Genomic DNA, 72,089 nt, shown 5'->3' with positions numbered 1-72,089 from the left:
TCCTTGGAATTACTGAATGTGTGCTATGGACCTCTGTGTAGCAATAGGCACCCAGGAATAAGAATCCCTGTTCTGAAGATAGGAGAAATGTCCTCATTTTAACATGGATAATAAAAAACCCAGAGACAGGTATTGGGGTTCAAGCTGAAGATCAGGGAAGCAAAGCACCTAGCTACCAGAGAGCTCTCACTAACAGGGCTGGGGAATTCATACACTCAATGTGTTTGGAAAATGAGTACCTGATACTGAGACCTTGCTCCTGTCTTGTATTCCTCCCTAATGCTGCTATTAAAGGCATGTGATCCCAGGTGCTGAGATCATCTTTATGTGAGCTCTTTCTCCTTAGGACTGGATCAATCCTCTGTAGATCTTGTTGGCCTTGAGCACACAGATATCTGTCTACCTCTTAACCCTGAGTCCTAGAATTAAAGGTGGGTCCCACCACCTCCTAGCTTCTGGCTGCTGGGATTAAAGGTGTGTGCCTGGCTTATATGGCTTGTGGCCAACTTTGCTTTCTGTATCCCAGGACAAGCTTTAATAAATTGAAATAATATATAACCCAACATCATAGGTTTCTGGTGTTCTCAGATATGTGGCACAGACTCCTGTGAACTTAATAGATAGTTAATCTAATATTTCCAAGCCCACTAGTGTGTTCAAACAGCCCTGAATAACTCCCTTTGGATCTCCTGTCTCTTCTGGCCTGGGAGCGGATAAGGAAATTTAATAAGCACCAGGAGGCCCCAGTGTATATGTGCTAGGTTGTAGAATCCAGTAGTTTGGAATAGTCCAGGACTAAGCCTGATTTCATGTGATCATTGAGACCTGTGTTGATGGCTTCTTTTCTCCTGGGGCCATACCCTATCACATGCTGAATTTTGAACTTGAGATGCTCAAAATGGAGCATAACCAGGTGATGTCAGACATTCAGAAATTACCCAAGGAGATCAGTGATGCTTTGGTCAAGTCCAAGAGGCTAATGGAGGAGAATGAATTGTACATGTAAGTGCCTGATTTAGCTTGGGAAAGACTGATTCTACCCTTTTTTGTCTTTGACCCAGAATGAGGGTTCTGGTTCTAGACTGTCTGCCTCATAGCAAGCCACCTGCCTTGTTGCCCTGGGACATGTCCCTCTTAGACTCAGTTTTGCTAAGTGTGAAAAATGCCAATCCCTCCCATAATTGTCCTGCTTTGACAGAAAAATGGTTGCACCATGAAGAGGAGTCTGGAAGCCCAGGGCCTCTGGGGCTCTGGCAGGGGCTTCACAGATCTGGTTTCTATGGGAACTGTAAACAGAAATTATTCCAGTTGGGATTTCTGCCTTCCTTCAGAGACTGTTTGCCCTCTACCTGCTGATGCTTTCCCAATACCAGAACAGTTAAGCAAAAGTGGGGCTATATCCTGTTCTCAGGGGCACAATTTGCTTTTGAGTCTCAGTTTTCAGAAGTAGTTTGAATTTTTCTGGAATTTGATTGTTCTCTGGATTTGGCCTACCTCTGAGTAATGTTGGCTTGGTTTCTGTGAGCTCTAGTCTTGGGCTGTCTGGAGGACTGGAACTTTTCAGGGATGGTGATACTTGGAGTTAGGGATGGCAAATGAAGGCTGTGTGGGGCTTACCATTTTTGGATGCTGCTTCAGTTACCTCCACAGCATGGTCCTATGATATTTGACTCAGCTGAAAAAAGATGTACATGTGATGGAGCTAGAGAACAGAAAGTTGTGGGAGGAGAAGAATGCACTACAGGAGTCCTGTGCGGAGGTGAAGAAGATCTTTAAGGAGATCCATGAGAAGATCTGTGACCCCTGTGCTGAGCAGCATCAGGTAGACTGAGGCAGCAGGAGCAGGCTGCCCACCTGACCAATTATAAGCATAGAGACAGCTATTAAACCATCCACCCACCCATCCAGACTCCACCTACACACTATCCAACTGTTCATTTCTGTGATGGTTCACAAGTTTCTCTGGGGAGTTATCCTCTTGCAAGTACGTAAATGATTGGCAGGCAAACCCTCCTGCTCTGCTAGAAGCCACAGTCCATTGAGGGAGATGGGCCAATCACACATCACACATCTACGAGTCATTATATCAGGAGGGCTGCTATGCAGGGAGCTACTTAGGGAATAGCACAGAGCTTTCATGGATGAGTTGGTGGCTTGTGGCTCATTTGCACTGCGGGGGTCACATTAGAACACAGGTAAGAAGCCGTTTCCAAAGTCTAGAGCCCAGTGCCAATGCTGAGTGAATGGTTCCCTTTGTCAAAATTTTAGAGGCAAAAATTTTAGGAATATTTAATCCCCAAGGGATGAATAGCAGTGTTGTGGGTCTCAGTTGAAACAAATAACGTACATAGTCAAATTCAACTGCTCACTCATCATGATGTACTCTTCATTTTTGGTAACATATGATTTATGGAGTCTCTGTGTTGTGTGTGTGTGTGTGTGTGTGTGTGTGTGTGTGTGTACCTTGGTGATTGTGTTTGCAGGCCAGATAATGACAACTGGTGTAGTCTCTGTTTCTTTCCCTTATTTCCTCTGAGAGCTATTTCCTCCATTTAGGGTCTGTTTCTGAGTGTCTCAGGAACCTCTCCACAGGGCTGGCTTGTGCTTTGAACAGTTGTCCTCCAGCTGTTGGTGCAATCTCAGGATGTTGGAAACTTTTAAGAGAGGGACCCTGCTACTGAACCACATCTGTTCGTCCATGCACCATAGAATGTGCAGCTCTGCTTGCCCACATTCTCCTTGCATGGTGGCTTGTCTCACCATAGACCCATAGAACAGGACTAAGTAACCATCCATGAAAACTGCGAAACCATGAGCTAATGCAAATCTGTTCTCCTTGAAATTGAGTTTCTTAGCATTTTCTGTTAGTGATGAAAATCTCACTGCACACACACACTTCTAATTTTATCTCTGATTTTGTCCCCAAATTTGATTTATTTACCTATGTATTTGACAAATATTTATAGTGTACTCGACTATTTCTCAAGAATGTTCTAAAGTGTGTGTGTAATCAGATTTGTTTCTCTCAAAATTCATGCTATAAGCATAGATTATTATAGTAGTTATTCTACTCATTTTGCAGAAGGGCAAACAAGGCAGACAGTAGTGGAACTCAGAACTGGCAGTATGACATTGCTTCCAATTCTATGTCATACTCCACTTGAAATTGATGAGTGTCAATTTTCTTTCTTTAATATAGAGGGGCTTTGTTTGTTGTTTTTTATTGTTCCTTGTTTTGTATTTTTGAGACAAGTCTTACTGTTTAGCCCAGGCTGGCCTGGAACTCAATGTGTTGCCAAGCTACCACAGTTGCTCAGGTACTGGGGTTACAGTTATTATGAGCCAAAACATCCAAATCTGAGGTGGTATTTTGATAATTACATGAGATAGACACTTCATTCCTGTGATTTCTGTTAGTCCTCAGGACATACATAGATACAGAAAGGAAAGCCAAGTACAATACATTACACTCTTTATTCAAGATGATTCCATTAGTAAACGGGTGAGCTGCTGGGCATGATGGAGAATCCTTTGCCTCTAGTTTCTTTTCCTTACCCAAGACCCAGGTTTATTTCCTAGTTCTTTACCGTAGTAACTGCTTTGTGTATTCCCATAGCCCGAGTGAATCCTTGGGACCCAACTACCATGGCACCATATAAACTCCAATCTCAACTCAAGAGGAGCCTGGAACAATCTGCTGTCATTCAGGAGCATGAAATTTTCATCTTCAGTCTGCTTTGTGAAGCTACATTCGAACTGCTTCAAAGGGAATCTTAATAAAAGTGGTAGCAATGTATACTACCTGTATTAATATCTACTGTTTTAAATACTTTCTAATATGCCAAGCACTATATATTTTAACTTCCTTAATGAATATTTCAGCCCTACAGATAAATGTCATTGTTACTCTCTTACAGTAATAATGAGGAAACAAAGTGGTTAAACAACTTGCTTGTGAGGGGCTGGGAATGAAGTTCACTTTGTAGAGTGCTCAAATAACATGAACAAAGTTCAATCCCAGGAACTACATGAAACCAGTTGCGATGGTCCTTACTTAGAATCTCAGCACTCAAGACTCAGAAACAGGACAATCAGAAGTTCTAGGTTATCCTGAATGACATGCTAACTTCAAGCAAGCTTGAGGTATATGGAACCCTATCTCAACTTGCCTATGAATACAAAATTATTCAGATAGGCTCACTCCTACATCTTTACTCTTTCTGGTGTACCTTTCTGTTGTATTTGATCTAAGACAAGCCTTTCAATAAGATTGAAAAACTGCAAAAGGGTGGAAAAGACTTTAACTTGGGCCAATGGAATATTTCTTTTCCGTCTTTATTCTTTCTTCCCTCTTACCTTTCTTTCTCTCTTCATCTCAACTACCTCTCCACCCTTCCTTACTTCCTCACCCTTCCTCCCTCCCTCCCTCCTCCCTCCCTCCCTCCCTCCCTTCCTTCCTTCCTTCCTTCCTTCCTTCCTTCCTTCCTTCTCTCTTTCCTTTCTTCCTTCCTCCTTTCTTGCCTGCCCGAGGGCCTACCTTTTCTTTCAGCCAAGAAAAATCACACAATGAGTAGCAAATAATGGAAGCATTATACTTGGCCTTCTGTTGTTTTCAAAATCCAGGTTTCACAATAAACAATTATGACTGCTGACAATTAGCATCCCAATCCTTAGTGAATGGGCTAAGAGAAAAAGCAAAAGAGAGAAGGATATGTAAACTCTTGGGTTTGGTGCCAGTTATAGATTCTCAGTTTGGATGCTGTAACCCTATCTCTGGAGAATGACTTCTAATTTATATTATTCTACAAGTAAAACATGTGTTGTAGATCCTGTAAAACCTATGAAAACAAATACCTGATATGCCTGTTTGACTTCTGTTACATATTGTATCATACTTTTGCACAATTTAGATATTACTATTTATTATTGGAAGCTACTACAGTGGTAGGGAATGTTGGGAAGTAAACATGAAGCACATGGTTTTAGAATTGAGTCTGTGTACAATTTCTGACCTTTTGGTTTGTTAGCTGGGTGTTCTGGAGGCCAATTCCCTCTCAAATCTAAATTTTCTTACATGCAAAATGTGCATACAGTGATAGTAGTCCCAGAGTGATATGGATTAAAGGTGGCTAATGATGTCTGCTTTCTTACTAAGCATTTAATATTGTCTGTTAATGGCATCCTTTGGTTTTTCTTTTGTCTACCTTCTCAGTTGATAAGGAACACAACCATACACAAGATATAGTTATTGATGGTATATTATAAATGATAACGATAAAAACAACCCATGTGTAGCCGATAATCAGATGCACTCTGAGACCTGGTGTGAACTCCGGAAGAGAGCAGGTTCCTCCCCTCCTAGCTCTTTTTCCTAGCCCTCTACTTACCTGTGACTACACCAGTGGTACATGTATCCAGGGTCTCTCCCTAGACTCAATGTTTTGTCACCACCACTAACAATGAAGTCCTAGTTCCCATCAGGACTCACATTGCTCTCACACACAACTCTCAGGCCTCATTTCGTAGTCATTTCCCCTATTCCCATTGCTTTCTCTACACAGCTACACTGGCCTTGGCCTATCAGCCAGCTCATTGCATATTGCATCTCAGGTTTTTTATGCATTCTGTGCTGGTTCCCTGAAATTATCTGTTCCATGAAATCTACTTGCTGACTCTTTATCATTAAAGTCAGTTTTCACCATTGCTTTTGAGAGCTGTTCCTGATGACTTATATGAGGAATCCAAATTGTATCTCTTGGTAAAAGAAGCTGTTTCAGGAGGACCCTTGTATGTCTTAGTTCTTCATCAATATAAAACCAGTATCTAGACTCATAAGAAATACTGAATAACTATTTGTTTTATATTTGAAAAAATATGTAATTTAAATGTCTAGTAATGTACTCTTTTGAGGTATCTTGTGATTTGAATTTGAAAGCAATAGAAAGACGAGATAGGCTTTAGGCACAGTTGGCATGCTCTTTGGTGTTATCTTTTCAACAAGATTTTGGAAATCTATCCATAACAGAAAAAGACCAGTGTGAACATTTGAAACAAATACACATATTAAAACCTAATACATTTTCAAATACTGAGGAATAGTAATAGCTTCCTATGTTGACCTAGCCCCCTCCTCACACAGTGCAAGTCAACAGTTTCTATGAATATCTACTGGAGCATTTTTTAGGGCACATATGCTTTTGAAAATGTTGAATTTTTCACATTCACAGAATTGTGCCATTTTATTCATTGTACCATTTTAAAATGTTATCTAAGACTTTTTGTGTTTAGTTTTGCATATAACCTCATTAATCCACAAAACTACCAAATTGAACAAATACTTTGCTCAAGATAGATAGATAGATAGATAGATAGATAGATAGATAGATAGACCTTTCATCTATATACAGAATGTTGGTATTGTCACTTGGAAAATTAAATGTTGTTTTGTTGTTGTTGATGATGATGATGATGTTACTGAGAACTAAATAATCCTTTAAATTGCACTGTGTATGTTGTGAGCTGTAATTTGCTCCCAGCATTCCCAGGAAATCATCTCAGTAAATTTTAGAAGCCCTTAATAACATGGCTATTAAGGTCGATCTTTAGATACTTTTGATATCAACACCATCATCATCATCATTATCATCATCACTGCCAGTAATAACCTGTTGTGAAGTGGGCCATTAAAATCTCCTGAATGCCAATCAGTTAATTAAATCATGTACATCTTATGTTTTCTCTATGTGTTCTGTGTCTGTTTATTGTGATCCTTGTGCATCTCTTTTTTGTGATTTCTACTTTTTCTTCAATTTTCCATTTACATCTCTGTATTCCCCAAAACACCTGACTCCATTTACATGTGCTGCCTCTAGAGCAGCGTGGTTGAGATTCTTCTCCTGTGATCTTTGTCTTCAGTACACCTCCACCAGTTCTCCAGTGTCCTATTTTCTTTCTATGTTACTCTAGTGGTTTTCTCAGTACAATACTGAACTTGTCACCTTGCCAATCATCCCAGAGAATAAAGCATCCTTTCATTTTAGCACTATCTCCTGTTATTTGCTTAGTGAAACTACTTGTGAAAATCACTGGGCTTTTTGTGCTTCTACTAACTAACTGAAGTAGAAGTCTCTAATCTGGATTATACACATAGATACTAGTGCCCTGGGTTGTGACACACTCTGTAGTCCAGGGGCATGCTAAACCTTTACACTGATTATTCTTAAATATCGATTATTTTGTGTTTTGAAAATTCTCTAATTTTGTATGCTTTTTATAATTGCAAGTTGTGATACCAAATATTTGGTTGTAGTATTCTTTCTTTGGATTTGCTAATTTCTTTATTTAACCCATGGTCTGTACTGTGTCTTGCCTTTTGTGAATCTTTTCCCATTGCTTTTGTATGCCATTATTACTGACAATCTTTTCAGAGCTTTTAGCTCAATGTTGATTACTTTGTTTATGTTACAGTAGAGTTTGTTTTCATTCTTGTCATACTTTTATCTACCTTGCAATAAAATAGTGATAGTAAATGGGTGTGAACAATGCACAGCCCTTCTGGAACTATAAAGTTACCATATTGTCTAAAAAGAATTGTTTTTCTCTGAGAAAGCTGCTGTACCATAGAGCCATGACCTGAAACAGCATCTCTTTTGGCTTCCAAACAGTGCTCAGGTCAGCCTGTTCATAGTCATGCTCTACAAGAAGTAATTTGATATTGTGATCTGCCATTCCAGAGTGCATCACACAGCAAATGAGAGGAAGGCTTATATATGTACATTGTAGTTTTGTGCGCATGGTTTCACAATTGAAAAAAGCACTAGAGGTTTCCTTAATTTTATTTTAGAGATTATTAGTACTTTTAAGGATTATGTTGCTTTTTGAGTTGTTACTCATTTGCAAAACAATGTGGTGTAAAATTATAAATATGTATTGCCAGGGACCAAACCTATGCTTCTTAATTTTGGATGTGTTGATATAAAAACAAACAAAAAATCGTATCTTTTGCCTCAAAGAGAATAAGAGATAATTTGTTCTAGTGCCAAATTTGAGTGACCATAGCCCGGAAACACAGAGTGGATACTCCAAATTTCATGTTCCAATGAAGAAGCAGTTTCTTAAAGAAATTTTATAGCAATAAAAAATAGAAATACATAAATCAAGACACCTTTTAAAAACATTGGTGGAAACATCGGAGAGGTGGCTACAGCAAGATAAGTGATGCTCTGCTATAAGCCTCAAATGCCATCTGATGATATTTTTAGCTTTGGGTTTGGTGGAAGGCAGTAGTCTACCTCCTTCATGAATACCAAAAAAAATTATCTGTTAGTCACTGGATATTAGTTCCAATATAGAGGTAGACAAGGACTGGCTATTCTAGGGTCTAAAGCTAGCCAAAATAGAGTAATTAATCTCTTGACCTGCAACATTCCAGCTTCTCCCCATCACTGGATTCCCAATCAATCTATCTGCAGACACAGCTTCTTCCAGGAAGGCTCATTGAGAGCTACATATTAGAATCATATGGGCAAGAGTGCTTTGAAAATGCATGCCTTTTCCTTAGCAATTCAGATTTATTGGGCTGGAATGTGGCCTGGGCATCCACTAGAATCCTTCTAGGCTGCTTCTGTTATCCTGAGTAGGCAGAATTGAGAATTGTCAGGGGTGTTCCCTTACAATCCCATGCATATTGGTAACAACAAATAGCATGAAGATCCTAACTGGTTAGGAACCCTAAATTTACCCCAGTTTCAACCAGTTCTGCCATAAGATACAACCTCAGTATCTGGGTTCCATTGTCTTTCATCTACAAGGTGTTACTAGGCTGCCTCCTAGAGGGGTGTTGCACAGACAACAGGGCTCACTATGTGCTGGCTTGAGCACTACTGAATGAGCAATGTTTCTACTTTGCAGTTCTGAGATCTCCAGTCCTCTTCACCAACAAAGCCTCTATTTACTATTCTAGTTTTTACCAATCTGCCAGAGAAATTATCAAATCTTTCTTATTTGCTTGCATTTTGGGGGACAGTTTAGCTGTAGATGTTTTCCAGTACTATTTAAGTTGAGAAAAGGTTGCTCTAGTCCTTTGTCCTGGGAGATTTTCTGTCATTTCTCTGACTGTATTACACAGGAAATATTGAAAGCAAATATGCAAAGTGTTTTCTTCTGTATTTTTCATACTTCTTGGATGTACTATTTCAGAATATTATATATGGATGTATGCAGGGCCTACAAATTCAAAGGTGTTCCAAGTAAAAGTATACCCACACGTATGTTTTGGTTCTTTTAGCTATCAGGGACTTTTTTGAAACTGTAAGCAGCTGCCCAAGAATGAAACTTCTGCCATGTGATTGTTGAGTAAAGTCTTGGATTTGAATATTCCTAATACAGGAGGACCTCCAGACATCATGCCTCAACTATTTCATGAAGGAACTGGATTTGAGTTGCAGTCTTTGTTAGGTTGTGAACTGTTAAAACACTCCTTTACAGTATAAGTCCCAGAATAAGCAGATTGGTCATACATTGAGGAATAATGAGGCCTGAACTTCATTGGACATATTATGACACCCCTGCAGTGTGCTCCGTCCATGCCAGATGTCTAGTTATCATGCTTCTCATTTGCTGAATACTGTCAGTGAGACTCTTTAGGTAGAAGACCTACCGGGTTAAATTGCCTATGACTTTTCTTTTAAGCACATCCATCTAAACACCCTAAAACCAGTGTTCTTTGTTCTTGTTTCCACTTCATACTGTAATATATCTCTCTCATTTATTAGGAAGAGGGCATGGGAGAAAGTAAGGATTCTGTATCTTTGGAAAATATCCCAGCATAGGTGACATGGGGTGTACATTAAGTTTGTCCAGTCTGGCCCCTTCCTGTCTCTGTGTCTCTCCTTCCAGTCAGCAATACATTCCGACTCACAATACATTCCAACTGTGCTGTCCAGTCCAAGTGAATGGTTTTGAGCAACCAGTGATTGAACTCACTGGAAGTACACAGCAGGTTGAACCCTTCTCTCCATTGGTACTCAAACTTCCTAAGACCATTCAATACAGTTTCATGTCATGATGACCCCACAACCATAAAATTATTTCTTTGCTACTTTGTAAGTGTAATTTTGATACTGTTATTAATCATACTATAAATATTTGTTAGGCAAGATATCTGATATAGAAGCCCTGTGAAAGTGTCCTTCCACCCAGGCCCCTTGGGGGTGGGACCCACAAATGTAAAACCACTGCCTAAACCATGCTTTCTTATTTTGTATAACAGTATTAAAAACAGGATAAAATATTTTAGACAGAAGAAAAGCCAAGCAATTTACTATAGTAAACCAGAGTGTCATTTTGCATCTTAAGACTTTATAGACAAACATAAATAGCTAATTTAAAGTTTACACACAGTGTAATCGACTATCTGAAAGCTAATATACATTTTGCTACATGGTATAGTTCATAGGAAAGACAAATTAGAGTTAAATATTTGTTATGAGTACATATTAAAGTCACCTTTTAAGTTTATTTGAAAATGCCGGGTCAGTGAGATCAGTGAGTCAGTTACCTAGGCAAAATACATCCATGGCAAGAACAGCCTCACATGGCAGACATAGTTTACAGTTTTCTGTGAACAAACCCACTTCCCTATAGCACTCATTCCAAAAGCTATCGTCAAATATCCATTTTTAAGAAATCCTGAATATATTAGTCACTATTTCACATATTAGAGGAAGCACTCTGCTCATCTTAGTAAGCAGACTTGGATGCTCAGATGCAAGAGTATGACAAGATGCAGAGTAATGGATTCAACTCACATAGTGTGGCAAATGACATTGTAAACATTTACTCAAGATCCTCCTTACCCTCCTAGATAAAGGATGAATGGCAGTAGAATCCTCACAGTTCACAAAGCACTTGAACCAACAACTTCTTAAGGATCCCCCTGCAAATGCTGTTTGAAACATTGTGTCCTCCTCTTGAATTTAATTTTGATTTTAATTCATCCTTGATTTTAATCAAGGATGAATCAAAGACATTAGTGTGCATAGTAACTTATTTCTACATACATAACCTATTTTTACAAATTCTTTTTCTAATTCTTTAATTACTTCTCATATTTACATATCCATCCCCCATTCTCCTGCCCTCCCATCCTCCCATGTTCCCCACCAACCCCCACAACCAACCCCCCAACTCCTCCCCAGGGATAGTGAGGCCCTCCACGGGGGACCTTCAAAGTCTGTCATATCATTTGGGGGAGAGCCTAGGCCCTACTTGCTGTATCTGGGCTTCAATAGTGTCTACATTCATAATCTTACATCATTTTACAATACAATACTAATTTCATTGGATATACCATACAGATGGATGGTATTTTTCTTTGTTATTTATGCTATGCTATGTCTAAGAACTGAAAATATTAATATTGTAATTCTATTATCACTTTTGTCACTGAGAACCATGAATTCAAAATTCAAAACCCTGGCTGTGAACCCCAATTATCAATATGAACACAAAGCATGTTTTATATTCTTTATGTATAGAAAAATCTCAAATGTAAAACTTTAAAATTTCCAAAGTAAAAATGTCAGATGTCAATTAACGATTAAATATTTAAATGATTGTATACTTAGTCTTGTGATTTTTTAATAAATTCACTATCTGCAATTACAGGGACTTCTAATAAAATAACAAAGCACCTAGCCTGTACCCTTTTGGGGGGTATAGACTTGAGTTCTACCAGCAATGTGCTCGCTATCCCACATTCATCTCCAGTGCTCAAGACATACAATGAATGTTAGACTTCATCATGAACATGCATCCAAAAACCTGAAAGCATGAACTACATACCAAATGGTTAGAGTTCTCCCACACCACAGATAATACTATCAAGGAAAACAGAGACAAAAGGGAAATATGTGGTTTATGAGCTCCAACTAATACACCAGGCATGTAGAGAAGACTTTCTAGATCAGTTTGGGCTTCAGCTATGTTACAAATCCCAATGGCCACCTTCCCTTAACCTGTTCTTCAGGTGATGCTTTGGTGTTGACCTTCTTGTATCCTATAACATCTCAGCAACAAAAGTAAAATAGCAAAAGTCCCAAATCTCTCCAATGGAACCCACAGTAATAATAATTAAATGAGAGCATAAGATGGAGAGATTCAAGGGCAAGTGAGGAATGGAAAATCAGATGTCTTAGCTTTTATGGTCCCTGACTGAGCACCCCCACCCACATGGAATCACAGGACAATTTGTCAGAGGTTTGTTTTACCCCTCAACTTTGTGAGTATCAGAGAAGGAACTCAGGTCTGCAGACCTGGCAGCAGGTATCTTTACTCTGAGCAATCTCTCCAGGTGATCACATCATCTGTTGCATTAAATGAGCTTTGTATCCATATTGATGTTCTCTGTATATGAATATGTTCTTTATTCATAAAGTGGAGATTCTTTTATCCCTGCATTGACAGTACAGGTTTGGGACCCACAAGATTACTTCCTCCACACATTAACTCTCTGACTCTGTTAATCTCAGAAATCAGATCCAGGACATGGGAGCTTCACAAGAATAAAGCAGTCATCTAGAGGAAGCCCTAACTCAGTATACTCTGAGATCAGCTCTGGTGGAAGAGTAGCATCAACAATCCCTCGCCCTAGACTTGCACAGACAAGCTCTCCATCAGAGCATGTAGCTTTTGCTGCAGGCTCCATCCACTCTAGATAGACTGAAGCTTCCTCCCTTTGATGGAACATCAAGGTCTCCTAACCACATCACCACCACCAGGAGTGTCTTCTCACTTCTGCATTTCATCAGATGCCCCTAATCTGCATTTTCATACAGGGTGACAACTGAGAGAATTGCTCCAACCCTGACAATAAGTGATACTGGAGCAGGATGTTGAACCCATGAAAACGTTTCATGGATGATGCCTGGCATCCAGAGACAATTACCCTATCTACATCAAGTATTTGTCCCTTGGCCTCGTAAAACTTCTCTGTATGGGTGATCATGATTTAGTCCAACAAAAACAGCACCCATGGCTGGCTGGATGAAAGTCAAGTTCAGGACCCAGAGAAATGGCTCCTCCATTTTGAGTATTTGTTTTTCTCCCAAGGACCAATAGAGCAGCTAAAAGCCTCTTTAACTCCAGGTTCAAGTGGAATCTGATGCTCTCTTCTGGCCTCTCTTAGAATTGCATGCATATAAGGTACAGGCCTTCAGCAGGCAAAACACGCCTACATATAAAAGTAAGAAACAATTTTTTCAAAAAATTGCACCAATGAGTATCTAAGGCCAACCACACCAAAAAACAAAAAGAATGCCTAACATACCTTGGGATTCATTCTGTCTGCTGTGTGGTTATCACTGATGGTATATTTCAAGGAAACCAGAGACAGATAGTTCTGGTTTTCCTAATTCCTGATTTGTTGATTCTCTGTTGGTTTCACATTATGTATCCCAACCCCACTCTTCCCACTACTCATTCCCTTGCATCAGCTCTCTGCCCTTCCGACCTCTCCAGTAAACAAAACAAAGTTTAAAAGAAAAACCCAACCAAAAATCAAAAACAAACAAAAGTCTTGTCAAGGAATCTGTACTGTGTTCCAGTGAGTCACACAGCATACACTTTACTCCATTATTCTATTCTTACGAATGCTCCAGGCCTCTGGCTTCCATTACATTATCAATAATTGACCCTCATTGGGACTCCTCTTGGACATCCAATTCATGCCTTGGGTCATAGAGATCCTGTAGCTTTGGATCTGCAGGTCCCAGGCCTTCTCATGCTCCAGCAGTTGAGAAATAAAGAGGATGAAAGGATGGGATAACTCACAGTACTGTTTCTGGGCGTGGTGGTAGCTGGGTGAGTTAGTCTGACATCTTCCCCTCATCTTCATCACTTCAGCAAACTTTTCAACACTGCTGCAGTTATCTCACCCAATGCAGCAAGTAGAAAGGAGAGGCCAAATCTCCTGCTCTCATGCCCTTCCATCTGGCTCACACACACTCAGACCACATAAGGCCAGCTCTACTATCTTGCCGAGGGGAGGGGCCAGGAACACTCTCCCAATTGCTGCAGTTGTTAAGGGGCAGACAGGACTCTTCTGTTCTCATATCCCAGATGGCAACTCTCCCACCAACTGCACGTGGCATTTGTGCAGGTGGGGTGGGTACCTTTCCCTTATCAGTTCTAATACAAGGTAGAAGAATCAGGGTAGACTCACCTCTTCTGCTCTCATGGCCCTCAGGGCCAGCTCACCTGCACTGCTGGCAACAGTGTCAGCTCTACTGTGCTGCTCATTGCAGGTGCAGGACTCACTGTCTGAGTTCTGCAGTTGGAGAGGAGCGCGTCCAGTTCTTCCTAGTGCTCCAGCCAGTGAAGTGTGCTTAACTCTGTGCATCCCTAACTTCCTTCAGTGGTATCAGGAGCCATGGACATTAACAGACAGGCTGTGGTAGGGCAATGGATCCAGACATGGCCACTAGCAGCAGCCTAGGCCTAGAGGACACTATTGCCCCTGGTAGAAGCATAACCCACTCAGATCTGTATGACCCCGGAAGAAGCACATCCTTTGAAGATTAACATGGTCCTAGGTTGTAGTCCAAATCTCTATTTCTATGTGTCTCTTGGTTGGTAGCACAGGCTATGAACATACACAGATGCAAGCTGTGTTTGCTACATGGACCCAGACATGGTCCTAGGCTACATACTGGGCATGGATATCACCATGGCCCTGGTTGGGAATGTAGGTCACTCAGACCAGCATGGAAGTAAAAGTATGCCCCAGGTGGGTCCAGGTTGTATCCCAGATTATAGCCATCTGCATTGTCTTTGATGGCAGCAGGTACCTGGGGCATCAGTGCAGACCCTGGCTTCAGGAGGGCCTTGGACACAGACTTAGTTCTCAACAACAGTCCTGACTCAGATGTCACTGTGGTCCTGGGTAGCAACACAGCACTCTTAAGACACACATGCCCCTGTGAGAGCATATCCATGATGTGGGAAGTCCTTCTGTGTGTTGCACATATGCATTGCTTTTCTTGGTTAATGAATAAAGCCATTTTGGTCCATGGACAGGAAGGATTAAGATATGTGAGAATTCTGAAGAAAGAGGCAAGGAAAAGAGAGATGAAGAACAGATGCCATGTAGCTTCCAAAAAGGTAAGATGCCTAGGCATTCTTAGGTATGATAAAGCCACAAGGAGATACACAGATTAATAGTTATGAGTTAATAATTAAGAGAGAGCCAGCCAGTAAGAAGCCTAAGCCATTGGCTAAACAAGTATAAATAGATATTAAGTCCCAGAATAGTTATTTCAGAGTAGCTTTGGGGACCTGATTGGGAACCTGGTCCAGTGGGACTGAGATTAGATGGAGAAAGTCTCCCAACATATCCTCTGACAGTAACACAGTCACAGGTGCTGGCATAGACTGAAGGCAGCTGCAGAGCCATCAGTGGTAACAGGAGTCACAGATATCAACACAGATACCGACAGCTATGTCAGGGCCAAGGAGTCAGACATGGCCCTTGGCAGCAGCCCAGGATGATCAGTGTCATGGCCTGGGGTGGCAAGCAGGACATGAATTTTTTCCATACTGCCTTAGTAAATGTTTGGATTTCCTTAGAGACATAAGAGAAATACTGTTGTGTTTCTCATTAATTTGTTCCGACTGGTCCTTTCATGAAATGTATATACAGAATACTATAGTTTATGGAAAGCTAAATGCATGGCAATAAGGATACAGTATGGATACATTTTCCCTAATGAAAATTGATATAAACAGAGTTGGCAACACCATCCACATCCAAACACAATCCTCCTGTGTACTCTGGCTGGCAGGGAACTAACTGTGTAGCCCAAGTTGGATACACATTTGTTCTGAGGTTACAGAGGTTCTAGGGCTATAGGAGGTTCTTGGGCCACAGGAGTGAAACATCACACATGACCAAAGATATTGGTCTTAAGAGTGAAAAGTTGGAAATATGTTTGTTTGGAACAGCTTAACATCAACACAGTCTTTCATGACAGATTTCCCAACACCTAAGTAGGGCTAAAACTCATAGTGAAACATCACACATGACTAAAGATATTGGTCTTAAGAGTGAAAATATGTTTGTTTGTAACAGCTTAACATCAACACAGTCTTTCATGACAGGTTTCCCAACACCTAGGTAGGGCTAAAACTCATTCAGCTTGCCAAAGCCGTCGATATTAAACTGACAGGAAAATTCTCAGTCACCAACACCCCTACTCTCCATGTTGTTTTTCTCCTCATAGGGGCCTCCTGCTGGTGAATGTCAGAGTTCTCGGTAATTCTTCTCTCAGGATTTCTCTATCTCAAGTTCATTTTTGATGTTTTCTTTTCTTCAGGGGAACTGAGTCAACAGAACTAAGATCTGCCTGGGACTGGATCACCTGGAGGTAAATTGGTATTTGCCTCACTGATGAGTTCACAACTATAAGGGGTGTCTTTTTCTGTGGCCTTGACACCAGGGTGTAGAACACTGTGTGATCAAAGTGTCTGTGGCTTCTTTGTCCTCCTCAGTTTTCACTTAACTGTTGCTATCAGAGAAGGAAATGCAGCCAGGTTGAGAGGCTGGTTTGGCTGGGACATGGGCTAGACAAAATCAGGTCCTAGAGGAATACTGACCAAAGAAATTGGTCTTAAGAGTTAAGAATGAGCAATCACTTTTTATTAATAAAAATTGTAATATTAATAGGGTCTTAAAGGGAGCACAATATAAACAAACAATAAGTAGCCTTAGCAAAATGGCAAAACAACAAGAAAAAAGAACTTGCAAATGAAACCAAAGCCTCAGAACATAACAAGGAAAATGAAAAAGAAAGTAAAAATGAATAAAAAAAAATAAAAATTCGACTGAACAGATTGCTTAAATAAAGAACTAACTGAATCTTTCTGCACATTTTGTAGCACAGATCTGCACCTGTAGCTGGCTTTGGAAACATGGTAAGGCAGTCACCAATTGTAAAAAGCCTTTTCAAAGCTAGTATAGCCATGCCTCCTTGGGACTTTGCAGAGTGTCTTTCCTGCAGAGGAACCTTGATATAGGGTGCACATTGCCATATTCCAAGTTGTTGGTGGCTTCTTTGGACTCCTCAGGTCTCTCAGGAGCTGTGTTAGAAAGAAAGGCAATCAGTCCCAGAAGCAGCCTGGCTGGGCCATAGGCTAGACAAAACCAGGAGTTATTCACACAGAAGAAGCCAAAGTTAAGATCCCCCACCCAACACAAATGCCATGATTGCAGGGGTCAGGATGCAAAGGTGGCTCAATTGCCTGTGACACCTATTGCTTCGGCTCCAGGAGCTGTCTGCAGGAGGCTGCCTTCCTGGTATGTATCCTGTTCCAGCTGGGTTTGGAGATTTTCTGACCTAGAGGAGGAGGACGGTTAGGGAACAAGTGTGGTGGGCACCTACTATGTTAGCTATTGAGCCTGAAACAGCTCTGTTTGGCTGGACAGTATACCATGACCTTCCATTCAGCTGAGGGCATTCCCTGCATCCTCCAAAGGAGAAGGATCAGAGTGCACCTGGGCCTGAATTTTTCTCAGTTTTTAAATCTGCTAGAAGTTGAACTGAGAACTACACATCTGGACAAGAAAAGAACAATGCCTGAGTAACAGTTCAGGACAGATACACATGGCCTGGATTAGACACCACGTAAATGAGAGCAACCTGGGAAACTGAATGTAGATCCTCTAGAGGAGCCTACACAACACTGCAGTTTAGGCTCTGATTATTGCTACAGCACAGAAACCTGCCTTGGCTCAACTCCTCAACCACTAAGTCATCTTATAACCAGAAAATCTTTTCACAGGAAACTGATGCACACTGCAGAGAGCCTGTGATCAGCAGGAGTGAGCTGCATGCAGACCTGCACAAAGGTAGGAACTCCTCTCTAAAGGTGATGTTCTGGGAGGAAGTTAAAGTGGCAGGAGCACACACTGTCCTCCACTGTTATCCCTTCCCCTGCTAGGTTTAGGACTATGTAAGGAGATTTGTGGTGAGGCAAGGCTGACAAGGTACTAATATGCCAGAAATCTCAGAAGGAAATAAAGTGTACACAGTCCCCAGAAACACTAAAATCAAACATAGTGCTTCCTGGTGATGTTCTTGTTGACTAGGCCAGAATAATACCCAGAGGTGTTCTTTCGCTGGCTGAGAGCATTACAGATGGCAAGAATCCCCAAAAGGACTGAATCCAGGTACAGGTGACCTACATGTTTCTAACTGCTCCTCTCTGTATCTCCTACCTCATTTCAGAGATATTGAATTGATGCTGCAGCTTTTCTGCAAGTTCCCTTTGCTGGGTAAGCACCTCCTTCTGCTTGAGGAGGTTCTTTAGTCTTTCATCCATGTTGTCTTCCTCCTGTTCATTAGAAGATTGTGTTCTCAGTGGAGTGTTGCACACTCATAAATTCATAAACACACACAAGTACATGTATGCACATACAAGCACATAGTAATGCAGTAACATGTCTAGTGTTCCAGTTAATGCTAATATAAGGAGCAATCCCCAGGGATTCTATTGGAAGATTATCTTCTGTTGGAATGTAGGAGAACACAGTGGGCATGAGAGATAGACAGCTCAGTCATTGAAGAGCCTATCCTGTAAACTGAATGCACAGACAGGTGGATGTCTGGGGTCCTGTCCAGTTAGCCAACCCTACTTAGGAAGTTCCCCAGGCTGTGCAGTGTAGGAATGTTCCTCAGCACAGGACCACTGGATAGTAGTCACCACATCACTGGTATTGTTCACTCTTCCAAGTTGACCCCAAAACAAAGTGAGCAAATTCCTTCAAAAGGAGCTGCCTTTACCACATCTGCCTCACTTTGGACCCAAAGCAATGAACTAAGGAAACTAGAAAATCTCCATAGCCAGAATCTAAATGAAACAATTCTTCCCTGTAAAGTGATTCTGTCAGGGAGTTGTTTGACTAACAAATGGCTGACTAATTCTGGCCAAATGACTGCATGTATTAATGCTGAACAATATTCCATAGAAGGGATCGACCACACTGTACTTTTTCACTCAATGAGATAGACATCTTTCTAGTTTGCATAGGTTCTACTTCAAGACTCCTCTGAGGAGTGCTGCTACAACCCTAATGTCCCCTAGCTTCTCTGCGGGCACCTACTTCATGTTCTGGAATCGCTGGGTCACCTGGGGATTGCAGTTGAACTTTCTGAAGACATGTGTGTTCCTCCTCAGTGCACTATACCATTTTACACCACCAGCATGTCTCCCAGCCCTCCATGAGGCTGATTTCAACTTAGAATGATCAACTTTGTTAAAAAGAAGCCACTGAGTGCTGCAGACACAGCACATGGTGAGTGCTTTAGACCATCATGAGCCTGAGTGGGGTGCACTGAGATAGCCCATTCTCACACCACAGTACAGCCAGGGGACTCCTGCAGGACTGAGGTGCAGCTGGAAGCACATTGTAAGTCAGAATCTCTTAAGGAATGAAATTCTTGATTTGCCACATTGGCCTCCTCCTAAACTACATCTACCACATTCCTTTGGTTTGCTGCAAGTGTTTCCTTGGACACCTGTATTTTCATCTACAAATACCTGAAAACCATGAGTTACAGCCGTTTTTCTGTCCTTTTGTACTGGAGAGCTAGTTTGACATGCCTATAGATGGACAGCAGTGTATAATATTTGTTTGATTCAAAGTGTGCGGGCACAGTACTTTCTCAATAATGTTGTTTCTTGAGTAAGTGAACATACAAATGTCCAGAAATACACAGACACAAGGTTTTACAAACACACACACACACACACACACACACACACACACACACACACACGCACTTACCCCTACATATACAGGAAACATGGGCACAACACCTCCCACACAAACTGTCTCCCTCAATATGGTTACATACACATATACATAGGAACACTATTGTGCAAACAATAACGAGCTTTCTCTCTCTCTCTCTCTCTCTCTCTCTCTCTCTCTCTCTCTCTCTTTCTCTCTCTCTCACACACACACACACACACACTTTCAAACCTAGAATGGCCAAGGAGAGGACTACTGTTGCAGCACCTTTTCAGATTCAGGGGGAGCTAGTGGGTCCTCTATGCTGTCTACCAGGCTCTTAGACTCAGCCAGGCTCTGCTAACCTGCCTGCACTTAATTTTCCTTCTATGAGCTTTATCCCTTCTGAGCCTCACTGATCCCACTGCAAAGCACATGAGCCAAAGGCTGCTGACCTCATCATTGTTATCTCTATACTCTTCCCTAAGTAGCTCCCTGCATAGCAACCCTGCTAAGAAAACGCCATGTAGGTGTGATATGTAACTGGCCCATCTCACTCAATGGACTGTGGCTTCCAGCAGAGCAGAAGAGTTTGCTTGCCAATCATTCAGTAACCTAAATTGCCTCAGTCTACCTGAATCTGCTCAGCACAGGGGTCACAGATCTTCTCATGGATCTCCTTAAAGAGTCTCTTCACATCCTCACAACACTCTTGCAGCTCAATCTGCTCCTTCCACAGCAATCTGTTCTTCAGTCTTGACACCTGTACATTTTTCTTCAGCTGAATCCATTCTCGTAGGACCTGGCCATGGTAGTAACTGAACCACCAACAAAAAATGGTGAGTTCCACACAGCCTCCGTTTGGCATCTCTACCTCCAAATACCACTAGTGCTGAAAAGTCCCAGGGTCCCAGAGACCCCAAAGAATAGAACTTTCATTAACCACAGAAGCAGCACCCAGAGACAGGCCAAGTCCAGAGAATAATCAAATTGCATAATTAAGAGATTAATGAAATTTCAGAAAGACTCAAACTACTTCTGTAAACCCTGGTACCAAAAGGGATCCTGTCCTTCCGAGAACAGGGTACAACCTCCACCTGTGCTTAACTCTTCATGGTATTGGGAAAGCATCTGCCACAAGAGGGCAAGCACTATAGAAAGGAGGCAGAAGTCCCAAAGGGAATAAATTATATCTAGGGGTCTCATGGAAAACAGCTCTGAGAATCCCTGTCAAACAACAAAATCCCTGGGCTGCCAGACATCCCTTTCATGATCCAGACCATTTGTCTATCTTAGGCTCCTGGGGCTGGCAGAACAATGGTGGGAGGACATCTGTGTTTTTTATACTTAGGGAAACTGAGTACAGGAAGCACAAATTCAAGGGCCACAAGGCTGGCTGCTAGCTAAGAGGCAGTCAAGTTAGACCCAGAACTCTCACTTTGGTTCAGGTCAAACAATGGCAGAAGCAGGCCTTCCCAAGCTACACCAGGCACTTATGTGAAGGATTCAGTCTCCTCAATCAGCCCCTTGCACTTGTCCAAGGCATCACTGATCTCCATGGACAATTTCTGAAGGTCAGTCATCACCTGGTTATGCTCCATATTGAGCATCTCAAGCTCAAAATTCAGCCTGTAGTAGGGCATGGCCCCAGTATAGTGGGAAATTACCAATACAAGTCAGGTAGAAATATAAAGGTATTTAGCAGGGAAAAGCCTTACTTACAGAGCAACCTAGCCAGCCAGTGTGGGAGCAGCCTGTATAGAAAGAAGCAAAGAGAAACCAAAACCGCAAACGCAGTCACACTACATCACTCTGACCACCCCCTCACAAGTCTGGTCAGGCACACCTGTAGCCAGGCCCTAAGTAGGCGTGGCTACAGCTTCCAATACAATTCCCCTTTTAGTCTAAAAGAGGATTAAAACTTAACAGTTTAAAGTATCCAAAATTAACAATCATATAGGTAAAATATAAGAATATACAACAATCTGCTTATGTCACATCCTAACTATCAATGTTAACTAAACACTAAAGTCATCTGAGAGAGGTATCCAAGCCTGAACACCTCCTTCCAATTCCAACCATAAACAATAGGAAGCTATCCCTAACTAGTTATATACACTATCCTAAGTGACAACAATGGGGAAAGGGGGCGTAGCCTCCTCCAAGTTACTTCCTGCTGAAATGGGGCGATGATAGTCATGTGGGGTCCTGTAGGAAGAAAATGTTAATATAGTGAAAGTCTTGAATGAATTGTATCCAGTCCATGTTAGGTGGGATTTGCTTGATTGAAGATCTCGCTTGAAATCCTCAACTTGATTGAAGTCAGTACCCGAACGAATCTCTGGCCGGAGTGTCAGTTGAAATGGAGCAAGTTGGATCCAGTGCAGTCGAGGAGGTGTGGCCCATTTTCTTTCCAGGGTGTCCAGGGATTGCTGTCAGGCAGGTCTTCATTGGCTGTGTGGGACTCAAACATAAACAGTTAGCAGAGAAAGTTTGCTTGTGTATGTACACATACTGGGAAAGGCAACCATGGGAGCATAACAATTATGAGAGGGTGTACACCTTGAAAGAAAGAGCCAAGAAAAGACAAAGACAGTCCCCAAATTCTTCTCTTATTCTGTATTACATCAATTGGCTTCTTGATACAATACAGAAATGCTAAAGTTTAGTTAAACAACAAGGTGGATTTTAGAGGAGGAAAGCCAAATCCAACCCTAAATCCAGCATTGATTTACTGGAATGGGGACTAGGAAATAAAGAGAAATAGAGTTCTCTGAGAGACAGCTGTAAAGTTTGCAGTATGGCATGTTCCTTTTGTTTGATGGTTATAGCTACCTTCTCTTCTTAAGTATCTACCCATGCAGTTTCCTTTGCCCTCTGAAGATGAGTTTCCTGTGAAGATAAAAGCAAAACGCTTCCCTTTCCTTTGGGAGGTTTCTAGTTAGTTTATAAGATATACCTTAGTAGAATACCTGTCATTTGTCCTTTTCAAGAGGTTTTTCCTTTTCAACTCGAATCTTGAACAACTTTGATGGTATCCAAAGTCTTTCTTGGCATGAATTCTCAAGTACAGCTGCTACCGATCGTTCCCAATATATGGGTGTCACCCTGTTAAAGGTTGCCCATGAATGTAATAGCAGTTTTACATAAGGGCTATGGAGACCATATGAAACAACTGATTCTTTAATATTCTTAAGATCTTTCAGCTATATAGATTGTCATTCATAAGCCATCTGTCCCTGAGGTTGTTTCTTAAAAGCTGGATTTTCTATCATGGTAGCTGGGGAGACTATTGGTGTACGAGTAACAACCTTAGAAGAATAGTCATGATACCTAGATGGAGTAGGTGCCTAGGATTGGAGTGATTCTGCCTCTGAGGCATCCCAATGATCTTTAAGCCTAGTAATGATATTCTCATGAAAAGTTTCAATCTCCTTAATCATAAAAGATTCCAACCATGTTAGTGAATATGTAAACTGCTCCTCTACATGTTTTTCTAGGTCTTTAATATGGTCATCTTTAGGCAGCATATGGAGAGTATTGAAACTTTCTTCTAGGTATTGAAGTCTAGACTCAAGGTCATGATTTGCTAATTTTGAATCCTCGGCAATTGACTTATGGACCTATCTAATCTGTCAGTCCTGTGCTTAAATTATCTTCCAAACATTCAAATCTAGACTCAAATTTGTGATCTGCTACCTTAGATGCTTCAATAATTGATTGAATTGCATTGTCCAATACTTCAACCCTTTCCTGGGTATTTTGCACCTTTTTTGCATCTAGTTTTTGGGTCACCGATCCTATCTGAGTTTCTAGTTGGCTACAGATATTCTTTAGTTCATCATGGTCATCTGACAGCCTAGCCTCTAATGTCTCACACATGGAGAATCTCTCTGTTTATCTTATCATAAATACACTGCATCTCATCTGGGGTAACAGACAGCTCTGTCTTTAGCGTGTTTGACACAGAGCAAAGCTTCATTCAATTTCTGTTCCACTTGCTGCACAATTGTGGCCTGACCTAATCTGTTCTCCAAAACCTCATTGCCTAAAGCTGTTATTTCCTGCAAGGAGGTGGTGAAGTTATCTTTGTCCTTCTTCCTGAGGCTTCTGGCTAGGAATGTAATTTGTACCAGCAAGATAACTGCCATTACTGCATATAGGCCGGTAATTGGCAGATTAGCATCCTCACCAAATAGTGAATTCATGTAATACACAAAAATACTACCAATTTTAGCAATTGATAAATATTCCGCATGATTTTACCTGATTTTTACTCTTTGACCAGCAGGTGGCCCAGGCATTCAGTTAGTCTATGAGGTGTTTGGCAGTGCTTGGTCAAGCAAGATGGTGGCAGTGGTGGAGAGAGGTCACAAAGGCGGCTGTGCTTACCTTAGAGAGTATACAACCTTGCGGCTGCAGCCACTAAAAGAGACACAGCTTTCCGGCAGTTGCGGCAAGCAGAAGCAGCTGAAACCCGAGGCCTACTTCCAATGGATTGTAACCTCTGAAGTGAATAAACTCTTCATTTTCCAAAATTGGTTTTCTTCCAGTTTTATCATTGATTAGTATGAAGCTGTTTAAATTATTCATATTATCTTGATTTGATTTTTATAGGTCTTATACATATAGAAATTCATCAGTTTTTAAAAAGATTTTAACAGGTTGGAGGAAAGTGAATTTTAAAGGATTGAGTTTTCTCCATGTCTCCTTTTTCCTCCTTCATTTTATTATTTTTACCCTCCTCTTCCTTTTGGTTCATTTCAGTAAATGTCTGTCCATCTTGTTGATATTTTCTACGAATTCACTCTTTGTTTCACTCTATCTTTGTATTTTTGTTTTTATTTCACTGGTTTCATCAAATGATTAATGGGACATCCGTATCACACCCTTTCCACAAGGCTCAAAAATCATCATGGAAGATGGGCCAGACAGGATGACTGCACTCATGACTCACCAGCTGTGGTCACTTGGACATTATCAAGAATGCAATAAAAGGGTTCTTGAGACTCCATTCCTAACAGATGAGTTAAGAAGGAATAATGGCTTCTGGCAGAGGGATAATCAGTTTCCTTCAAGATTTGTCCCTGGCGTTACTAAAAAAGTAATTTAATGAAGAAGATACAAAGTTGGGCTGCCACAGACTACACCAGCTGGGTATGGGATTCCCTGGGATTAGGGTCCTTGAAGGGTAGCTGGGTAAGGATTCCGAAGTGACAAACACAAACAAACACAGAGGCAGTTTGAATCTGAGGGTATTTTGCACCTTTCAAGCAAGGCCTTTTTTTAATAAAACAAATAGCTTCTCAGAGTTTGTGTTCAGTGAAGCAGTACCCAGATGATATCATAACAAGCACAAAGACACACAACTTATGCAAGGCTAATCAAAACAATAAATAAGGCATTCTGTAATCTCCTGGCCTGAGGACTGCAGGCAGGTGACTGGCCCCCTGGGGACCAAACAACTGCAAGTCTGCTGTGCTAGTCCTGCTGCCACCCACAGAGAGAGAAAGTGTCTCAGACCCACCTGCACCCACCATGAAACCCATCAGAGTGTTAGACTCCTTGCACCCACCTGAAGAGAACCTTGGATATGTACCCACCAGGAAAGGAAAAAATCCCACCTTCAGCCTCTGGAAGAAGGGATGGGAAGATGACAATATAAGAACACATTCAACAACAGAAAGACCAATGTGACACCACCAGAGTCTAGGGACTCTACACCAACAAGACCTCAACATCCCTACACAGATAAAGCAGAAGAGAAGGACCTTAAAAACAACTTTATGAAGATGATAGAGACCCTCAAAGAAGAATCGAGAAATCCCCTTAAAGTAATGGAAGAAAAAACAAACAAAAACTTACAAGAAATGGAGGAAAAGAAAAACCAAAACATTCAAGAAATAAACTAATCTCTTAAAGACAGCAAGGAAAGTCAAGAAAAAAAAAACAACCAAACAAGTGAAGGAAAAGAGTTCAATTTTTGCAGCTGAAATAGAAACAATAAAGAAAACAGAAAGAGGGAATGCTAGAAATAGAAAAGCTGGGCAAACGATCAGGAACTACAGATGTAAGTATAATAAATAGAATACTAGAGATGGAAAAGAGAATCTCAGGTGTTGAAGACTCACTAGAGGAAATAGAATCATCGACTAAAACATCTGAAGTCCAATAAATCACTAACACAAAATATGCAGGAAATATGGGACACTGTGAAAAGGCCAAACCTAAGAATAATAGACATGAAGGAAGGCAAAAAATACATCTCAAAGGTAAAGAAAACATATTCAACAAAATCATAGAAGAAAACTTACCCAACCTAAAGAAAGGCATGCCTACCAGAGTACAAGCTGACAGAACACCAAATAGCCTGGACAACAAAAAAGGCCCACTCGTCAATTAATAATCAAAACACCAGACTTACAGATTAAAGAAAAAATATTAAGAGCAGCAAAAGAAAAAGTCCAAGTAACATATAAAGGCAGACCTTTCAGAATTATACCTGACTTCTCAATGGAAACTCTGAAAGCCAGAATGTCCTGGATATATGTTCAGCAAATGCTACGGGACCATGGATGGCAGTCCAGACTACTATACCCAGCAAAGTTTTCAATCACTATAGATGGAAAAATAAGATATTCCATGACAAAACCACTTTTAAACAATGCATATCCATAAATCCAGCCCTACAGAAAGTTCTGGAAGGAAAACTCCAACCCAAAATAGTTAAATACACTCACAAAAACATAGGCAATCAATAATCCCACTTTACCTAAGACCAAAAGAAAAAAAGGGGGATCCACACACCACCAACTGCAACAAATCCAAAACAATAATTAACAATCAATGGTCATTAATATTCCTCAATACCAATGGTCTTAACTTGCCTATAAAAAGACACAGGCTAACAGAATAGATACGAAGACATAATCCATCCTTTTGCTACATACAAGTAACACACCTAAATTTCAAAGAAAGATGTTACCTCAGAGTAAAGGGTTGGGAAAAGATTTTCCAATAAAATGGAACCACGAAACAAGCTGGTGTGGCAATCCTAATATCTAACAAAGTAGACTTCAAACTAAAATCAATCAAAAGTGATGAAGAAGGGTATTTCATATTCATCACAGGAAAAGTCCATCAGGATGATGTCTCAATTCTGAACATCTATGCCCCAAATACAAAGGTACCCACATTTGTGAAAGAAACATTACTAAAGCTCAAATCACACATAAACCTCACACACTTACAGTGGGATATTTCAATACCCCACTCTCTAAACTAGACAGGATCACCAGAGAGAAACTCAACAAAGAAACAAAGGTACTAACAGAAGTTAGATATTCACAAAACTCACATCAGACAGAGCACTGATCTCCAAAATTTACAAAGAACTTAAGAAGATAGTCTCCAAAACACAAAAAATCCAGTTAAAAAGTGGGGAGCAAAACTAAATAGAGAAGTTTCAATAGAGGATTCTAAAATGGCTGATAGACACTTTAAAAAGTGCTCAACATCCTTAGCCATCAGGGAAATGCAAATGAAAACAACTCTAAGATACCAACTTACTACTGAAAAAATTAGCTAAAAAAAAAAAGACAGTTAAGGCTGGAGAGGATCTGGAGGAGAAAGTGCAACACTCCTCCACTGTTGGTGGAATGTCAACTTGTTATAGCCACTTTGGAAATCAGTATGGCAGTTCCTCAGGAAAATGGGAATCAGTCTACCACAAGATCCAGCAATTCCACTATTAGTCATATACCCCAAAAGATGCACATTCATACAACAATGACATCTGTTCAACCATGTTCATAGCAGCATTATTTGTAGCAGCCTAAATGTCCCTCAACTAAAGAATGGAGGGAGAAAATGCAGTTCATTTACACAATTGAGTACTATTCAGCAGGAAAAAAACATTGTAATCTTGAAAATCACAGGGAAATGGATGGAACTAGAGGAAACCATCCTGAGCAAGGTAATCCAGTCACAAAAAGACATCCATGGTATGCACTCATATATAGATTTTAGATATACAGCAGATTTTCAGCCTACAATCTGCACAGCCAGAAAAGCTAGGAAACAAGGAGGATCTGAAGAGAGACATACATTGTCCTCCAGAGAGGGGGAAAGGGACAAGATCTTCTGGGAAAATTCGGAGCATGGAGGAGAGGAGACGGTGCTAGGAGAAAGAGAAGGGGAGAAGAGAAGGTGAGAGGAGGACATGAGGATACAGAAAGTTTGAATCAGGGGAAGAATAGAGGAGAGCAAAGTAAGTGATACCATAAAAGAGGGAGCCATTATAGGTTTAAAAAGAAATCTGTTAATAAGTAAATGTCCAGAGACCTACAAGGATGACACCAAATAACAATGTAAGCAATAGTGGGGAGGCTTCCTTAAATGCCCTTCCCTGATAATAAGATTGATGACTACCTTATATGTCATCCTAGAGCCTTCATCCAGTAGTTAATGGAAGCAGAAGCAGACACCAACAGCCAAGCACTGAACTGAACTCCTGGAATCCAGTTTTAGAGAAGGAGGAGTGACGAACAAAGTGCTCAAGACCATGCTGGTGAAACCCACAGACACAACTGACCAGAACAAAGGGAGTCATGGTCCCCAGACTGATAGTCAGGAAACCAGAATACGTCTGATCCAGACCCCATGAATGTGGGTGTCAGTGAGGATGCCTTGCCAATCTGTGTGGCCTCTGGTAGTAAATCAGTATTTATCCCTATCATACGAATAGACATTGGGAGCCCATTCCACAAAAATGGACACTCTCCTAGATACACAGGGGAGGACCATAGCCCTGCTCCAAATGATGACAGACTTTGAAGATTCCCCCATGGAAGGCCTCGCCCTTCCTGGGGAGCAGAAAAGTGATGAGAAAAAGGGTTAGCAGGGGGCAGGGAATTAGGGAACACAGAGGGAACTGGGATTGACATGTAAAACAAGCTTGTTTCTAATTTAAATTTTTATAAAATAGAAAGAAAAAACAATAAATCAGAAAATCATCAAGGCTAACCCAGCTAACCACCTATTTCTGAGATCAGGTTAATGAAATTTTATGGTCAGTTACTGTTTCACATCTGTTACCTAGTTCACAATTGTTTGATGTCTGTTACCTAGTTCATCTGAGTCTTTGAAATATTGAGCTATTTGGTCTTTATATTAATATAAACTTTCTTTACCAAACACTAAAACCCACTCTCCATTACACATGTAGTGCTATATGATATTTTATTGTTGAGAAATTTTTTATCAATACTATTTTTACTAATGTGAATGATGTGAATGATTGGAAAAGCGGTGGTTTTCCTATATATGAGGTCATGGTCAGTGATCACATCTCTGGGGACCGTTTATCATTTATATATGTGTTTGAAATATCAGTGAAGGCTTACTGGAACATTTCATTAATATGAGAAAAGAATAGAAGAATAGAAATTCAGATGAGAACTATGGCTCAATGTTTTTCTCAAGCGAAGATTTCCACAACTGTTTCCAAGAGAACTCCTTCTTTTGATGTTATGGCCTTGTCACACAGAATCTATGGATTAGGTGTGGAATTGGGCATCCCAGATGTGGGGACATTTTGGAACAAATAAATGGGTTGAGGTGGGGGTGAATATGATCAAAACGCGTTCTATGAAATTCTCAAGGAATAAGTAAAAATATTTTGAAGTATATTCATTAAATTATTGATGTAAACAATGTATTATTACATAGGGCTCTTTCATTAAATAAATTTAATTACTATAATGAATTCTGCAAACTTCAATGTGTCTGCCATCGTTGTGAACTCACCCTTACAGCATATATAATCTGCGACTAATAGTGTTTTATCTCAAATGGCAGCCTACAAACTGGAGATTTTTACCAACTACATATCCAATAAAGGAATAATACCCAAAATATAGAAAGACCTAAAATAACTAGAAATCAAGAAAACCAGTAGCTGACTGGTGATTGTGGCACATGGGTTTAATCCCAGCATGGGATGAAGAGACAGGTGGATCTCTGTAAATCTGAGTTCAGCATGGTCTACAGAGCTATATCCATGACAGGCTCCAAAGCTTTTGAGACAGAGAGAGACAGACAGACACACACACTCACACACACACACACACACACACACACACACACACACACACACACACAGAGAGAGAGAGAGAGAGAGAGAGAGAGAGAGAGAGAGAGAGAGAGAGAGAGAGAATTACCAACAGAGGAAATTCAGATGTCTGGGAAACACTTTAAAAATGTTCAGTATCATTAGTCATCAGGGCAATGCAAATCAAAACTATTTTGAGATTTCATCTTACAAGAGTCAGAATGGAAAAGCTTAATAAAACAAATGACAACTATATGGTGAAGATGTGGTGTAAGGGAAACAGTTGTCTATTGATGGTGGGAATACAAACTTGTACAGCCACTATGGAAATAGGTGTGTGTGTTCCTTTGGAAGCTCAGAATCAATTAGGACCCAGCTATAACACACTTGGAATATAGCCAAAGGATCCTTCACCAATCACAGAGACACTTGCTCAACCATGTTCATTGATGCTGTGCACAGCAATGATGCGCAGAGCAAAGCAACCACCCTGGGAGGGCCTATGGACCATAACAACCAGTTGAACAAACAACACAGGACAAGTCCTCCAAGCTTGGAGGCACACCAATCCTGAGCCTGTGTGTACCCCTTATGCTCCCTATAAGATCTCTATGCAGAGGCTTTGAACTGTCTTTCTAGCCATCAGCCATGGTGGGTGGATGAAAGACCCGAGCTAACGTGACATTAGCTCGTTAAACAACTATAATAAAGCCTTGTGCAGTTTACATCGAAAAAATACATGCATACATGAAGGAGATCTGGATGAAATAGCAAAACCAAAACCAAATAAGCAAAAACTAAACTGTGGGAAGACAGATCCCCAACTTAATATTTCTTGTCACCAACTGAAGCTTCCATACTTGCAATGGGTTACATTTACTTCAGTTGGTGGCCAAAGGGGTCCAATAGGGACCCCAAACAGCCCAAGTTGAGGCATGTTTTTTAAATTAATTTTCTTTATTAAAAACAATCTTGTTTTACAAACACTCCCAGTTCCCTCTCCCTCCTGTTCTCCCATTCCCCTCAACCCCCCCATCCCACCCTCAATCCACTCCTCAGGGAGGGTGAGGCATGCCATGGGGGATCATCAAAGTCTGTCACATGGTGTGGGCCAGGACCTAGGCCCTCCTCCATGTATGTAGGCTGACAGACTACCCCTCCATAGGGAATGGGCTCTCAAAGCCCATTATTGTACTAAGGACAAATACTGACACCACTGTCAGTAGCTTCAATGACTGTCCAAGCCTCCAAATGACACCCACATTCAGGGTGCCTGGAATGATCATATGCAAGTTCCCCAGCTGTCAGTTTGTGGTCCAAATGCTCCCACTTACTCGGGTCAACTGTTTCTGTGGGTTTCCCCAGGCTGATCATATCAAATTTGCTCATCACACTTCTCTCTCTACAACTGGCCAGGAGTTCATCTCAGTTCTTTGCTGTGAGTCTCTACTTCTACTCACTTCAGTTACTAGATGAAGGGTCTATGTTGGCTTTTAAGGTAGTCATCAGTCTCAGTTTAGAGGAAGGGCATTTAAGGTAGCCTCTCCAATATTGCTTACATTCTCAGTTGGGGATATCCTTATGGATTCCTGGAGATTTCTGTCAGGTCAGGTTTCTCACTAAGTCAAAAAGGGCTCCCTCTGTAAAGGTATCTCTTTCCTTGCTCTTCTTCTCTGTTCTTCCACCAATTCAACCTTCCTGATCCCTCATGTTCTCCTCCCCTTGCCCTTTCTCCTCTCCTCTTTCTCCTCCCTCCCCCTCATCCCATGGTCCCAAACTACTCAGGACATCTTGTCCCTTTGCCCACTCCAGGGTCCATGCATGTGTCTCTTAGGATCTTAGAAACACTCCTCCATTGCTGGTGGGAGTGTGAACTTGTAAGACCACTCTGAAAATCAGTATGGCAAATGCTCAGAAATATAGGAATCAGTATACCTCAAGATCCAGCCATTCCTCTCTTAGGTATATACCCAAATAGTGCAATTTCGTACAACAAGGACATAAGTTCAACCATGTTCATAGCAGCATTATTTGTAATAACCAGAACCTGGAAGCAACCTAGATGACCCTCAACTGAAGAATGGATAGAGAAAATGTGGTACATTAATACAATGGAGTACTACTCAGCAGAAAAAATCAATGGAATTTTGAAATTTGCAGGCACATGGGTGGAACTAGAAGAAACGATCCTGAGTGAGGTAACCCAGTCACAAAAAGACATACATGGTATGTACTCACTTATATATGAATTTTAGACATACAGCAAATGATTACCAGCCTATATTCCTCTTCACCAAAGAAACTAGGAAACATGAAGGACTCTAAGGGATAAATGGTCCCCAGGAATGGAAGTAGCATGAAATCCTGAACTAATTGGAAGGATGAGGATAAGGGGGAGGGAACTGCTACAATAAGAGCAAGAAAAGAGGAGTAGAGGAGAGGAAATAGAGGAGCAGAAATATTGAGTTGGGAGAAGAATAGAGGAGAGAGAGCAGGATGAGAGATACCATATCAGAGGGAGCCACTATAGGTCCGAGAAGAGATCTGGAACCAGGGAGATCTCCAGAGACCTACAAGGATGACACTATCTGACAATCCAGGCAGTGGTGGAGAGGATAACCTAAAAGTTCTTCCCCTGAAATGAGATTGATGACATCTCTTTATGCCACCCTAGAGCCCTCATCCAGTGGCTGATGAAAGCAGAGACAGACATCCACAGATATACACTGAACTGAAATAAGGAATTTAGTTGAAGAGAGGGAGGAATGAAGAGTGAAGGGGTCTGTACCAGGTTGGAGAAACACACAGGAACAGTTGGCCTGAACAAGGGAGTGCACATCGACCCCAGATGCAGTCTGGAAGGCCAGTACAAGACTGACCCAGACCCCTGAACATGGATGTCAATAAGGAGGCCTCTGCACTCCAGGGAGCCTCTGGTGGTGGATTAGTATTTTCCCTGGTGCAAGAAGGGACTTTGAGAGCCCATCCCACGTGAAGGGTTACACTCTGGCACTGGACACATGGGGAAGGGCACAGGACCAGCACAGGAAGATTTTTGGACTTTTTGCAGAGACCCTGTTGAGGGCCCGACCCTGCCTGGGGAGTGGTGGATGGCTGTGGTGGGAGGTAGGCTGGAGGTGGGGGAGGAGGAATGGGGGTAAAGGGAGGGTGAGGGAGAAGGGTCTTACATGTGAAACAACCTTCTTCCCTAACTACAACAAACAAATAAATTAAAAAAAATAAACAAAAAACAAACATAAGAAATGGGCGGTAACTTTTTTATTAATAAAAATTGTAATTTTACTCAATAGGGCTTAAAGGGAGCTCAATATAAACAAACAATAAGTAGCCTTAACAAAATAGCAAAACAAGAACAAAAAAACTGCAAATGAAACCAAAGCATCAAAATATAACAAAGAAAATGAAAAACAAAGTAAACAAAATCCAATAAAATAACAATCAAAAAAAAAAAAACTCAACTGAACAGATTGTTTAAATAAAGAACTAAGGTAATCTTTCTACACATTTTGTAGCACAGATCTGCAGCTGTGGTTGGCTTTGGAAACATGGTAGGAAGGCTGTCACCAATTGTAAAAAGCCTTTTCAAAGCTAATATAGTCATGCCTCTTTGGGGCTTTGCAGGTTGTCTTCTGAGGAGGAGGATTTGATCCTAGGGTACTCATTGCCACGGTCCAAGTTGTTGGTGGCTTCTTTGGGCTCCTCAGGTCTCTCAGGAGCTGTGTTAGAAAGAAAGACAATCAGACCCAGAAGCAGCCTGGCTGGGTCATAGGCTAGACCAAACCAGGGGCTATTCACACAGAAGAAGCCAAAGGCAAAATCCCCCCACCCAACACCAATACCTGGGTTGAAGGGGTCAGGATGCAAAGGTGGCTCACTTGCCTGTAACACCTATTGCTCCGGCTTCAGGAGCTGTCTGCAGGAGGCTGTCTTCCTGGTCTGTGGCCTGTTCCAGCTGGGTTTGGAGATTTTCTGGCCTAGAAGAGGAAGGCAGTTAGGGAACAAGTCTGATGGGGTCCTGCTATGTTAGCTATTGAGCCTGAAACAGCTCTGTTTGGCTGGACAGTATACCATGACCTTCCATTCAGCTGAGGGCATTGCTGCATCCTCCAAAGGAGAAGGGTCACAGTACACCTGGGCCTGGATTTTTCTCAGTTTTTAAATCTGCTAGAAGTTGAACTGAGAACTACACATCTGGACAAGAAAAGAACAATGTCTGAGTAACAGTTCAGGACAGATACACATGGTCTTCATTAGACGCCAGGGGAATGGGAGCAACCTGGGAAACTGAATGTAGATCCTCTAGAGGAGCCTACACAACACTGCAGTTTAGGCTCTGATTATTGCTACAGCACAGAAACCTGCCTTGGCTCAACTCCTCAACCACTAAGTCATCTTATAACTGGAAAAATCTTTTCCAGGAAACGGATGCAAACTGCAGAGAGCCTGTAATCAGCAGGAGTGAGCTGCATGCAGACCTGCACAAAGGTAGAAACTCCTCTCTAAAGGTGATGTTCTGGGAGGAAGTTAAATTGGCAGGAGCACACACTGTCCTCCACAGTTATCCCTTCCCCTGCTAGGTTTAGGACTATGTAAGGAGATTTGTGGTAAGGCCAGCCGACAACGTACTAAGATGCCAGAAATCTCAGAAGGAAATAAAGGGTACACAGTCCCCAGAAACACTAAGATCAAACATAGTGCTTCCTGGTGATATTCTTGTTGACTAGGCCAGCATAATACCCTGAGGTATTCTTTTGCTGGCTGTGGCTGAGAGCTTTCCAGATGGTGAGAATCCCCAAAAGGACTGAATCAAGGTACAGGTGACACACATGGTTCTAGATGCTCCTCCCAGGATTTCCTACCTCATTTCAGAGATATTGACGTGATTCTGCAGCTTTTCTGCAAGTTCCCTTTGCTGGGTGACCACCACCTCCTGCTTCAGCAGGTTCTTCAGGTTTTCATCCATGTTGTCTTCCTCCTGTTCATTAGAAGATTGTGTTCTCAGTGGAGGGTTGCACACTCATAAACTCATAAACACACACAAGTACAAGGATGCACATACAAGCACATAATAATGCAGTAACATGTCTAGTGTTCCAGTTAATGCTAATATAAGGAGCAATCCCCAGGGATTGTATGGGAAGATTAGATAATGTTGGAATGGAGGAGAAAAAAGTGGGCATGAGGGATAGACAGTTCAGTCATTGAAGAGCCTATCCTGTAAACTGAATGCACAGACAGGTGGATCTCTGGGGTCCTGTCCTGTTAGCCAACCCTGCTTAGGAAGTTCCCCAGGCTGTGCAGTGTAGGATTGTTCCTCAGCACAGGACCACTGGATAGTAGTCTCCACATCACTGGTATTGTTCACTCTTTCAAGTTGATCCCAAAACAAAATGAGCAAATTCCTCCAAAAGGAGCTGCCTTTACCACAGCTGCCTAATATTGGACCCAAAACAATGAACCCAGGAAACTAGAAAATCTCCATAGCCAGTTCTAAATGAAACAATTCATCCCTGTAAAGTGATTCTCTCAGGGATTTGGTTGACTAACCAATGGCTAACTAAGTCAGGCCAAATGACTGCATGTATTAATGATGAACAATATTCCATAGAAGGGTCAACCACACTGTACTTTTACACTCATCTATGATAGACATCTGGATAGTTTCTATGTCAAGACTACTTTGTGGCTTTGGTGCAGTTACTGCTGCAGGGAGTTGAGCTGAGAACTTCAGTGGTCTGGGATCACACAACATGAACGCCATGAAGTATGATGATCTCAATATCTACTACAGTTGGGAAGAGTGGACTTTGCTAGCTACTTCTCAGAAGAATCTCTACAAAGACATGATGCTAGAGACCTACAAGAACCTCAATGATATAGGATACATTTGGGAAGACCATACTATTGAAGAACATTGTGGAGGTTCTAAAAGACATGAAAAGCAATTTTCATTAATGAGCTCATAGAAATGTGTTTCTGACGAAATTGAAATGTGGCCTGAGGTTTGAAACAGAACAACAGTGTAAATAAGCACAGGTTGAATTACATTGATGATTATTAAATTCTCCAAAGGCCTTTTAAATCAATTTCAGGCATGAGAAAAGCAACACTAGGAAGAAGTCATATATATATGACAACAAGGACATATGTTCAACCATGTTCATAGCAGCATTGTTTGTAATAGCCAGAACCTGGAAGCAACCTAGATGCCCTTCAACTGAAGAATGGATTTAGAAAATGTGGCACATTTATACAATGGAGTACTACTCAGCAAAAAAAAACAATGGAATCTTGAAATTCGCAGGCAAATGGATGGAACTAGAATAAACCATCTTGAGTGAGGTAACCCAGTCACAAAAAAAAAAAAAACAAACATGGTACGTACTCACTCATATATGAATTTTAGACAGAGCAAAGGATTACCAGCCTATATTCCTCTTCACCAAAGAAACTAGGAAACATGAAGGACTCTAAGGGATAAATGGTCACCAGGAATGGAAGTGGCATGAAATCCTGAACTAATTGGAAGCATGAGTGTAAGGGGGAGGGAGCTGCTACAATAAGAGCAAGAGAAGAGGAGTAGAGGAGAGGAAATAGAGGAGCAGAAATATTGAGTTGGGAGAAGAATAGAGGAGAGAGAGAAGGATGAGAGATACCATACCAGAGGGAGCCACTATAGGTCCGAGAAGAGATCTGGAACCAGGGAGATCTCCAGAGACCTACAAGGATGACACTATCTGACAATCCAGGTAATGGTGGAGAGGATAACCTAAAAGTTCTTCCCCTAAATTGAGATTGATGACTTCTCTTTATGCCATCCTAGAGCCCTCATCCAGTGGCTGATGAAAGCAGAGACAGACATCCACAGATATACACTGAGCTGAAATAGGAAATTTAGTTGAAGAGAGGGAGGAATGAAGAGCGAAGGGGTCTGTACCAGGTTGGAGAAACCCACAGGACCAGTTGGCCTGAACAAGGGAGAGCAAATCGACCCCAGATGCAGTCTGGAAGTCCAGTACAAGACTGATCCAGACCCCTGAACATGGATGTCAATAAAGAGGCCTCTGTACTCCAGGGAGCCTCTGGTTGGGGATTAGTATTTTTCCCTGGTGCAAGAAGGGACTTTGAGAGCCCATCCCATGTGAAGGGTTACACTCTGGCCCTGGACACATGGGGAAGGGCCCAGGACCAGCACAGGAAGATTTGGTGGACTTTTTGCAGAGACCCTATTGACGGCCTGACCCTGCTTGGGGAGAGGTGGATGGGTTTGGTGCCAGGTAGGCTGGAGGCAGGGTAGGAGGGAAGGGGGTAAGGGGAGGGAGAGGGAGAAGGGTCTTACATGTGAAACAACCTTCTTCCCTAACTACAACAAACAAATAAATTAAAAAAAAATAAACAAAAAACAAAAGTTAGAAATGGGCAGTCACGTTTTAAAATAAAAATTGTAATTTTACTCAATAGGGCTTAAAGGGAACACAATATAAACAAACAATAAGTAACCTTAACAAAATAGCAAAACAAGAACAAAAAACTACAAATGAAACCAAAGCATCAAAATATAACAAAGAAAATGAAAAACAAAGCAAACAAAATCCAATAAAACAACAATCAAAAAAAATCAACTGAACAGATTGTTTAAATAAAGAACTAAGGTAATCTTTCTACACATTTTGTAGCACAGATCTGCAGCTGTGATTGGCTTTGGAAACATGGTAGGAAGGCAGTCACCAATTGTGAAAAACGTTTTCAAAGCTAATATAGTCATGCCTCTTTGGGGCTTTGCAGGTTGTCTTCTGAGGAGGAGGATTTGATCCTAGGGTACTCATTGCCATGGTCCAAGTTGTTGGTGGCTTCTTTGGGCTCCTCAGGTCTCTCAGGAGCTATGTTAGAAAGAAAGGCAATAAGTCCCAGAAGCAGCCTGGCTGGGTCATAGGCTAGACCAAACCAGGGGCTATTCACACAGAAGTCAAAGGCAAAATCCCCCCACCCAACACCAATACCTGGGTTGAAGGGGTCAGGATGCAAAGGTGGCTCACTTGCCTGTGACACCTATTGCTCCGGCTTCAGGAGCTGTCTGCAGGAGGCTGTCTTCCTGGTCTGTGGCCTGTTCCAGCTGGGTTTGGAGATTTTCTGGCCTAGAAGAGGAAGGCAGTTAGGGAACAAGTCTGATGGGGTCCTGCTATGTTAGCTATTGAGCCTGAAACAGCTCTGTTTGGCTGGACAGTATACCATGACCTTCCTTTCAGCTGAGGGCATTGCCTGAATTCTCCAAAGGAGAAGGGTCACAGTACACCTGGGCCTGGATTTTTCTCAGTTTTTAAATCTGCTAGAAGTTGAACTGAGAACTACACATCTGGACAAGAAAAGAACCATGTCTGAGTAACAGGTCAGGACAGATACACATGGTCTTCATTAGACGCCAGGGGAATGGGAGCAACCTGGGAAACAGAATGTAGATCCTCTAGAGGAGCCTACACAACACTGCAGTTTAGGCTCTGATTATTGCTACAGCACAGAAACCTGCCTTGGCTCAACTCCTCAACCACTAAGTCATCTTATAACCGGAAAAATCTTTTCAAGGAAACGGATGCAAACTGCAGAGAGCCTGTAATCAGCAGGAGTGAGCTGCATGGAGACCTGCACAAAGGTAGGAACCCCTCTCTAAAGGTGATGTTCTGGGAGGAAGTTAAAGTTTCAGGAGCACACACTGTCCTCCACAGTTATCCCTTCCCCTGCTAGGTTTAGGACTATATAAGGAGATTTGTGGTGAGGCAGAGCTGACAAGGTACTAAGATAACAGAAGTCTTGAAAGAGGTACACAGTCCCCAGAAACACTAAGATCAAACATAGTGCTTCCTGGTGATATTCTTGTTGACTAGGACAGCATAATACCCTGAGGTATTCTTTCGCTGGCTGTGACTGAGAGCTTTCCAGAATGTGAGAATCCCCAAAAGGACTGAATCCAGGTACAGGTGATACACATGGTTCTAGCTGCTCCTTCCAGGATCTCCTACCTCATTTCAGAGATATTGAATTGATGCTGCAGCTTTTCTGCAAGTTCCCTTTGCTGGGTGACCACCTCCTCCTGCTTCAGCAGATTCTTCAGGCTTTCATCCATGTTGTCTTCCTCCTGTTCATTAGAAGATTGTGTTCTCAGTGGAGGGTTGCACACTCATAAACTCATAAACACTCACAAGTACATGTATGCACATACAAGCACATAATAATGCAGTAACATGTCTAGTGTTCCAGTTAATGCTAATATAAGGAGCAATCCCCAGGGATTGTATGGGAAGATTAGATTCTGTTAGAATATAGGAGAACACACTGGACATGAGAGATAAACAGTTCAGTCATTGAAGAGCCTATCCTGTAAACTGAATGCACAGACAGGTGGACCTCTGGGATCCTGTACTCTTAGCCAACCTTGCTTTGGAAGTTCCCAAGGCTGTGCAGTGTAGGATTGTTCCTAAGCACAGGACCACTGCATAGTGGTATTGTTCACTCTTCCAAGTTGATCCCAAAACAAAGTGAGCAAATTTCTCCAAAAGGAGCTGCCTTTACCACACCTGCCTAACTTTGGACCCAAAGCAATGAACTCAGGAAACTAGAAAATCTCATGAGCCAGGATCTAAATGAAACAATTCCTCCCTGTAAAGTGATTCTCTCAGGGAGTTGGTTGACTAACCAATGGCTAACTAAGTCAGGCCAAATGACTGCATGTATTAATGATGAACAATAATCCATAGAAGGGTCAACCACACTGTTCTTATACACTCTTCAATGATAGACATCTGGATTGTTTCTATGTGAGGAATACTTTGTGGCTTTGGTGAAGTTGCTGCTGCAGTGAGTTGTGCTGAGAATTTCAGTGGTCTGGGAACTCACAACATGAATGCCATGAAGTATGATGATCTGCATATCCACTTCACTTGGGAAGAGTGGACTTTGCTGGATATTTCTCAGAAGAATGTCTACAAAGACACGATGCTAGAGACCTACAAGAACCTCAATGATATAGGATACATTCGGGAAGACCATACTATTGAAGAATATTGTGCAGGTTCTAAAAGACATGAAAAGCAATTTTCATTTATGAGCTCATAGAAATGTGTTTCTGACGAAATTGAAATGTGTCCTGAGGTTTGAAACAGAACAACAGTGTAAATAAGCACAGCTTGAATTGCATTGATGATTATTAAATTCTCCCAAACATTCTGGCGAGAAACTGTATAAATGTAGTCAGTGCTGTAAAGTCTTTGCTAATCACAGTAATTTTAAAAAACATGAAAGAACACATAATTGGGAGAAACTCTTTGGATGTAGTCAGTGTGGTAAAGCCTTTGCCCCCCACAGTCATCTCAACTGCATAAACAAACACATACTGGAGAGAAATCTTATGAATGTAATCACTGTGGTAAAGCTTTTGCTCAGCACAGGAAACTTCAAGTACATAAAAGTTCACATACTGGAGAGAAACACAATCAATGTAATCAGTGTGGTAATGCCTCGGTTAAGCTTAGTCATCTTCAAAGACCTAAAATAATACATACTGGAGAGAAACCCTATGAATGTAATCATTGTGGTAAAGCCTTTGCTCAGCACAGTCCTCTTCAAGTGCATAAATGAACACATCCTGGAGATAAACCCTATGAATGTAATCAGTGTGGAAAAGCCATTTCTCATCACAGTACTCTTCAAATGCGTATAAGACACATACTGGAAAGAAACCCTACGAATGCCATCATTGTGGTAAAACCTTTGCTGATCTCAGTGCTCTTCGTTGGCATAAAAGAACACATACTGTAGAGAAACCCTATGAATGTAATGAGTGTGGCAAAATTTTTGCTTGTTGTAATCATATTCAGATGCATAAAAGAACACATACTGGAGAGAAATCTTATGAAAGTAATCAGTGTGGTAAAATTTTGCTATGCACAGTACTCTTCAAACACATGAATTTTTGATTAATGAATTAATGATCACATAGGTGAGAGAATCCCTATGAATGTCGTCAGTATGGTAAAGCCTTTGCTCAGCACAGTCATCTTCAAATACAAAAAAAGAACAGATTAATCAGGAGAATCCCTATGAATACAACCAGTGTGGAAAGTCCCGTGCACGTCAAAATTTTCTTCAAACACATAAAAGGACACACAGCGGAGACAAACCATTTCAATGTAATCAGTCTGGTAAATATATTGCCTATATCAGGAGTACTTGAAGTCATTACAAAATATCATACTGCAGTGAAATTATAAATGTAGTCAATTTCGTTTAATTTTGCTCTTCAGATAGGAGTAAATCTTTGTGGGAAATCAATCTGTTAAAGCAGCTGCAAGTTACAATCATTTTTGAGTACCTGAAAATGATAATGAGGGCTGCTCATTAGCAAGTTTCTTTTGGGATCTTTAGCCATCAAACTTCCAATCAGTTATACAATAGTAATTATTTTGTAGAAGAAAATTGACAGTGTCAACAATCTGTGCAAGCATTATGATGTCTATTTGTATTTTGTTGCTCCAACACACTCAAGGAAATATGAATTTATAAACTTATGAAGCCTTATGTGTAGTCTAAAATGGCCAGCAAAGAAACACTCCCTATTGCAGGAAACAGATCCAGTGAAAGAAGGAGATTTTGGCTCTGAAAATAAGTCAAAGGGACACACCCTTAAATAAGAGACAAATGGTTTAAAAGCGGCAGTGATAGAAACACATTTTAGCCCTGAAAACACAGGCAAAGAAAAAAACTCTATTACCCACCTGCTGAGAAAAAATCCAAGCAAAATGTTAACTCAAAATCAACAAGTCCCCAAGCAGGAATCCAGCGAATCTCAATGGTTTTTCAATCTCAAGGTTTGTGGTTTTATCAAATAACATGCTGAAAAATACTCTCCGTGAAAAACCTATGACCCTAAGAAGATGTATATGAACCTTATAATTGTTCAGTTGACAGCTGGCATTTTCCACAATGGTAGTGGCTGCCACTTTTCTGAATACCTCCCTCCCAAATAAATCTGTTCAATGAGTTTCAGTGAGCATCTTCTTTTACCACAGTGGACACAGAATTCCTCAGTGGAGAGTAGCAGAGAAGCAACATAGACCATTGATGGGAATCTCCCTTAGGGGAGTAGAGCAGAAAAACCTTTTTACTGGTGCTGTAGCAGACTGCTCCATTTATGGAGCAGTTTCCCCTATCATTGACTGAAGCAGAATAGTGACAATTTGGCCTGGAGCTAAGAAGGAATGGTTATCATTGCTTGGAAACTACCTAGTGGAGAAGAGAACAGAAGCAATGGACACTTTTGCCAGTAAACTCTTAGCAGAGTGGAGCAAATCTTATTTTAATGGTTCTTTCTCTGAGAGTACCTGGAGTACTACATCCTGCTCATAGACCATCCCCCACTGGAACACAACTTCATGTATAACCTGACATCTTGACTGTCAGGATACATTTTCCTCACATCTGTGGCTTTGCAGGATATCTTCCCTTCACAGCAGCATGTGTATCCTGATTTTGGACATTCTGGATAGATTTTTCTTCAGAGCCCTAGCTATCCAGGATACAATCCATCCAATGATTCAGTCAGGATACCTTTCATTCCAGAGCTGCAGGTATCCAGAATGAATTTATAGCTGTAGGTATAGACTGACTTATGACAGTTGGGGTACCTTTCCCTCCATAGCTGAAACAATTGCACAGTTATTTTAAGTGATAGTGCATCAGTTTTAGATTTATGCTTCCCTTCAAGTGCAGGAAATAACTAATTCAGGTCTAAAACTCATGGATTTATATTATACATGATTTAATATGGCCCTTGGTTCCAAGGGGTACAGGATCATCATGAAAGTTACATGGCAGTTCAAGCAGGTGTTTAAGAACTCACATCCTTTAGCTGTGGCATGAAGCAAAGTGTGGAAACTGATTTTGGAGATCACTGCATTGTGGATTCTATTTGGAAATATTAGAGATGCATGTTAAAGTGTGATATTTTGTGGCATTTCATTTAGTGTAGTTTATTTTGTTGTACTTAAATTCCTTCTGTAGCTTTTGTTCATTTTGTACTTTTACTTGGGGATAGGTATTTTTCTGCTGCAATGAATAGAATGTTACCCTAATCAGCTAAGTGGTCCATTGTTTGTTTATTCTTTTTTATATAAGGCAGTGTGTTCAGGATTTCTCTGAAAGTGTGGTGGTTTGTTTTTACTGGTTATGTTTTTCATATTTTCACAAATACCCTTCAGATTTTCTTATTTAATATTAAGCCTGGCCTAGGTGTCAGTCATGATGAGGGATACATTTGAACTCATTATTCTCATGTGTCTGCCTCCTGAGTAGCAGTGCAAGTGTAGATAACTTACTCAAGATATGTACTGTTTTCTCAACATAATTTAGGAATGTTAATGTTAAACTGCTCAATATAAGATAATATAACAAACATTAAATACACCATGTGTGTATTCAAAAAAAGACTATTTTGAGGAATGCTGCTGTATTCCTGATGTCCCCTAGCTTCTCTGTGGGCACCTACTTCATGTTCTGGAATCGCTGGGTCACCTGGGGATTGCAGTTGAACTTTCTGAAGACATGTGTGTTCCTCCTCCCAGCACTATACCATTTTATGCCATTTTATGTCTCCCAACCCTCCATGAGGCTGATTTCAACTCAGAATGATCAACCTTGATGAAAACAAGCTGCTGAGTGCTGTAGACACAGCACATGGTGAGTGCTTTAGACAGTCATGAGCCTCAGTGGGATCACTCAGACAGCCCATTCTCACACCACAGCACAGCTAGGGGAATCCTGCAGGACTGGGGTGCAGCTGGAAGCACACTGCAAGTCAGAATCTCTTAAGGAATGAAATCCTTGATTTCTCACATTGGCCTCCTCCTAAACTTCATCTACCACATTCCTTGGGTTTGCTGCAAGGGTTCCTTGGACACCTTATTTTCATCTACAAATACCTGAAAACCATGAGTTACAGCTGTTTTTCTGTCCTTTTGTACCAGGGAGCTAGTTTGACATGCCTGTAGATGGCCAGCAGTGCACAATATATGTTTGATTCAAAGTGTGAGGGCACAGTTCTTTCTCAATAAAGTTGTTCTCTGTCGTCATTAAAGATATTTCATGGTTAAATGAACATACAGATGTCCATAAATACACACACACACACACACACACACACATACACACACACACACACACACACACACACATAAGTAAGCACTTACCCCTACATATAAAGGAAACATTGGCACACACAACTCCAGCACAAACTGTCCCTCCACCAAATGGTAACATACACATACACATGTACATTGGAACACTACTGTGCAAGCAATAACCAGCTTTTTCACGCAGACACACATACATACACACACAAATGCACAGAAATGCAGCACATACTTTGCACTCTAGAAGTGCCAAGGAGAGGACTTCTGTCTTGCAGCACCTTTTCTGATGCAGGGGGAGCTAGTGCATCCTCTATGCTGTCTACCAGGCTCTTAGACTCACCAAGGCTCGGCTACCCTGCCTCCACTTACTTTTCCTTCTATGAACTTTATCCATCCTGAACTTCACTGATCCCACAGGTTCCAGGTAACCCATCAAAGTCTCTTCACTAAACCTACCCTGCCTTCTCCACAGAAATTCTTGACTGATCCAGGGAAAGAAAGTAGCCTATGGTCAACACACAGAAAGGTTTCAACAGATTACAGTGCATGTAATATAAATTCAGCCCCAATGTCAGTCAGAAGGAGGTTAGTGCTGTCACCTGCACTACTCTGGAATGCAGTAGTCTGCACAGCTATGAGAGGAATCTGTCCTAAGTCAGAGCCATGCAACACAATGTCAGTAAGGAGATGCACTGTGGGATGCCATGCTGTGAGGCCAAAGAGACAAACCAGACATTTCCTGTGGTGTTAGATCTGTGCAGGGAAAGGAAAGAAGTCTACTTTTCATTTTTAAAATAGCTATAATTCTGGATTATTATTTACTTCAAAACACATTAATATCAAACAATAAATGTAAATAAAGGACAGAGAAAGCTGCTACATCCCTTCCTTTCTTTCTGAGCTATTGAAACTTGTAACAATTAGATGAGAGAAAACAACACAGAAGATCCACCTTGGAGGACAGGAGATCCAAACAGAACTGACCATACAGAAGATAGGAAAGAAATCTTCAGATTCAGTAAAAAACCTGAGCTCAGGTAACTACAGGAGTGAACAAGAAAGGAAAACACAGGATTTCATTATGTAGAGTGCAGGAAAAGCCACCATTGTACACTTTTACAGATTGCTGCATTGATCACACATGGACCACAGAAATCAGAAGTGAGCAAAAAATAAACTGAAGAAGACATAATGGTGAATGGGCAGATGAATTCAGAGTAGAAACATCTGGTGTTTCAACCCAGACCCACAACACTGCTAATCATCCATTGGGGACTAAATTGCCTTGGGGTGCACACGGCTTTGTCAGACTATGTTGACATTATTGGAGATAATGTTCTCTTGAAGCTTCCAATCTGTCACTCCAGCCCTTAGCCTGTCAAAGTCCTCACACATCTATGGTCATTCAGTCAGCTCCAGACTGACAACTCCAGAATGTGAGAAATGTCCACCAGAGTCACAGAAAAGGGGATGGCAAGTGTTACTCAGACTTCTAACAGTGTAAACCAAGGTTGGCTGAAGGAAGAGAACATTTGGGTGGTTGAGCCCTCGTCAGGGGGGGGGGCGCAGAAACAGGTAAAACTCTGTGAGTCCAAGCCAGCCTGGCCTACAGAGTGAGTTCCAGGTCAGGCTCCAAAGCTACAGAAAAACCTGTCTCAAAAAAACAAAAAACAGAGGAGAATACAATGAGATTCAGGAAAAACGGACCACGTGGCACCCAGAAGTTTGACATTGAGAAACACTCACTTGGCTTTGGCACTGGGCTCTCATCCTTTTAAGCTGCTTCCTAGCTGTCATCTTATGTGACCCAGCAAAGCACATGAGCCAAAGGCTGCTGACCTCATCATTGATATCTCTGTACCCTTCCCTAAGTAGCTCCCTACATACCAACCCTGCTAAGGTAATGACATATAGGGGTGATATGTGACTGACCCATCTCCCTCAATAGACTGTGGCTTGTAGGAGAGCATGAGAGTCTGCTTGCCTTCATCCAGTAACCTAAAGAGGATAAATCTCCAAGGAAACTTGTGATGGTCATGGAAGTGAACAATGGATGATATGTGTGTGTGAGTCTGGATGGGTGGGTAGATGGTTACATGGGTATCTTGGTGTTTATACTTGACAGGTGGGCAGCCCTCCCCTCCTGCTTCATCCTACCTGATGCTGCTCAGCACAGGGGTCACCGATCTTCTCATGGATCTCCTTAAAGAGCCTCTTCACCTCCTCACAGGACTCTTGCAGTTCAATCTGCTCCTTCCGCAGCAATCTGTTCTTCAGTCTTGACACCTGTACATTTTTCTTCAGCTGAATACATTCTCGTAGGATCTTGCCATGGTAGTAACTGAACCACCAACAAAAAATGGTGAGTTCCACACAGCCTCCGTTTGATATCACTACCTCCAAATATCACCAGTGTTGAAAAGTCCCAGATTCCCAGAGAGCCAACGAATGGGACTCTCATTAGCCAAGCCACCATCACTCAGAGGTAAGCCCAGTCCAGAGAATATTCAAATTACATAATTCAGAGACTAATGAAATTTCAGAAAGACACAAACTACTTCTGTAAACCCTGGTACCAAAAGGGATCCTGTACTTCTGAGAACAGGGTACAACCTCCACCTGTGCTTAACTCTTCATGGTATTGGGAAGCATCTGCCACAAGAGGGAAAACACTATTGAAAGGAGGCAGAAGACCCAAAGGGAATAAATTATATCTACCGGTCTCATGGAAACCAGCTCTGAGAAGTCCATGTCAAGCAACAAAATCCCTGGGCTGCCAGACATTGTCTTCATGGTGCACACCATTTGTCTGTCTAAGGGCTCCTAAGGCTGTCAGAACAATGGTGGGAGGACCTCTGTGTTTGTTCCACTTAGGAACTGAGTACAGGAGGCACAAGTCCAAAGGCCACAAGGCTGGCTGCTAGCTAAGAGGCAGTCAGGTTAGACCCAGAGCCCTCCTCACTTTGGTTCAGGTCAAACAATGGCAGAAGCGGTCCCTCCCAAGCTACACCAGGCACTTACGTGAAGGATTCAGTCTCCTCAATCAGCCCCTCGCACTTGTCCAAGGCATCACTGATCTCCATGGGCAATTTCTGAACGTCAGACATCACCTTGTTATGCTCCATAGCGAGCATCTCAAGCTCAAAATTCAGCCTGTAGTAGGCCATGGCCCCAGGAGAAAAGAACCCCATGAATTCAGGCAGCATTGATCTCATGAATAAAGCTATGTCATGTATTATCCCACCTAATAGATGCCACAGTCTGGCACTTATATGCTTGGAACTCCTGGTGTTTACTAAACTTCCTGTCCTATTCCCAGGCCAAAAGAGGCAGAGATCTAAAGAGTAGAGCCAAGCTGCATGAGCTCTCTCTGGGAGCCTAGTTCAATAGATTAATTCAGTAAGAAGTTCCCAGGAGTCTGTGCCACATATCTAAGCCAACCAGAAACCTATAATGACAATTCTCCTGTCTTCAGAACAGGGATTCTAAAACCTGTATGCCTATTGCTGCACAAGGGCCAGAGCACACTATCTGTATTTCCAAGGAGGAGGCCCAACTTGAGGACGGCTTTATAAATTCCACATGGGATTCCAATGTTCCACCAAGGTGAGCCCAGTGGCCAAGAGTTAGTTGTGCTGCTCATAGTGGGCTTTCCTGGCCTCAACAGTGCTATCACTTGGAAACCGTGAGAATGTAAAATCCTCAGGCCCTGCCACAGATGCCAGGCTCCCAGGAACCCCCAGAAATACTCATGTACACACACACACACACACACACACACACACACACACACACACACACACACCACATGCAATCAGGATGCCCAAGAAATGCAAGGAGGTGGCATTGTCATAATGTATAAGGAAGAAGACCAAAGAGAAGCAGGGTTGCCTTTGGGCCTTCAGTGACACTCCGAGATGAATGAAAGACTCCAGGCACCTCCAGTTGCTGCCAAGAGTTTCAGCACAATATCATCTCCTGGTCAATTACAAAGACTCACCACAAACTCACAGCACCTAGCCTTTCTCAAAAGCCAACACGGGTCAATGCATCTTGGAATGATGCTGAGAGATCACACACTACTGTTCCTATCCCCAAACTGTGAGTAAGGCCATGGGCTCTGCTTTTCATTTGGAAGAAGCAGAACCACCTGTGTATCAATCTCACTCCAATGCAGACTATAATTGTGCATCTCAGATGCACTCAAGAAAATCAATTTATGCATGATGACAGTCTTGAATTTCAGACTCCTGTTTCTCAAGAAACCTGCAATTGATATTATAGTGTCAGGATGATCAGCATAGCACTGCACATGATGACTACCTGTTGTTCAAATCCTTGTTGCCATAATTGGCCAGGATTTCTCGTAGCTCATTTCTCTCACATGTCATATGATGTAACTGAAGGGTGAGTTTCTCCAGGTTTTTCATCTGCTGCTCCTGCTCAGTGCAGTTGGAGAGTTGGGGTGGTGCCTCTCCAGCAGTCCCTGCAGGTGGAGAAAGACAAATGAACTTGTATTATTGAATGGCATAGGGCCAGGACAGTCCACTCTGAGTCCCAAGTTGGAACCTGAGGAAGAGAAAATGCTAGAGACGGTGAAGCTTCCAAACAGCATGGCTGCTGTCCTCAAAGTGGGGCCCCTGAGCTCTGTATCTGTCCCCAGTCACTGTGAATAATCATGTGCACCACCCCCGATGGCAGTCCCCTGACTCTGGAAGGCAGAAACAAGCCCAACCATGTAGAGTAGGAGGACAAACAGTGTCAGCTCATACCTGATGTGAGGCAGGTAAATCCTGCTGTCCCTACAGCTTAGTAGCAACAAGTCCTGATCACATGTGTCCAGGACCAAAGCATCTGAATCCCTAAGGCCTTGGTGCATGGCCACAAGAGTTTTCCTCCTTTTCCACTGGCCTCAGAATCCCAGGGAATCTGAAGGAATTCACTATGAAATCCCGACCCAGAGAGAGTTGCTTCATTAGTCAATCTGTTCCTCCTGTCCCTATATGTCACTCAGAATGAAGAGAAGGAGCTCCCAGCACAGCAGCTGCAGCTGGCACAATTCATGACTCTTGTAAACTAATCATCAGAAACTCCTGACTCTGGATATGCTCTTTAGAAACGCAGGGGTGCAGGATACATTCTTACTTCCCAGAAGCTCCCAGTGGCTGAGCTCCAAACCTAGAAGGCCGAGCTCAAGTTCAACTTCTTCAGGAAGCTCCCCATCCTTTGCTCAGAACTCAGTGTGGCTTCCCTAGAACCACTTATTTCTCCATATTTACACTGAGATTAAAGGCCAGATTTCTTCTGCCTCTGTCTGGTCTCTCTGCATGTTCTCCATTCTCTGTCCAAAGCAGCCTCACCAGTTTTGCCAACTCGTATATGGGCACTGAACAGATAACCCACAGGCATTGATGTTGCCCAGCACTGATGTCATCACAGAGAATAGGAAGGGCTATCAAGGACACAATGAATTTCCAGCAAAAGAGCTGTTAAAGTCATCTCCAGCAACCCTCATGTACCTACTACCTAGCTCTTCTGCATTTCAACAAAAACCATGTTGCCCCTCCAGATACCCTTCTCAGAAACACAAGGAAAGTACTTAAGCTCCATCTCTTTACACAGCCAGAGCTCTCTCTCTCTCTCTCTCTCTCTCTCTCTCTCTCTCTCTGCTTCTTTCGAATGTTTTCACTACTTCATGTCTGGGAAGTTGGAAAGTCTATTCCCAACATGTCCCAGGAAATGGCTCAGCCCTTCCAGAGATCTTTAATCAATAATATGAGAAATACAGGTTGCTAGGGAATTAGGTAAGAATGGTGGGGAGGAAATGTCGGTCCCCTGATGTGAACAAATACACTGTGGAAAATCCACAAGGCTGTTACTGTGTGTGGGTGTGGTGGGAGATTGTGGGTGTCCTTTCACAATGAAGAAAATGTCCCATAGTTAATGATGAAAATGACCCCCAAATCATCATCAGAACACGAACACATTCTAGCCATCATGATATTAGCAAATGTGTGATTGACTAGTGGCATGTCATAATGGAGATGCTGAGGACTGGGGCTCGCCTGGTGAACCCTCAGACTCAAGAGCAAATACTCACAGGAAGAGTTATTGATCATTCCTGCAGTCAAGTTTGAGAAAAGATGAATGGCCAGAGAGAGGCCAGACACATATGTGTAAAGTCATTTTCAGAGAATCAAATGTGTCACAATCATGGGGAGAGTATGCAGTCTGTCACTACTAGGGAGCTTCACCTAGAGCTCACAAAACCAAATTCCTAGATCTGGAGCCACCTGTGATAGTGCACATGCCCTTAGGAAAGGTGACATATCCATCTTAAAGAACAATATTCAGTAGAGCACAATAAGGTGAGGCAAAGGCACAAGAGGAAGGTAATTATGTATCCTTTGCCCTAGCGTGTATGCAAAGCCTCACTTCACACTTCTGAATTTACTGACAGTCCTGAAATAAAAAGCTTAGAGCCATGTTCAGCCTGGATAGCAAATTCTCCAGAAATCTGGACTCTGGCTTCACAAATGTACTTGGTGGATCCCAGAACAAAGGAGTGCTATTTAGCAAACCATGTGCTTTCAGATGTTCTATCCCAGTGACAAGCCTTGCTAGACAAGGTTAGGTGTCTTAGTAATACCCATTATCGTACTCAAGGGACAGTACCTGCTCTACACACTGATTCTTCTCAGTTAAACCTGACACACAGACACATTCTCAGGAACTGTCCAGTTGAGACTTTGCCCAAGGAAATTCTAAAGACTGGACTTGAGTCTCCCCATCTATGAATGTCAGTTCTCCCATGTCTCAATAAGAAGTTGGATGTCTCAGAATTCATCTGGTTTCCTCTGTCTTGCTGCACAAGTGACACAGTCGAAAAATACTCAGGCTTATTCAGAGCTGTACCTTGTCTTCAGAACCCTCAGCCATGTGCTTTGATAAGCCTGGAAGAATTGCTATTGTCAAATCACTCAGTTGGTGTATGGGTGCCAAAGTCATTTACTTGAGGCTTCAGACACTGATGTTATTGGGGAAGCCATATCAGGGGCAGAACATAATCAGCAGATTCACAAAGGCATCCCCACTGACAGTCCAGGACGGACACCCTACCTTCTTCAAAAGGTAGGAAGGTAGGAGGGGAACAGTGTCTGCCCAGGTCCACTGTCTCTAACAGCTCTCCTGCTGAAATGGTGCTCTGTGTGCCATCAACTGCTTGGAACTTGGAAATCTTAGGGGTCACTGGAAGACAGCAGAACTTGGTGGGTCCTGCCTTGCTGGTGGCTGTGATGTAAAGGATGAGAACCTCAGGTTTTGCCAGGACACATTCCTTTCCAAGCTATTAATGGCACACACTATAAAGGGACTGCAGTGGGGATGAAGTACAGTGATGGTATTGAAATCGTACTGATTCCTCTGTTCCTGCTTCTCCACTCAAAGGGAAACCAGAGGATCCCTAGGAAAGCAGCTATAGCCTTGTCAATTCCTGACTCTGCCAATCTAATCATCAAGAATCCTTGATCCTGGCTCTGCTCTTTAGGAACCCAAAGAGCAGCATAGGCCTATTTCCTCAAAGAAGCTCCCAGTTCCTGAGCCCTAGCCCTGGGAGGCTCAAGCTACCACATCCAGAAAGCTCCCCACGCCCTTCCCTGGACTCACTGCTTCTCCCCCAGGACCATTTATTTCTCCATATTTTCCAAGGAGACCTAGGGCGTTCTTCCTTGTCCTTAACTCTGGTATCTCTATGGTGTTCACTTGCTCTCCCCAGTAGCCTTCTCAGTCTTGACCACATGTCTGTGTGTAAGCCTTATAGGCACCAAAGAAATGTTCCAAGGGCAGTTGGTGTTGCTACAACAGTAGTGACATCACAGGATTCCAAGACCTCTCCAGGATACAATAGAATTTCCAGAGAAGAGACTGGTGATGTCATGGTGCACAGATTTTCCTCCTTGATACTTATTTCTTCCTGAACTGACCAGAGGCTCAAGTGTCCTTTCCAGGAGTCTCTCTTGTGACACAGGAGAAGCTATTCAGCACCTTCATCTTCAAAAGCTAGAGATTTCTCTCTGCTTCATAATTAAGAATCTTTTCACTACTTCACACATGGGGAGTTGAACATCACATTCCAAATACTGCCAAAAATTGATCTTCCATCTCCCATGCTCTTGGATAGGTAGGATCAACATAATAAAAATAGCAACCTTGCCAAAAGCAATCTACTGATTCAATGCAATCCCTATCAAAATCCCAAGACAATTCTTCACAGACCTTGAAAGAACAATTCTCAACTTTATATGGAGAAACAAAAGACCCAGGATAGCCAAAACAACCCTGTACAATAAAGGAGCTTCTGGGGGTATCACCATCCTTGACTTCAAACTCTATTATACAGCTATAGTCCTGAAAACAGCTTGGTATTGGCACAAAAATAGACAGGTAGACCAATGGAATAGAATTGAAAACTCTGATATTAACGCACACACCTACGAACACCTGATTTTTGACAAACAATCGAAATTTTTACACTGGAAAAAATAGAACATCTTCAACAAATGGTGCTGGCATAATAGGTTGGACATGTAGAAGACTACAGATAGACCCAGGCCTATCTCTATGCACAAAACTTAAGTCAAAATGGATAAATGATTTCAACATGAACCCAGCTACACTAACCCTGTTAGAAGACAAAGTGGGAAATACCCTTGAATCAATTGGTACAGGAGACTGCTTCCTGAACATCACACCAGAGGCACAGACACTGAAGTCAACAATTGATAAATGGGAACTCCTGAAGCTGAGAAGCTTCTGTAAGGCAGGGACACCGACAGTAAGACAAAACAGAAGCCCACAGACTGGGAAAAGATATTCACCAACCCCACATCTGACAGAGGGCTGATCTCCAAAATATACAAATAAACTCAAGAAGCTAGTCTCCAAAACACCAAACAATCCAATTAAAAAGTGGTGTACAGAACTAAATAGACAATTCTCAAGAGAGGAATCTAAAATGGCTGAAAGACACATAAGAGAGTGTTCAACATCCTTAGCCATCAAGGAAATGCAAATCAAAATAACTCTGAGATAACCATCTTACTCCTGTCAAAATGTCCAAAATTAAAAACACCAATAAGAGTTTATGCTGGAGAGGATGTGGAGAAAGGGCAGCACTTCTTCACTGCTGGTGAGAGTGCCAACTTGTACAGCCACTTTGGAAATCAGTATGGCGCTCCTCAAGAAAATGGGAATCAGTCTACCACAAGATCCAGCCATTCCACTCTTAGGCATATACCTAAAAGAAGCACATACATACAACAAGGACATCTGTTCAACAATGTTCACAGCAGCACTATCTGTAATAGCCAGAAACTGGAGCATGACAGATGCCCTCATCCAAAGAATGTGTAGAGAAAATGTGGTACATTTATGCAATGGAGTACTACTCAGCAGAAAAAAAAAACAATGAAAACTTGAAATTTGCAAGAAAATGGATGGAACTAGAAGAAACCAATCTGAGCAAGGTAACCCAATCACAAAAAGACAAACATGATATGTACTCGCTCATATGTGGATTCTAGACATAGAGTAAGGTAATACCAGCCTACAATCCACACTGCCATAGAAGCTAGTAAACAAGGAGGAGGCTAAGAGAGACATACATGGTCCCCTGGAGAAGGGGAAAGGGTCAAGATCCCCTGAGCAAATTGAGAGCATGGGAAGAAGGGGGAGAGAGCTACAAGAATGAGAAGGGAAGTAGAGGAAGGATGCAGAGGTCATGAGGGAGCAGAAAGTTTGAATCAGGTGTAGATTAGCAGAAAGGATATGTGATAGGTAGGGTTTTAGTTGGGGGAGGTGTTAGGGGAGGAAGGGAGGGAGAAGGTAACTGGGATTGGCATGTAAAACAATCTTGTTTCTAATTAAAACAAAAAAATCTGAAAAAAGAAAAAGAACAAAAAATTGGATCATCCCATACTTAATATCCATAATCAACAACATGAGAAATAAAACATGGCAATGTCTTAGGACAGCATGATGAGGAGAAAGAGTGTTGTGTCATCTGAAGTGAAAGCACCTGGAAGGTTAAGGTTAAGGGAAGGTGGTCATTGGGAATTTGTAGCTGAGCTCAGGCTGTTATGAAACCCAAAGTGCTCTAAAATGTCCTCTTTATATGCCTGGTATATTAGTCAGCACTATCTAGAATAACAGTAGTTGTAAAATTAATCCTTCTATATATTGAAAGAGGATTTTTTAGTATTACTCACAGGCTATGCTATAGCAAATCCAGAAATGGCTGGCTATGAATGGAAAGCCCAAGAATTCAGTAGTTGCTCACTCCACAAACCTGGATGTCTCAGTTGTCTGCAGTATATCCTGGAATCTGAAAGTAGCCTCTAATGTCAGTGAAGGAATGGATGTGCGAACACGGTGAGAGCAATCAGAGAAAGAGCTAAGCTTCCCTTTTCCATGTTCTTATATAGGCATTCAACAAAAGGATTGGTCCAGATTATATCTGGACTGAAGATCTGATATACTGGTATGACTCCTACCTTGAAGATCCAGACTAGAAGCAGTTCTATTGCGGGGAATTGCAAATACAGAGCCAGGTAAAAAATACAAGGGAATTTAATAGGGAAAAGCCTTATGTACAGAGCGACCTAGCCAGCCAGCAGTCAGCAGTCCATACCACAAGCCGAAAGTGAAACTGTAAGCAGAGTGGACAACAAAAAAGGCCCACTCATCAATTACCAATCAAAACACCAGACTTACAGATTAAAGAAAAATATTAAGAACACCAAAGAAAAAGTCCAAGTAACATATAAAGGCAGACATATCAGAATTATACCGGACTTCTCAATGGAAAATCTAAAAGCCAGAATGTCCTGGATATATGTTCAACAAATGCTGAGGGACCATGGATACCAGTGCAGACTACTATACCCAGCAAAGTTTTCAATCACTATAGATGGAAAAACAAGATATTCCATAAAAAACCATTTTTTAAACAATGCATATCCACAAATCCCGCCCTACAGAAAGTACTGGAAGGAAAACTCCAACCCAAAGAAGTTAAATACACTCATAAAAATATAGGCAATCAATAATCCCACTTTAGCAAACACCAAAAGAAAAAAAAGGGAGATCCACATACCACCACCAACAACAAATCCAAAACAATAATTAACAATCAATGGTCATTAATATTCCTCAATACCAATGGTCTTAACTTGCCTATAAAAAGACACAGGCTAACACAATAGATACAAAGACATATCTAACCTTTTGCTACATACAAGTAACACACCGAAACTTCAAAGATAGATGTTACCTCAGAGTAAAGGGTTGGGAAAAGATTTTCCAATGAAATGGACCCATGAAACAAGCTGGTGTGGCAATCCTAATAGCTAACAAATTAGACTTCAAACTAAAATCAATCAAAAGAGATGAAGAAGGGCATTTCATATTCATCACAGGAAAAGTCCATCAGGATGATGTCTCAATTCTGAACATCTATGCCCCAAATACAAAGGTACCCACATTTGTAAAAGAAACATTACTAAAGCTCAAATCACACAGAAACCTCACACACTTACAGTGGGATATTTCAAAACCCCACCCTCAAAACTAGACAGGATCACCAGAGAGAAACTCAACAAAGAAACAAAGGTACTAACAGAAGTTAGATATTCACAAAACTCACATCAGACAGAGCACTGATCTCCAAAATTTACAAAGAACTTAAGAAGATAGTCTCCAAAACACAAAAAATCCAGTTAAAAAGTGGGGAACAAAACTAAATAGAGAAGTCTCAATAGAGGACTCTAAAATGGCTGATAGACACTTTAGAAACTGCTCAGCATCTTTAGCCATCAGGGAAATGCAAATCAAAACAACTCTAAGATACCATCCTACTAATGAAAAAATTAGCCAAAAAAAAAAGACAGTTTAAACTGGAGAGGATCTGGAGGAGAAAGGGCAACATTGCTCCACTGTTGCTGGAATGTCAACTTGTTACAGCCACTTTGGTAATCAGTATGGCAGTTCCTCAGGAAAATGGGAATCAGTCTACCACAAGATCCCGCAATTCCACTGTTAGGCATATACCCCAAAAGATGCACATTCATACAACAATGACATCTGTTCAACCATGTTCATAGCAGCATTATTTGTAACAGCGTAAATGTCCCTCAACTAAAGAATGGACAGAGAAAATGCAGTTCATTTACACAATTGAGTACTATTCAGCAGGAAAAAAACAATGTAATCTTGAAAATCACAGGTAAATGGATGGAACTAGACGAAACCATCCTGAGCAAGGAAACCCAGTCACAAAAAGACATCCATGGTATACACTCATGTACAGATTTTAGATATAGAGCAGTAGATTTTCAGCCTACAATCTGCACAGCCAGAAAAGCTAGGAAACAAGGAGGATCTGAAGAGAGACATACTTTGTCCTCCAGAGAGGGGGAAAGGGACAAGATCTTCTGGGAAAATTCGGAGCATGGAGGAGAGGAGACGGTGCTAGGAGAAAGAGAAGGGGAGAAGATAAGGTGAGAGGAGGACATGAGGAAGCAGAAAGGTTGAGTCAGGGGAAGAATAGAGGAGAGCAAAGTAAGTGATACCATAAAAGAGGGAGCCATTATAGGTTTAAAAAGAAATCTGTTAATAAGTAAATGTCCAGAGACCTACAAGGATGACACCAAATAACAATGTAAGCAATAGTGGGGAGGCTTCCTAAAATGCCCTTCCCTGATAATAAGATTGATGACTACCTTATATGTCATCCTAGAGCCTTCATCCAGTAGCTAATGGAAGCAGAAGCAGACACCAACAGCCAAGCACTGAACTGAACTCCTGGAATCCAGTTTTAGAGAAGGAGAAGTGACGAACAAAGTGCTCAAGACCATCCTGGTGAAACACACAGAAACAGCTAACCTGAACAAAGGGAGTCATGGTCCCCAGACTGATAGTCAGGAAACCAGAATACATCTGATCCAGACCCCATGAATGTGGGTGTCAGTGAGGATGCCTTGCCAATCTGTGTCGCCTCTGGTAGTAAATCAGTATTTATCCCTATCATACGAATAGACATTGGGAGCCCATTCCACAAAAATGGACACTCTCCTAGACATAGCCCTGCTCCAAATGATGACAGACTTTTAAGATCCCCCATGGAAGGCCACGCCCTCGCTGGGGAGCAGAAAAGGGATGGGATTAAGGGTTAGCAAGAGACAGGGGAGTAGGGAAGACAGAGGGAACTGGGATTGACGTGTAAAACATGCTTGTTTCTAATTTAAATTTTTATAAAATAGAAAGAAAAAACAATAAATCAGAAAATCATCATGGCTAATCCTAGCTAAGCACCTGTTTCAGAGATCAGGTTAATGATCTCAGTCTGACAGCTGGGAAGCTTCATTTGGTGACAAGAAATATTAAGTTGGGGATCTGTCTTCCCACAGTTTTGCTTATTTGGTTTTATTTTTGCTATTTCATCTAGATCTCCTACGTGTATGTATATATATTTTTTGATGCAAACTGCACAAGGCTTCCAGTACTGGCAATGGGTTACATTTACTTCAGTTGGTGGCCAAAGTGGTCCAATAGGGACCCCAAACAGCCCAAGTGGATGCATGTTTTTGAAATTAATTTTATTTAGATTAAAAACAATCTTGTTTTACATAGCACTTCCAGTTCCCTCTCCCTCCTGTCCTCCCATTCCCCTCATGAATCCCCCCATCCCACCCGCAATCCTCTCCTCAGGGAGGGTGAGGCATGCCATGGGGGATATTCAAAGTCTGTCACATCATGTGGGGCAGGACCTGGGTCCTCCTCCATGTATATAGGCTGGCAGACTATCCCTCCATAGGGAATGGGCTCTCAAAGCCCATTATTGTACTAGGGATAAATACTGACGCCACTGTCAGCAGCCTCAATGACTGTCCAAGCCCCCAAATGACACCCACATTCAGGGGGCCTGGAATGGTCTTATGCACGTTCCCCAGCTGTCAGACTGGGGTCCGAACGCTCCCACTTACTCAGGTCAACTGTTCCTGTGGGTTTCCCCAGGCTGATCTTGTCAACTTTGTTCATCACTCCTCTCTCTCCAGAACTGCATTCCAGGAGTTCGTCTCAGTTCTTTGCTGTGAGTCTCTACTTCTACTTTCTTCAGTGACTAGATGAAGGCTCTATGTTGGCATTTAAGGTAGTCATCAGTCTCATTTTAGAAGAAGGGCATTTCTTCTATAGCCTCTCCAATATTGCTTACATTCTCAGTTGGGTTCATCCTTATGGATTCCTGGAGATTTCTGTCGTGTCAGGTTTCTCATTAAGTCAAAAAAGGCTCCCTCTGTAAAGGTATCTCTTTCCTTGCTCTTCTTCTCTGTTCTTCCACCAAATCAACCTTCCTGATCCCTGATGTTCTCCTCCCCTAGCCCTTTCTCCTCTCCTCTTTCTCCTCCCTCCCCCCTCTTCCCATGGTCCCAAACTACTCAGAACATCTTGTCCCTTTGCTCTACTTGGGGGTCCATGCATGTACTCTTAGGATCTTCCTTGATTCCTAGCTTCCTTGGACCTGTGGATTACAGGCTGGGTATCTTTTGCTCTATGTCTAATATTCACTTATGAGTGAATACATACCATGTTTTTCTCTCTATGTCTTGGTTGCCTCACTCAGGATGAGTTCTAGTTCCCCCATTTGCCTCTTGAATTTCAAGATGTCATTATTTATTTTTTTTTACCACTAAGTAGTTGGGTTTCAGGTTGTTGCATGTCAGATGAGGTCCAGGGGAGCTTCACATGATTAAAGCAGCCATCTGGGAGAAACCCTTCTTCCATACACAGTGAGATCTGCTGTGGCATCCCTTCCCTTCCTAGACTTGCACAGACATGGTTTTTCTGCAGGCTCCATGCTCTCTGTCTACTCTGAAGTTTCCTCTCAACTTGCCTTACCTGGAACTTCAAGAAAGACCCTTAGCCAACATGCACCATCTGGAGGATCATCTCAATTCTGCATTTCTCAGATAGCCCTAATCTGCATTGCCATCCAGGATGAGATCTGAGAGATCTGCTCCTACCCTGACAATAAGTGATGCTGGAGCAGGATCTTGATCACACAAAGCCCTGCAAGGATGCCTGGCATCCTCAGACAATGAGCATGCCTACATCATGTATTTGTCCCTACCTCCTGAAAATTCTCTCATTGGTTGAAGGTGATTCACTTCAACTGATACAGAACACATGGCGAGAAGGACAAATTCCAGTGTAGGGGCTGAAGATATGGCTGCTTAACTTGCATTATTTCTTCTCTCCCAAAGGACCTACAGAGAAGCTAAAGGCATCCAGATTCAGGTGTAATATGTTGCTGTCTTCTTGCCTCTGGTGGAATTGCACGTGTATGGTGTACAGCCCTTCAGCAAGTAAAACACACATACAAATAAGTGAAAGAAACAAAACATTAAAAATGTTGCGCCAATACATAGTTCAGGCAAGCAGAATGACAAAAGCAATTTCCAGGAACACTCTTCCAATTGCAGCTGTTGGTGTGTGGCACACCCAGCTCTTCTTTTCTCGTGACCCAGAAGCCAACTCTCTCTCCAACTACAGGTGGCATATATGAAGGTGAGGGAGACTTCTTTCCCTCACCCTTGCTACCACAGGAAGAAGAAGCTGGTAGAGAGGTCTTCTATTCTCATATCCTCAGCACCATCTCAACTGCAGTGCTACTAACTGGGTCAGGTCTACTGTGCTGCTCATTCCAGGTGCAGGAACCCTCTCCTGAATGATGCTGTTAGGGAGGGGAAGCAGCCAGTGTAGGGTGGGGTAATGGCTGTATTAATTTATCCTATTTTAGGTGGTAACAGTTGCCTCTGATATCAACATAGACCTAGGCTGTGACAGGGGAAAGATCCAGACATGGCCCTTGTCAGCAGCCTAGGCCTGGATGACAAAATGGCCCCAGGTAGCAGCACTGGCCACTCAGATCTGTATTATCCAAGAAAAGCACAGCCCTTGGACACTAACATGGTCCTAGGTGGTGGCCCAGACCCCTACGTACTTCTGTGTTGACCTTAGTGTCCACGTGGTCCAGGGACATGGACACACATCCTGGGTGTATTTGCAACATGGATTCAGACATGGTCCTAAGGTGAAGCCCGTGCCTGGATGTCACCATGACCATGGTTGACAGTGCAGGTGACTCAGATCAGTGTGGACCCTGAAGCACCACATCCCCAGGTATTGGCCACGATTCCAGGCATCTGCACTGGCTTTGATGGCAAGAGGACCTGGAGACAGCAACATACACCCTGGCTGCATTGAACAAAGTCCTTTGGCAACAGTGGAGTCAAGGGAATTTCTTTGTGCAATAGGCCAGTTGGCCAAGAAGTAAACAAACTCCAAATGGAGGGTCACAGTGCCCACAATATTATCAGGAATAGCTCCACATTGTCAGGAGCTACTGTGTCTCATGTCAACAGTGTTCTAAATTATTAAAACATTTAAATGTCATATTCTGTAGGTCTTGGAAGTCTTTGATGATCAAATATCTGTGCTTAGTACATCTCTGAGATTCTAGAGAACCTGACTAATATAACTATGTATGAGTAGTATGGTTGAATATTGAATATAATCTATATTATTTAATAACATATATTGCTTACTGACTGAACCATTTTATATACATTAAATACACACACACACACACACACACACACACACACACACACACACACACACACGTATGTGTGTGTGATTTGTAGCATGAGGACAATGTCCTGAAGTATGTAACTGCAGTTAGGGGTGATATAGTCTAGCAAACAGAGAACCTAGATCTTGAAGGACAAAAGCCAAGGGCAGAAGCTGAAGAGAAGCCCCATAGGTTAAGAGCATTTGCTGCTCTCTCACATGGAACCTAAGAACCATTTATGACAAGGCATCCAATGAGCTCTTCTGGCCTCTGCTAGAACTATAAGCATGGAGGGGACATTTGCAATATCAGGAGCAAAGGTGGATATAAAAAGCTATTTCTCCCTCTCCCCTCCTCTTCTCCCCCTCTCAATCTACCAGCTGCCTCTCCTCTATCCTCACGCTCCCAATTAGTTCAGGAGATCTTGCCCCTTCCCCTCTTGCGGGGTCCATGCATTCTTCTCTTAGGGTCTTTCTTGTTTCCTAGTTCCTTTGGTAATGAGGATTGTAGGCTGGTAATCTTTTGCTTTATGACTAAAATTCATATATGAGTGAGTACATACCATGTTTGCCTTTCTGTGACTGGGTTACCTCACTTAGGATGGATTCTTCTAGTTCCATCCATTTGCCTGCAAATTTAAGATTCCAGTGCTTTTTTTTCTGCTGAATAGTAGTCTATTGTGTAAATGTACAACATTTTCTCTATCCATTCTTCAGTTGAGGGGCATCTAGGTTGCTTCCAGGTTCTGGCTATTACAAACAAAGCAGCAATGAACATAGTTGAATGTATGTCCTTATTGTATGTCTGAATGTGCATTCTTTGGCTATATGTCCAAGAGAGGAATTGCTGGATCTTTAGGTAGACTGATTCCCATTTTCCTGAGAAACCACCATACTGATTTGCAATGTGGTCTTACACATTTGCAGTCCCACCAGCAATGGAGGAGTGTTCATTTTTTCCACATCCTGTTTGGCATAGACCATCATAGGTGTTTTTTATTTTAGCCATTCTGGCCAGTGTAAGACGGTATTTCAGAGTTGTTTTGATTTGAATTTTCCTGAAGACTCAGGATTTTGAGCACTTTCTTAAGTGTCTGTTAGCCATTTTAGATTCCCCTGTTGAGAATTCTCTATTTAGTTCTGCACCACACTTTTTAAAATTTCATTGTTTGGTGTTTTGGTGGCTAGCTTCTTAAGTTCATTATATATTTTAGTTGAGTCAGGGGAAGAATAGAGGAGATCAGGATAACAGATATAAAATTGGGAGCCATTATAGGTTTCAAGAGAGATCTGGCACTAGGGAGATTTCTAGAGATCTACAAGGATGACACCAACTGACAATCTAGGCAATGGTGGAGAGATACCCTAAATGCCCTTCCCCTATAATGAGATTGATGACTGCCTTATATGCCATCCTAGAGCCTTCATCCAGTAGCTGATGGAAGCAGAGGCAGACAGCCACAGTGAAACACTGAAATAAACTCTGGAACCCAGTTGCAGAGAGGGAGGAGCAAAGAACAAAGAGGTCAGGACCAGGCTGATGTAACCAACAGGGACAGCTGACCTGAACAAGGGGGAGCCTATGAACCCAGACAGATTTCTGGGAGGCCAACATGGGACTGATCCAGACCCTTCAACATGGATGTCAGTGAAGAGCCCCCAGCACTCTATGGGCCCCCATTAGTGGATCCATATTTATCCCTGGCATAAATAGGGACTTTGGGAGCCCATCCCACATGGAGGGATGCTCTTTCAGCCTGGACACATGGGGAATGCCTAGGCCCTGCCCAGAATGATATGACCAACTTTGGGTAACCCCCATGGAGGCCCTTACCTTCCCAAGGCAGCAGAGGGAGGAGGTGGTGGGGCCTGGGAAGGCTGGGGAAGGTCAGGGGAAAGGAGAAGGAGAATTATTGGCCTCTGAAGCAACCTTGTTTCTAATTTGGACTAATAAAAAAAATGTTCTCTTAGGAAATAAAAAAGGCTAGTTCCCAAAGTGGCTTGTTGTGTATTATTACTCATGTTGTATGCAAGAAAAACAGTGGAAGATAGCTCTGGGTTTCCTGAGTTCTTTTTATGAAATGATTTTACTTTTTGAATGGCTTTATTGCTAAAGAGTTAATAGAACAATATAGGTTTTTTTTTCAATGAAATTGGGTCTATAGAGTACCATATAGTAGTCATAGCTAAATACATAACAGGGTGGATACAGATGCACACTGACTCCATCATAAAGTGTATATCCAGAGACTAAGGTATGAGACCCACAATTAGGCCAACAAACACCTGTGTGGTTTTGGCTGGCTGGAAACTCACTATGTAGCCCATGCAGCATGGAACGTGCAGAGATTCCCCTGTCCATGTGAGCTGTAGGGATATAGAGGTGTGACACCTCACCTGATTAAAAACCTGGGATTAAGTGTGAAGAGTTGCAAATTGCTTTTTTATTCATAAGAAAAAAGTTATTGAAACGGGACATTAAAATGGCAGTCAATACAAACAGTGAATAGCCTTAGCAAATTATGAAAACAATAACAAGAACAAAAACATCAAATTAGCAAAACTGTAACAAAACAACCAAAAGCACAAATGTAAACCAAAAACCAAAGGAAAAATTGGCATGAGCAGCATTCTCTTGCTGCAGTTTGAAAGGCACAGACCTACAGCCTGTGGCTGGCCTTGCAAAGAAGTCACAGATTTTAACAGTTTTTTCAAGATGAGTGCAGATCCTCTTCTCTTGCATCTCAGGAGTTCAGAACTTGCTGGAAATGGGGCTCAGCAGGTGGCTCTTGCTATAGCAGCTCCTTCTTCAAGTGGCTCTCAGCCTGGGCTGTGTCCTGTTCCAGCTCTGGCTGCAGTTGTGTGGATCTGGGAATGGAAAGCAGTTAAGACACAGGCCAGGTGGAAACCTCCTGTGTTAGCTATCTAGCTCCTCCCTCCTTCGACGTCAGCTGTTCTGGATAGTCAACCTTCATATTATGACTGATGTCATTGTTGGTACACTCAAAGAATGAGGATCGCAGAGTAGCTGGACATATGATTTTCTCTGACCTAAACACATGATATGAATTAACTGAAGCACTGAAGATTGAATTTCCTACTAGAAAAAAATGAGATTTACTCCTACAGTTCAGGCACTCATCATTTTGGATATAGCAATAGCATATTAACACAATATTCAACAGCATATAAGCAATATAAAAGTTACATATTATTGACCACAGCATTTTAAACATAAACCTAAACATAATACAGCCCTGTAACATGGGAATCTGAATAAGATCATTAAACTAGTTTAATTCTCATATCTAATAGGCATCTTGAACATGAACAGCACACAAGATATAGCCTGTCGTGATAGAGTAGCATTTCCTGAGTTGTGTCCCTGTGGACACTGGCCATGACTGGAACCAAACAGAAATGTGTGATGACCTTAGGACTAGAGTTGGGAATCCACATCCAGACTCCCTTTGGAAGGCTGTGGCACAACACTCCCAAGAAGGATCTGATCTTGCCTACAGCTGAGGATCTGCTGGTTTCAATGACTGGAAAGTCATTAACCTAGTCTATCAAGAGAAAACTTTGTGCAGGAAATGGGTAAATGTTGCAGAGAGCAGTATTCAAATGTAGGAATCTCTACTCTAAAGGGGAGGTTCCTATATGTTTTACAATTTTAATCAGGTCTGGTGGTGCACACCCTCAATTTGCATCAATTTGAAGGCAAGGAAGATAAACCTCTTGTCAGTTGAAGAAACTCCTGCTCACATATTACAGAGGTCAAATGCAGGAAAGGAAACTTATTCTACAGACACACTAATATCAAACATATTGTTTTCTGGATGCATGTTCTTGTTGAATGGACTAGCACATTTCTCTGAGGTTGTCTTTTCCTTGTTCTGGCTGAGACCCATGCACATGAGTGGAAGCCCATAGATGATACAGAGCCCAGGTCCAGAGGACACATTTGACTCTACCTTTTCCCTCCAGCTTTGTCTCTTACATCATCTGGAGACATCAAAGTGATGATGCAGGTATTCTGCCAAATCCTTTCTCTGAATAACCATCTCCTTTTGATTCAGTAGGACCTTAAGTCTTTGCTCCAATCTCTTCAGTTCCTGTTCATTAGAAGATATGTTCTTAGGAGGGTTACACAAAGTCATACGAATGGAAACACATATTAATGATCCCATTAGCTTGGTGGTCAAAAGGGCTAGTGAAAGAGTCAGCATCCAGGGAAGTAAGAAACCTTGATTCAAGGTAGAGACTGACAGGGAAGCCAGTGGTCTCCTCAGACCAAAGCACACAGGCATGACGCACCACCACACCTACATGCTTAAAATACACAAAGATACTCTCTCTCTCTCGCTCTCTCTCTCTCTTGCTCTCTCTCTCTCTCTCTCTCTCTCTCTCTCACACACACACACACACACACACACACACCACACACACAAACACACACAAAGAGAGAGAGAAACACACACACAGAGAGAGAGAGACAAGGAAGAAGGAAGGAGAGAGAAAAACAAGGACAAAGAGATAGGGAAAAGGGGAGACAGCAGAAAGAAATATCACCTCAGATGAGTTGTTGAGTATAGACAAAACATACCAACACTTTTAGAATGGTCTCACTACTCAGACATTGTTCCATCGGGCTAGTTTAATGTGGAAAATGTGATGATTTTCTTGGCTTGATTATATTGAGCTAGTTAGAGAATTTTTTCTGTGAAGGCCCAAATGTCCCACCATCCACCACCAGCTTGTCAAAAGCTAACTGCTGATCACAAATCAAGCCTATAATATATTGTCAAGGATGGAAGAAATGTCCTGCACAACTCTCAGAAAACAGGGCTGATAACCTGCTACAGAGGCTTATGTCACTGTGAAGCAAGAGTTGGGCAAAGTGAAGAGAACAGATTTGGACACAGCAAAAAAGGAGAAAGCCACATGCCACCCGAATCATTGACTCTGAAAAGCATACATTTGGCAATTGCATGGGGTTCTACTCCTTGCAATCTGTTTCTGACTGTGATATCACAATCGCCCTGCCTAGTAAATGATCCCCCAGGAACCAGAACTCATACACTCAGAGATCTGTGCTTACAATCCTAACTATCCTGGGGCAGTGGTAGCTCATGCTTTTAATCCAGCATTCTGGAAACAGAGGCAGGCAGATATCAGTGAATTCAAGGCCAGCCTGGTTTACAAAGGAAGTAACAGAATAGACTTCAAATCTACACAGAGTAACCCTGTCTTGAAACAGCAAAAAAGTACCCTAACAATCATAATCACATGTAGGTGTGTGATATATTACTGACCTATCTCCTTCACTGGACTGTAGCTTCAATCAGAGCAACAGGGATGGTTTGGCAATAATTCAGTTTCATAGGAGGCTAACTTCCCAGGAGTGCTTGTGCATGGACACTGTATTTAATACCTGGATGTCATGAGTAGGTGTCTGGATAGGACCATGGATAAGTACCATGATGGGTGAAAGCACAGATGGGTGGATGGGCAGACAAGCACTCAAGTGGCCAAATGGTGGAGACCTTCATCTGTACCATGTCCCTGCACCTACCTGTTGTTGCTGGATTTTCATGTCACTGGTCTCTTCGTCTTGGTTCTTACAGATCAAGTTCATGTCCTCCAAGTGGTGCTTCATCAGGACCCATCCTCCTGCAGTTTCTTTTTCTACTGCCTCAGCATGTCTACCTTCTTGTTCAGCTGAGTCTGTTCCATTAGGAGCCGGCTATGCAGACCTCTGGAGACACACTCTGCATAGTAAGGCCCTGCCAGGCTCTTCCTGCTACCCTGCCTCAATAAAACACTTCCCCAAAAGGCCTCATGTTTCCAAGAAGACATAGCCAGAATCTGATACAGCCATGACAGCTGCACACAAGAGGTCAAAATGAGAGAGCGCTACTTCCACAAAAAATCGAACTACTACAGAAAGCCCCAACACCAACAAGGAATTGATGGCCCTCCCATAGAAAGTGGATTCCCTAACTGTCCTTAATTGTCCATAATAAAGGGAAACATCAGCAAGTAGTGGGGCAAATACCCTCCAAGGGAGGAAAACAGACCCAAGGTGATTGTCTACAGCCACCAGGTATGTAAATTATGGACCTGAGATTCAGAAACCCAGGGCTGCCTGACATTCACCTTACAGTGCAAATCGCTTTTCTATATAGAGTCTCTTGGGGCTCTAGAACAATGGTCACAGGGGCTAACAGTCTCAGTCACACTTAGCAAAAGTGAGTCCAAGAGACACAAATCTGAGAGCTGCTTACTAACGCTGCTTGCAGAAAGGTTGAACTGTGGACTCTGCAGTCCAGAGGGGAAATAGGCAGAAGTGACCAGTCCACAACTCATGGGGTCCATGCCAAGATGGGCATTTACCGATAGAAAACTGTCTCCTTGGTCAGCTCACTCAACTTTTCTGAGGCCTCGGTGTTCTCATGCTCAAAGATCTTGAGTTCACAAATGACCTGTTTATGTTCTAACTTCAGTTTCTCATACAATGGATTTGCCTTGTGGTAGGGTCTAGAGAAAGAGGAGAGAACCCCATGAACACAGGCCTCAAGGATCATGTGAACTCAAGTTGAATCCTGGTTTTCCACAGCCCGGTATCTGCTACATCCTGGGTCCTGTATACAGAGGGCCTCCTTTTTATCCTGTCCCTGGGTCAGCAGAGGATGGATATTCAGATGGAATGTGCCCTGGATGGATGAGCTCACTCAGTAGTCCTGGATGATCCATCTAGCTCTCTATGTTACCAGGAGTCTATTCCAAAGATCTGGGCACACCAGATACTACAATGACATTTATTCTTAGTGAACACCAATTCTATGTCCCAAGTTACTGAACATTTACAGCACATAATTCTTTGGTTGAGAACCAACAACAGGACATCTATAGAAACTTCCCAAAAATTCCTAGGTCCCACTGTGGTGATATCACATTTGTCAACAAGAGCATTGATGCTTAAATTTGGGCTCCCTGACTCAGCACTGTCATAGCCTGGAAACTTAGATAGGCAAAACCTCAGAACCCTCCACAGATCCATGGCTTCCTGATTGTTTTCGAAAACACAAACCTGAAAATGCATGTATGACCATAACGCATCAATGAGAGAGAGAAAGAGAGACAGACAGACAGAGAGACACACACAGAGATAGAGAGAGTCAGGAATGCAGAGAGGGAGATCTGAATAAGTCGATACAGATAGGCACTGAGCCCATAATCAGATGCTAAGGAAAGGAATGGAGCACTATTGTCTAAGAGTATGAGGCACAAACTAAAAAGAAACAGTGAGGAGTCCCAGGACTTCCTGTACCACACTGAGAAGGACCAAGAGAAACATCACCTATCCAGCTGCTACCAAGACCTTCCAGCACACAACCTCTCTGGCAAGTTCAAAGATTCACCACAAACTCACAGCACCTAGTATCTCCCACAAGCTACCACCTGTCAGGGCCTTTCCAAATGCATGCTGGGAACTCACACATTACTGCCTCAATCCCTTAGCTATGTAACTGAAACCACAGCCTCTGGTTTTGATCTGAAGAAAGTAGAATAGTTAGTCCCCAACTTACTCCCTCTGAAACTCCCAAAACCTCAGGCCAGGTGTTACTGTGGAAACCAACACCAGAAAATACAGCTGGTGAGGGTGATAGTACAGATAGTCCTGTAGAGGCTGAAACAATGGATACCTATTATCCACAGTTCCTTCACTGATTAAGAGCAGGCTATCTCTAAGCTCATTTCTTTGGTTGTTCATCAGCTGCAACTCTGTGGTCAGCTTCTTCATTTCCTTCTCTACTTGTTTCTTGGTGAGGAGCATTGGCTGGGATGATGGCTCCATAGCAGCCGCTGGGCATAGATAAACTCTAGTGAAATCACATGTTGACAAGACCTAGAAGAAGCTCACACCTCCTGAAGGCCCAAACACAAAGCTCATGTCTGGAACATAATGACAATGAAAATATTTTGGGCCAGTACTAAAGCCCCTTCTGTGGATCTCTGCTCTCCCAACACTCTGTAGAGATGTGGCTATGTAAACAGACAGGTGTTTCCTCTGCAATCCTACACATACTTCAGGGGAACACAAAGACAACCTCTTCAGGCTTCTTCACAGAGGCACAGGAAGCAACATAGTCCAGAGCACTGAAGTGTGCCTGTGTTTTTAGAAACCAAGAGAAAAATGGCAGAGGGCACAAGCACTGAGGTGTTTTGAGGATCCCAGATAGGCTACCTCTTCAATCCAGGCCCATGGCTGTGGATTGAAAAGTCAGGCAGGGCCACAACATGCACAAAAGACTCACCAAGTCACAGTAATCCAATGACAGCCCCAAACATGGAAGCTGGCATGAAGCATCCCTGGTCCCACGCCTCTGGCAGTTGTTTTGTCTACACTAGGGTATTGCCTGCCACCCTCAACTACTGATTCAGAACCCTAAGGATGCCACTGTCAGGGACAGGTGGTCAGAGGAGTTCTGCTTGTCAGCCTGAGGACATAATATCTTAGGCGATGCCGTTGCTCTGCATGTGACTAGTGTCAGGTGTGTGCTGCCCCTAAAGGAAACTTCAGAGGGTGAAGTGCAGTGATGTCTTCTGCCCTAGGCTGGAAACACATAGTTCCCTACCTGCATGCTGCACGTCTCCTCCTATCCCCATATTACAACCCCAAACCATGGTAAGGTAAAAGCTACTTCCTCCCAGAAAAACAGCCTTGACTCTCCTGGTCCTGGCTTACAGAAAAGAAAAACTAATGTTCTAGAGTCCTTCACTTTCAGGAATATGTTAATCAGGGAATTCCATATACTTCTCAGAGGCTCCAGCTTTTCTACCCCATTTCTGCAAGTCCCAGCTCAAGCTCACCTCCTCCACGATTCTCCCCATCTCCTGCCCAGCACTCACTGTGCCTTCACCAGGACAACTTATTTGTTCCTGTTTTATTTTCAGATCTAACAGCAGCTTCTTTCTGCCTCTCTCTGGTCTCTGGATGGTCTCGATTTTCTCTGCCAAACAGAGTTCTCAGTCTTGACAACATGGCTCCTGATATAACCTAGAGGCACTGTAGGAATGTCCTAAGGACAGTTGGTGTTGCTAAAACACTGGTGATATCATGGAATGACATGAGCTCCCAAGATATAATAGAATGCCCAGCAAAGGGACTGATGATGTCATGGAGAACAGCATTTGCCACCTTGCTAAATATTTCTCCCTAAATGAACCAGAATCCCAGGTTCTCTTTCCAAGATCCTCTCTTTGAATATTTGGTCAGCTATTCAGCACCTCCTCCTTCCAAAGCCAGTGTTTCTTTACCTTGATTAGAAGCTCCACTGTGTTTCACATGTTGGAAATGAGGTAGACTTTCTAAACATTTTTGAGGAATGTCTCATTCCTTCCCCCAAATCCCTCTATTCATCATTATGAGCAATTAAATACTACTAATACAATTTTAGAATGAATGTAGACAAGAAAAAACTAATCTTCCTCAAGTACAAATGTTGGAAAACACATTCAAGAAGAAATTCAAGACTAGTTAATGGTATTTGGGTCAAGACTACAGTATGGAGTCTATGTGCTTAGCTTTAGAAAATTGTCCCAGGATTCCTTATCAAATAGAGAATGCAGCAATCAGGGTGCTAGAAAAGTGTGATGAATATTGGCAGAGGAACCTGAAATAATGGATCCACCAAGTGATGAAGCCCTTAAACTGAGTGTGGTGCTGTGCACTCTGCACCAAAGACACCAAACAGTATCAGTTGCAGGCCTCTGGCAGTTACACTGAGATTCTACCTTATCAAGAAAAAGAAAGAATGGTGGAAAATAAACAACAGCTGTAGAAATACCTCAGGTGGCATAGTGACTCTCTAGCTTGTACAAGTCCTGTGTTCAATGAGTAGTGCTGTCCTCACTGGCCACTTGTAACCTTAGCACTTGTGAAGTGCTAAGCAAAATGATCTAAGCTCAAGGTGAAAATACAAAGCCAGTGTGAGGACAGCTTTGGACACATGAGACACTGTCTCAATAGAAGAGAAACATACTCTACCTGGAAGGACTCACCTCCAATTCTTTCTTATGAAAAGCACTTGCCATTATTCTACCACTCTTTCTCCTTAGGGAGAAGGAGAGGAAGGTGAGGCGATCTTTCTGATTGGAGGACTTTTCACTTGCCTTTTTCAGGTCCACACAGCAGTGGGTATGACCACATGAACTACTGAGTAATGCCCAGTGCAGCTAGCATAAGACTGTCCCTATGACAAACTTTTCCTTTCCCTAGTGCTGTCCCAGTACAAAGTGTCAGGGTCTGAGGCCATACCTACTGATCCCTTCAAGGGGCTAAACAAAAACCATCAGAGACACTACACTTCTTTCACCAAAGATTGAATCAAGCTGACCCATTCCAATCCCATTTTGCTATTGACTATGGCTGACCCCCCTTCATTTAGAGTCCAGTTCAGGGTGGAGTTCAGGGACCTACATCTCTATTGAGTACCCTGGTTCACTGCCTGAAGCTCTGATGCTGTAGGACATGGAGTAGATGTGTCTGTGACTATCAGGGACTCTGACCAGGACCTTGGTCCATAAGAGACTCTGGAGGAACCACTCTTCTTCTTTGTCAGGTCTGTAAATGATGTTTGACAGTCTTCACTTGGGAGCTTCAGGATAGAAAGCCTATGAAAAGAGATCACATTACTGGGAAAAAAAGTTTCTATTTCCTGTGATTTTAAGGTTGTTACAGTCAGTTATAAAGGGACTAGCCATCCCACCCTGGACCTCAAATCTTTGGGGATTTCTCAGGAATGTCTTGAAGCTTGCTTTCTTGGTTCTACCACTTCTAGTTTCAAAGTAAAATCACAACAAACTATATATATATATATATATATATATATATATATATATATATATTCTAGAAGACAGGAAAAATAGATAACAGTAATATATTTATATGTTTAAATATGTAGAAAATTCAGCCTAATTGGTTAGTGGGAACCAGTACTGTATCCTGGCCTCCTGTTGGCTCACAGGAAGAGTGTGCACAACTTAGGGCACTCTACAGGGAAAATGTGAGATGGAATTGGTACATAGAAGGCTGAGCAGCCATCCTTAGCCCCCACAAGTTAGGTTACAAGCAGACTCCAAGTTTCTCATCCAAAGAGCTCCTGCTGAGGTCATGGGCTTTGTGTGATGCTGTACATCATAAGACAATAAGCAGGCCTCTGTCCAAGTGACAAAAAGTTCTTCTACGCAGCAACTGACAGGACAAGGAGCCAAGGTGAGGAATGGTGACATACTGCCATAA

At 42.2% G+C, this 72,089-nt stretch overlaps 1 protein-coding gene and 1 pseudogene across 1 annotated transcript; both read right to left on the bottom strand.

Moving 5' to 3' along the window:
• Positions 1-37,679: 37,679 nt before the first annotated feature.
• LOC113832552 lies at positions 37,680-48,599 on the bottom strand. Its single transcript, XM_035453080.1, has 6 exons — positions 48,419-48,599; positions 47,117-47,248; positions 46,253-46,436; positions 38,933-39,048; positions 37,959-38,053; positions 37,680-37,798 (listed from the first exon to the last, which is right to left on the bottom strand). The coding sequence occupies exons 1-6, from the start codon at positions 48,523-48,525 to the stop codon at positions 37,680-37,682; spliced, it is 753 nt and encodes a 250-aa protein (XP_035308971.1). The 5' UTR covers positions 48,526-48,599.
• A 14,926-nt stretch (positions 48,600-63,525) lies between these two features.
• Positions 63,526-68,642, bottom strand: LOC113832553 (annotated as a pseudogene).
• Positions 68,643-72,089: the final 3,447 nt, after the last annotated feature.

The sequence above is a fragment of the Cricetulus griseus genome (genome assembly GCF_003668045.3).
Source record: "Cricetulus griseus strain 17A/GY chromosome 1 unlocalized genomic scaffold, alternate assembly CriGri-PICRH-1.0 chr1_1, whole genome shotgun sequence".
NCBI classification, from domain to species: domain Eukaryota; kingdom Metazoa; phylum Chordata; class Mammalia; order Rodentia; family Cricetidae; genus Cricetulus; species Cricetulus griseus.
The sequence above is the reverse complement of the archived record's forward strand: the minus strand, read 5'-3'. Positions and strand labels throughout refer to the sequence as shown.

Bases quoted from the DNA above. Each gene is read 5' to 3' on its own strand.
- LOC113832552 (XM_035453080.1), bottom strand. From the start codon at position 48,525: ATGAAAAACCTGGAGAAACTCACCCTTCAGTTACATCATATGACATGT. The intron at 46,437-47,116 runs GTAAGTGCCTGG...TTGGTGGTTCAG, and splicing joins GAGGAGACTGAATCCTTCAC to TTACTACCATGGCAAGATCC. The intron at 37,799-37,958 runs GCAAGTGAGCCA...TTTCTAACATAG, and splicing joins CGGAGCAATAGGTGTCACAG to CTCCTGAGAGACCTGAGGAG.